At 43.5% G+C, this 72,089-nt stretch overlaps 1 long non-coding RNA gene across 1 annotated transcript; it reads right to left on the minus strand.

Annotated features, from left to right (window-relative positions):
- Positions 1 to 10,827: 10,827 nt before the first annotated feature.
- LOC143694831 (uncharacterized) lies at positions 10,828 to 41,393 on the minus strand. Its single transcript, XR_013183551.1, has 3 exons — positions 41,288 to 41,393; positions 13,701 to 13,859; positions 10,828 to 11,854 (listed from the first exon to the last, which is right to left on the minus strand). It is a non-coding gene; the product is annotated as an uncharacterized LOC143694831 (long non-coding RNA).
- Positions 41,394 to 72,089: the final 30,696 nt, after the last annotated feature.

Below are 72,089 nucleotides of genomic sequence, written 5' to 3' on the forward strand. Positions count from 1 at the left end.
GGACACTGACTACTTAATCCCCAGCTTGTTTCCCTTAACCTTATCCAACGGTATCACATCAAAGTGGCCTTTCTCAGCTAGCCAATTATCCACAAAGCTCTCCACAAGGAAGAAACCAGGGCAAGGCAGAGCAGGGGTTTCCTTCTCAAAGTAGTAAACCAGAGCTCAAAGCTGAAGCCTCTTTTGAAACTTTCCTTTTTCTCTCCATTCCATCGCACAATCCTTTCCCAATTTTTCACTGCATTTAATGCAATTAGGGTATAGTGCAAAGCAGACCAAATCCACACTTTGGAAGATTTATTAATTATAACCTCAAGTAACTATGGTCTGCTTGTGAAGCTGGCAGCCGCATCCCTTCTGTAGCAGAGGGGAGGCACTGCTGCCAGCACAGCTGGGCTGCTATCCCAACAAGATAGGACCAGTAGCTCAGGGAGAATACAGAGGCCAGACAGGAAGATCCCTTCCATCTGGAGCAATTTATTCCACGCTAGATAAACAGGCTCCTTGGATGGATTTTCAAAATTCATGGAGAAAAATAGTGGCTGTCTGAGAAGTGTGTTTGTCTACGGGGGTTTTAGCAGAAAAAAAACCCTTACAAAAGAAAACCATCTAATCCCGCTACACACACTGATTCATGTGTATTAACATAAATGGAAAATCTTAATGTTGTTAACATTGACAACTAATAAACTACCTGAATGCAAACAGCCATCCTTACATCTCAATGGGGTAATATAAAGAGTCATGGCTCACACTACAGCTGGGGAGAAGCCCTCATCCACATTACTGACAGAAGCAGAGAAGCAGAAATCAGCAGGCTGTTTTCTGAAAGCCAGCCCAATCTCCCCTCAGCTGTCCCAAAGCCAAAGCTCAGCCTTCTCCCTGCTTAGTCCTGCTTTGATGTGTTCAGACTCCAGTGGCTATAGCACTGGAAGAGATCTGGACGCCAAAAGGTCTTTTACATCCCTGTTCATTGGTCAAGAACAAGTGATAGAGTACTTGGGTAATAGGGATTAGGAGTTGTTTCTCTTGCACTTCCATTAAAAGCCTATGCATTTTAATGCTTTTGAACAAAGCCTTCAAGTTATAGTTCCATATTAATAAGCACAACAAGAAAACCCACCTTTCTGCCTTTTTAGCTGTGCTTTCTCATTCAAATTACCTTAAGCTTTCCTGTAACAAATGCAATATGAGGAGACTATCAACCACCCAACAGTAGCCCAAAGACACATAAATACATTGGCTAATGGGCTGTTCACAACCTGTAATGGTCAATTAAATACAGAGTCATAGTACACCACCCCAATTTAATCCCATCAAGGCACAGGCAAACAAGTTCATCACAGTTTGCTTCTAGCTCTGCTGTTTTCTTAAAAGCCAGGTGATTTTTTTTTCCCAATACCCTCTAAACCAAAAAGCTAACATTGTTTAGGCCACAAGCTGATTGATTAACTTTCAAGAGCCCTTAAGTAAAAACCAGATATTTACTCAATATTATTTTGCTCTTTTAAACTTGTTAGAGACAAGTATAAAAACTGTCTGAAAGGCACATGACAAAACTTTATTTTCATTCTCTCTTATTTCATTGAAGTTTATTGCTTACAAAACTTTTTAATGCCATTTCCAGATGCTCAGAACAGATCTTATTCTGCTACTGACAACTAGGTACAAACAACAGCAACTCAGCATGGCCAGGGGTAAGAGCAAAGTTTGCTCCACCCAAAGGCCACCTCAAGATTATCTACAAGATGGGAGAAAAGGCCTTTTCTCCCCAAACAAGAGATCTTGTCAGGCTGGCATTCACCAGGTACAGCCACACTGCTCCTCGGGACTGTATTTGACAGCCCAGATTGACTGTCCTTAACAGGACAGGAAAACTCAATGCAAAATTGCACCTCAGTGCAGGACAAGAAAATTAAAAACAGTTCACTTCACACAGAGCACTCCTAGTTCACGAAAACCCATGACAGTTATAAATCTATTATAGTTTTAACACTGCTTTTTAGTAGTGCTTTCTGGCACTAGAGGTCTGAAAAAGCGGGAATTGGATGGTGGGTGCTGCTACCTATTATCTGTTTCCAACAAGCATCTCCTATAGAAAAGCCAGTTTGATTAACATTCAGGCAATGCAGTCAGATCCACACACCACACTCACCACAGCTAGCTCAGCCAGACAGGCAAGAGTTAGTTCTTTTGTACGAGTTAGTTCCAGGGAAGTTTATTATGTCCACTCCGAAGGGAAAACCCAGATGAAAAGAGGACTAGCACATGCTCTGGACAGCCTAAGAATGGGAAGGGATGGGCGGGCAGAGCTAAGGACAGGGCAAAGGAGATTGGTCTCCAGGGGAGAGGGGGCAGCCACCAGGGGTACCCAACCAGTGAGGAAACAGGGAAAGGAGAAACCAGGGTAGGTTGCAAAATATGAGCAGAGCTCCATAAGGGAGTCTTTTCTGTCCCACAGGAGGAATAAACTCTGTGGTAAGTCTTTCCAAGGCAATGCCCTTGGGAATTGGCTGGGGGGAGGGAGTTCATGGGATACTACAGATGTCTGCATAAACTTCTGTTAGAGGAGGAACTGTCCTCCCTTTTGGATGTATACCTCAGCACACAAAACAACAAGAAAAAACATCTTTGTCAGTATAAGATTACCTAGAAATTTTAAAAGCACCATTAAAAGTTATTTAAACATATTAATTAACATTCATTTTATTTCATTAATAATGATTAAACTAATGCTCACTGACGACTAAGGAGAAAAGGATATGGTTTCTTACCTAAGTTGCCTGGTAGTACGATGCATTTCTAGTTGTTGCGTGGTACTAATGCAGTATTTCCAACTGGATGGTCATGAAACTGAATGCCAAGGGAAGAAGGACTGAAGATGCTTCATGTTTTCATTTGTGTATGTATGAAACATCCTCTGGGCAGCAGGCTGCCATCTTGTGGGCCCCGCCACCATCTTGTGGGTCCCTGGACTGCCAGCTGCCATCTTGTGCATCACCCATCCTCTACATTCTCGGCCACTGGCCCTGGTCTCCACTACCTTGTGAGCCCCCAGCCCCTGTGGCATGCCAAGGGCCTGGCCTGGGGCAGCTACCTCCCACCCATTGTGATATAGATGGAAAAGAGGAGTTGTAACTAACTCACATCGCTTACTCTGTTCAGCGATTCCACTTCACTTTAGAGCAGTGGCTTCAAAGGGAGGAGGATCTCTCCCCATTCCCTGACCATGGCTATGGCTGGAAGTCACCAGTTACTGCTGCACAGCCAGCTTTCCCTCTCAAGGAAACGCAGCAAACCTGCCACTAAAGCCCAGGCCTGCAAATCGTGCCCAGAGCCTCTTGATGCTCTGTGACACATCCCTTCCCCTCACCAACCTCCCGTGGAGTTAGTCCTATGGGCCATCCAACCGCCTGCAGCTTCCAACAAGTACTGGTCACACAGCATCAAAACCCAGAAATATTTAAGTAGCTGTGGTGGTTTTATTGCTGGAGCAACCACTGAAGTGAGGTTTTTTTGAGAGGAGCTGCTGAGAGCTTTCTCTGTGCCTGATAAAACCAATCAATGAATATTGAATATTGACACTGTTAAACCACTAAAAAGCTGAACATGTCTCTGTGAACACACATGTTAAAAATGAAAAATTCCAGGAATTGTCTCTCTTTCTTTCAGCCTGAGAGCAGGTAACAAGGCCAGCCCAGCCCTGCTGTCTCGGCTGAGCTGGGCTGTGTGGACTCTGCCGCAGGGCCAGGCCTCATCAGCTGCCAGGCAGGGGGAGGGGATGCTGCAGGGCTGAGGCCAGGCCAGGCCATGGCTGCTAACGTCTTCTTGCTACTAAGCCCTTCCCTGCTGCCAGCCCAGGTCAAACCAGGGTCTGCCAGGCTCCGGCAGCAGCCCCAGGCCAGGCCAGCTCGGCCAAGATTCTGCCATAGTTGGGGTTTGCCTGCAACCACTGAGAAGGGAAAGGAGAAGCCATCGGCTCCCAGCATGCTGTGTTGTTTGCTAGCCTGGCTACTAAAATGCTAGTCCCCCACCCAGCACAGCTGCCAAAGAAATCTTCTACCGCAAACAGCTCTGCCACTGTATATCAGAAATCACATGACCATCTGCAGGCCTGGGTGAGATAATAACACTTTTAGTGCACAGATAAGAATTGCAGACCTTCAATTCCCCCTCAGGTGAGAGAAAAGGACAAAGTGAGAACACATAGAAAAACAACATGAAGAGCCCAAGCTCAGTGAAGAAGTCAAGTCCCAGATGTGAGGGATGAGGACATGCCTTGATCTTGGGGCTGAAATCCTCTTGTAAGGCTATAGAGAAGAATGCAACTGATACAGCAAACTCTTTCCCTATAACTCATGAAAGTATGAGGAGATTAAGTATTCAAATTATAGATATGAGCAAAGCTAAAGCAAGCAGAAGTTGAAGTAGTTGTGATCCCATAAAAAGTTTGAACAGAGAGAGAAGAGTGATAAAGACTCTCTTCCCCAGGGAAAAAAGGAGAAGAAGACCTCTGTTCTCAGAGATGAAGATTATTTCAGAGATAGATAAAGAGAACCTTTGCTCTTGAACAGCTCATCCTTAAAATAGTATCCCATAAGTTAACATAGCCCATAAATGCAGCTGTGGAAAAAGCTGTAAGAAATGGGAGGGACTTCACAATTGCAAATTTTCCAGGTGACTGCTATTCATAGAAATTAAAAGCTACAAGAGAACTGTTTTCTTGTAGAGAAGTCTCTATGCATTTACAAGAAGGATTCCTCTCCCTAAGTAAACTAAAGAAGGACTATTCTGAAACTGATAAACTGATTGAATTGTTTCTGTATGTTGTGAGTGGAAAAAAAAGTTGTAGGGGAGAGAAGTGTTCTAAAGGTTTTATTCTAATTCTTAAATTCTTTCTTTTAGTTACTATTAATAAAGCTTTCTTTAAAGCCTTACCCTTTTAAAGTTTTAAGTCTACTTTACCTTCCTCCTAATCCTATCTCACAGCAAGAAATTAGTAGGTATATTCTCGTGGGTGCACTGGCTTTTGGCCAGCACTAGACCCACCACAATAATTAGTGCATCAGCCGAGAAATCTCAACCACCAGCTTTTGCCAATCCACACATGACTTAGACCATTAGTTTAAAAACACAGCAAGCTGTCACTATTTATGTATTAATGTGTAAAAATAAGGCAGTTTCTTACAAAGAGCAGACTTAACAAATCTTACAAAACATTTTAAATACCACATCTATCTTTCATGCTGCATACCATAAAGCCACTATGTGTAATTATATATAATTAGTTGCACGTTTGAAAACTCAATAGCTTGATCATGTTTAATTAACCACACTGTAATAAGAACATTTGATAGTTAAATGTCTTGCTAAACTGATGAACCCCTGGAACACACATTAGTCTCACCACCAATAAATTAACTAAAATCTGTCAATAATAATTATTTTCCTCCTTCCTGGCAGACCACTAGGATTAGTGATAATAAATAGCCAAATCAGATCCTCAGCAATTTGTTAAGACTTACAATTGTAGGAGCCCTCCTGCTGACACTCTTACTTTTCTCTGATACATTCTTCAGCAGAGATTACTAACTGTTGCATAAGTCACTGTTTTGCCTTTGTTTTTTTTATTTCCAAACCAAATTGTTACCTGTGTTTGGGTGGTTTTGTTCGTGGTTTTTTGGTTTTGTTGTTTTGGGTTTTTTTTTTTTTTGGGGGGTGGGGGGTTGGTTTGGTTTGTTTTTATTTTGTTGGTTTTTTGGTTGGTTTTGGTTTTTTGTTTTGTTGTTGTGCCTTGTTTTGTTTTAATTTTGTTGTTTTTCATTGGTTTGTTTTTAGGACTTTTTATTGGTTGTTTTTGGCTGGGGGGTGGGGGGAGAGCACAGAGGAGTGCCCTGGTAGTATTTAAGAACTACAAGGTCTAATGTATCAAGTTATCTCCAGGTGATGAGCAGGGAGAAAGGATCATTACCTCACTTTGACCCCACAAAGAGGCCGTGGCTGCTGGTTTATCAGCACAAGCGAAAAGTGCACACATGCTGAGGGACTAACTTCATACAGGCACTTTGAGCACCTGCTTACCTTTACCAAGGCCGACAGACAGATACAATAGTGAGAGGCCTTGGAAAAGTGACTACTCAGAAAAATAACTAGTACACTTTCAGAAAATGATAAACCAGCCAATACAAAACACATTGCATTAACTGTAGGATGTATCTGTAGGTCAAGCACTCATACTCACTGTCATTATTCCCCATCATTGATATCTCTTGTGGAACCAAGAGGTAGCCAACCTAAAAGGATAAAAAGGAAATGAACACAATGCAATGACAGACTGCTAAACTGTCATACCATAGCCATGAAATTATGGGATCAGGCAGCCTTAAAAAAGGACTAGGCACCTGTACAAACAATGCTGTTGTAAGGCCTTCAAAAAATGGTTTGAAACAGATGACACAACTCTGGAACTGCAGCAGAAGGCTGAGAGAGGGGCTAAGCATAACATCGCTGCTGCTGGGCTCCTTGCAGTATCGTTCAGAGCTAGCTCTCACTGATTATTGTCACCAGCACTTACAAACCTGACCAATCATGAGATACATAATGGTAAAAAGAAAGAGCAATTTCTTTCAACCTGGGTATATATGGAGCAGCTTCATTTTCTGTACACAGATTCCAGTTTCCTTAGGTGAGCTAGAAATAGAAACTGTAGTCCCTTTCTTTTCCTTCACACATTGGTATGCAGGAATGAAAATTCAATCCCTACATCACTATGGATGGGATAGTGTGGAGACAGATAGGCATGCCAGCCCCCTCCCTTGCAGAGGCATCCCTTGAAGGGGCTATGATAAGATCATCTCAAACTCTCATTGATTGAGAAATCCTCCCAGTCATGGTGAGTTCCCAGCATGCTTTGGAACCCCATGTAGATTTGTTGAGACTGATGGGTTTTCCCCCTATGCTTTTCCCCATAAAACCCCCAGTTTCTGCCCTTTTCAGAAGGGAGCTGCCATCACTGGCATCCTTCGCAGGGTCCTGGAATAAAGGCTACCTCTGCAGAACAACCACACGGTACTCCTGTCTCTTTGTCCCTGTGTTGGCAAGGGTACACCTCACAAGGCAGAGCTGAAATCACTGAGAGCTGAAATCACTGCTAAGAGCTGAGCTGTCTCCCCCTTGCTGAGGTTACCTGCAGTCTCATCCCATGGCCACTGGAGCTGACGGGTGCCGGCTAGCCGCTCCCGGAGTGACCAGTGGAGACTACGAATCCCGCCACTCTCAGGTCCTCTGCGAGAACCCCTGGGTAGTGGCTCCGTCTGTGGCGTGGTGACGCAGGCGAGAGCAGGACTGCGAAGCACTGAGGCGAAGGAAGGAAGGAGTGGACATGCGTATGGATGCCAAGGCATCCATTAACCTTTATTGACCCAGGTGGGGCCAGTAACGGTGTCAAAGAAAAACCCTTAGGAAGGCACTTATAAAGGGGAAGGGTGTAACAGAAGGAGACACGAGGGACCAATGAATGAAGCCCAGGGGAGGAGCGAGGGACACAACTGAACCAATAGAATTGGCCCAGGGGAGGGAAAAGGCCCAGGGGACAAATCATATGTTAGGTAAGGGAAGATTGATGTAGAAATTTCTAGAAATGAAAGGGGGTTGGTTACAATGAGGGACAGGTAACTGGTGGAAGGAGTGAACCATTATGAGGGAGAACATGGGGGGAACTGAGGGTCAAACCAAATTCTTAACTTATAAAAATAACCAACTTTACAATAAACCCATACAGGACACACAATGCTACAGTTACCCAGTGGCTGAAAGACTGCCTAAGTCTCCTAGAAAGTTGTCTCTTGTGGGACCTCTCTCTGGGAAGGTTGCAGCATCCAGGTTGAGCCATCAGGCCCCCGACTGGCCACCCCCACAGGATAGTAGTGAAAAAAAGGGCAGGGCAGTAGAAAATTAGGTGAGTGAGGCTGTGACAAAGACATGAGCTGTTGCAAATGCAGAATCCCTTTGAGTTTTACATCTGACCACTATTTTCACAGATTTAACTCTCGTGAAAGGATTGCATCTCCCAAAACCATCTCTAGGAAATTTTACATCTCCTGTAGCACGCGACACAACAGAAGATAACCTTTCCAGTGAACTGCTGGTAACTAACTGCATGAAAAAATTAGACCTCTTGCATGCTGTTAATACATGATAGTTATTTGCACCAAGCAAATTAAAAACTGAATGGCAGAACTAGCTGGTAGACACTACAGATGGTAGTGGGGAAAAGCTTGCATCCTCCATTAGTCAACTGAGCACAGGATTATTTGTACTTCACTCTGATTTAAAATAACAAAGGCTAAATATGAAACCACAGCCTTCACTTCAAGCCATAACCAAGTGCTCCAACAAAGGAAGAAAGAGCTGTGATGAAACATCAAATGGGATAATGAAAAAGATCACTGAGATGAGATTGACAAGAATATTGGGCAATGTTTGTGTCCTGGTTTGAAAAGGAAGTGATTTTTTTTTGGGATGCTGTGGTCAAACCAATAGGTGCTCAGATTTGAATATTGGCAACTGGTGTGGCCACTGAGGACATGGATATGCCTCTGAGAACACAGGGGGTTAAAAGCAGAGAACTTCCAGGGGGAAGCTCTCTTGGGTTCCGTCTGTGAAAGAGGTCAGAGCTCCCCTGCCCGGCTGCGGGTTGGCAGGGGAAGGGAAGCCATGCGGCCGTATGAGAGAGAGGGGAGGTGAAGGCCCCTGAGGATGGAAGGGTGGAGGAGCACTGAGAGGCATTGTGCAGCCACTCCCCCCCCAGGAGAGAGAGAGAACGAGCTGGTGTCTGTGCCTGTGCCACCTTGAAATTTGATAGCAGGGCCGGCAGAGAAGGAGAAGAGGGGGTGCGGCGAGAAGGTGCCTAGCAGGGCAGCGTGGGAGTTCTGGACAGGCAGAGCCTGAGATTTTTAACCCTTTTCTTGGATGATGGAGACCTTACAAATACTGATCCTCCTGGAGTTGAATGAGAAAAGAGATAGAGATGAGATAAGAGGAAATGGGCCACGAGAGAAGTGGAGAAGAATCTTAGGTGGGAGGAGATGATGGGAGCCTTTGGCTGGACTTTTCTTGTATAGCCATGGACAGAACCATTTTTCCTGTGACACAGAGACTGCATTTAGGGGGAGGCAATGGCTTGGAGCCAAGAGAGTGCAGTGATGTTATGTGAAGGAGTGCGTGAACAGAGACAACGGGTGAGGAGGGTGGTTGGTGCCCTCCATCTTCGGGGAAGAAGAAAAAGATCTCTGTTCTCAAGACCCCCTTGGCCCCAGGGGGTGAATTTGGGGGGGACAGATGTCCCAAAAGTGAGAGACTGGGCTTTTCTGGAACTGGGCAAAGCATCCTTAAAAGGGGAACCCTAGAAGCAGCTCTGGTCCATGTGCAGTGGTGAGAGCACTGGGCATGGAAGGAAGATGTCACATCGGCAAATGATCTCCAGCCAGTGCCACGTGTTACAGGAAACACAAGAGGTCTCAACTGTGTTTCCAGGGGAAGCCTATGGTACAAGAGGGACTCCTCTCTCCTTGATGAACTGAGAATTGATTATCTAAAGGGTGGTGATGGACTGAGACTTGATGATCTGAGGGGTGGATGTATTGGAAATTTGATGGGGGAAGGAGGAATGTTTTTGGAAGGTTTTCATTCTGAGTTCTGTGTGTGTTTCTTTTTACATATAGTTGTAGGTTAATAAAGTTTTTCTTCTTTATTCCTAAGTTGGAGCCTGCTTTGCTCTATTCCTGGTCACATCTCACAGCAGACACCAGGGAGCATATATTTTCATGGGGACACTGGCATTGTGCCAGCGTCAAACTGTGACAGTTTGCTTTCCAGAAAAAGGAACTCAAGCTCTGCCTTTCTACCCGAGCTGTTTTTTTACCAAGGTGTGGGGGTGGGAATCACTGTCTGATAACAAAAGAAAGCAGAAGAGATTTGCCAGCTGGGACATGGCAGATTCAGCTGAACCCCTGTTGCTTCTCACTGCTGAGTCAGTCACCAGGAGGGCTGGGGAATGACAGACTGTGAGACAAGACAAAATATGCCACAAACTGCAGGAGCAATGGAAACTGGGGCTTAAGCAAACTTAACCAAGAGTTAAAGAGTAAATATTGCCTAATGACAGGCAAATTATATTAAAAAGTACGTGGCATAAATGAATATTGAAGCTTCACCTCTGCTCAGCACCCAAGTCAGAAAAAAAAAAAAAAACCCAACCCAGCACACCTAAGGGAACAGGACAGCAAGATTAGAGGGGAAACACAAAGTGAAAAAGCTGGAATCAGTTCTGGTTTCCTTTCTGGACAATGTGTGAACACCACAGATGTATTTAAGTACAGTCAGCTTCTTTTTTCCTTTTTTTTTTTTTTTTGTTCCCTTTGTTTTTAAAAAAAAAACCTTTAGATTTGCATCTGAAACATAAAATCCAAAAAGCAGCAGAATTTTCTCAAATGCTGAAATAGACTTCAAATCAGTTTTAAAACACATTAGGAAAGAAAGGCAATTTCACAACCAAGCTCAAAAACACTGATGACATTCTTCTAACACAGAAACAGATGAACACAGCAGATGCAACAATACAATCAAATTTCTGCACACAAATAAAGCATGGGGAAAGTGCAAGAAGTGATACTTAAAGATGGAGACTATGACATAATGTGTACAATTAAGCCATGTGAATCAATTCAGCTTCTTTTGTTCTTTTTACAGAGAAAATGAAAGCAATAGGTAATGGTCCCACAGTGAGTGAAGCATTTATTAGGGCATTCCCCCTCCTGCCCAGTGCAGTGCTTTGTCATCATTAAACCCAGGGGAAGAAGTGGCTCTACATGAAGAATATCCAATTCTACAAAGTCAAAGCTTTTAGGGAAAATACATCTATCAATGCAGGACAACCCCCATCTGGGGAATCACATGCAATGACTCCATGATTCAGAACCTGAACAATTGCTTTATTAAGCTATACTATATTATATTACACTACATACTATACTATACTATAATATACTAGACTAAACTATACTGAAGAAAAACCTGTGACCCTTTCCAACAGTCACGACACATCTTTGACCTAATTGGTCAATCAATCCAAACAACCATCACCAGTGTCCAATTAAGAAATTTCTCTTCGGTAAGCAATCTCCATAGCACATTCCACATGTGCCAAACAACAGATGCAGAAAGTGAAGATAGGAATTGTTTTCTCTGAGCTTTCTCACAGCTTTCCTCAGGATTTTTCCTGGGAGAGAAATAAGTCTCTCTCTGTTCAAAGAATATGTGAATACCACATACCTAATCTAAAAAGCTGTTATTTGACAAAAAATGCCGCCTCTTCTGTTTTTCTGTAACAGACAGTTCTTAATGACACAGCTGTTTTTTAACTTTAGGACATTTTAAAATTCAATGCGCTGATGACATTACTTCAACTGAAAATATGTCTAATAAAGCTTCAAATCATTTCCTTATTTCCAAAATGAAAAAATACTTTTTTTCCCCCCAGATAGCATCACTTTATGCAGCAATACCAAAGTGCAGCAAGGATATCTAAAGTAAAATGCTAAATAAGGTGTTAATTTAAATGGAAATCTTAAGAAGCAAAAAATGAAAGTCATTGTTTCCATCTGTGTTTTAGTTTTTTGTATCTTGGAGATGAAGTACCAAACCAGCTTCCATACTGGCCTAGGCGCATAAAAATAGCTCCAGGTACCATGAGTCATGCCAGGGCTGCTGGGAAGATCATTAACTTCTTTCAGGACACAGAGCTTTCTGGTCATCAATCCACCAAATTCACCCCAGGCAAAGGATTCATTAATTCCTGGTCAAATAAAGCAGAAATAAGCATTTTCAAAATAAAAGTTATATTTGTTTCACATTCTTCATGTATTGTTAAAGGAAGAGGGAAAATGCACTGATGCAGTGCAGGAGGGAGAAATACACTGCCACTACATAATTGGTACCTTTATGATCCTTCTATTACAGAGTCTTGTCTCTGCCTTGGGAATACAGCTTTATATCATTCTAGTTCTTTTAAATTTTATTTCCTATAATAAAAAAATTGAAGTCTACAATAACAAAACTTGGTCTTAACCATATCCCTGCTGACCCAATTATACCTTTGAAGAGGTGTAATAGTTACTATGGTTATAAATGTTAATGCAATAGAAAACATTAATATTAGTCAGGGAAAAAATATCCCAAACTCAGTTCTAATCCTCATGAAACAATAAATGATCAGAAGATAAAAGTTGCAGTACATTCTGCTGGGTGTCTCTCATCCAGCTTTACTGCTGGAAGTTAAGAAAATGCACATGTGTAAGAAAACAGCAAAGTCTGACACTGCAGAAAATTCTTGGAAGCATGAGAGAAAATAGATTATACACTTTCTTAGAACAGGAAAGGCATCCTCTTTCTTCGAAGCTTGCAAATGTTGAGGAAACTAACAAACTGTCAGGCTGACAGATTTATTACAGGCCTGCAACCAGGTTGTATGCAAAGGACTGAACAGAGATTCTCACGCTAAGTGTGTAAGTACTGTCTTAACTCTGCAATAAACAGATTCATGTTACTCTCAGCTTGTGAGTCTCGTTTTCAGATGTTACACATGTGCCATCCACCTGTATGTCAACATCACCTAAACATTGTTCTGATCACCAACTGATCAGCACTTCTTGAGGTCATGATCAGGCTCCTGGGAGAGCACAAGTGGGCACAGCAGAGATTCCCATGAGACAGCCAGGTAGACCAAGCTGCATATAAAAATGCACACATACTTCCACAGGTACTTCTTCAATTGCAGAACTATTCTTTAACTATGGAGCTTCTCAAAATACTAATGCCTTGAAGCAACATTTTTCTATCAGTACATTAAAGGGCCAAAATCAAAACAATACACGTATTCTTCAAACACATCTAGGTAAACATCCTGGAAAGAGCAGTATTCATAACACAGATGTTGGGGTTTTTAAAATAAAATTGTGCTGGCCATCAAAAAACTTGTAACCTTTATGATGCATCTACTCCAACATAACTACATTGACTATTAGTCAATTGCTCTTCCCCTCACAAGGAGAATTTCCAATTGATTAAGTGAAATATATTAGATTATGCATCACTACATATATTATACAATATATAATTCATGTTCAATTCTTTCTCATTCCAAATGTACATCCAGAACTTAAAAACCTTTCTCTTAAAAGTTACTAATCATCTCCCTTAAATGCACCTCTTCGAGTCCTGGCAGTTTTCCCAATACAGTACTATTTATCTCCTGCTCAGGTTTCTTATGCTAGACATAATAAGGTCAACAACCCATATGAATCTTAGTTCTCTTCACAGCGTGAGACATATACTGTAATTCTGAGGCAAAAAACCTGTAGAGAAAATCAGCATGTATAGGACACTGTTCCTTTTCATAATTCCAGCTTGACAGAATATCTAAGGCATCTAAATTTTAAATTATACACATCACTTCCATTACAACATTGTAGCTTCATCTGAAGCTAGAAATTACATTTTGTAAAATAAATTAATACTTCAAGAAACTGTAGAGAAGTCCAAACCTCTGAAGTCTGCTTTTGTTAAGTCTTTAAATCAATGCACAGATTTGTCAGCTCTTTTCTCACAAGCTTTGATCAACTTATTTCATCTTTTCCATTTACCTCCACATAAAAACTGTTGAGCATTCTACAAACAGCATTATACATGAGTCTCCAAACATTTCGTGTATCTGGGGCAAGACTCTACCCTTCAACTTCTCAATGCAGGCTTCATTTTCCAGACAGGTCTCATACTCAAGTATTTTCTTCTAACTGGTTTGCCTGTCAAACAGAAGGGAAATAATTACTGAAAAACATTTTACATGTCATAATTGTTTTGTCCTATTTTATAGCCTAATATTAAATGTGAAAACCAGAATTCGTTGATTCTTTAAGAAATTAGAAGTGAAATGGTACTTAAAGAAGCTTGGGAGGTTTTTTCCATTTCAGCTGAATGCAGCATTACTCTGTATTAGGCATAAAAAGAGAGCAGAATAATGTGTGTAATATGATTAAACTGATTAAGTATAATGATTAACAGATCATTAACAAGATAACATATCAAGAAAAAACATAAGAAAACCACATATTCTTTTATTTCTACACTAAGTCTGCTTAATTCTAAGCTAACGATTCCTTACTTATAGAAATCCTCTCCCTGTTCCTCCCTTTTAAAATGAATTCTTCTGAGAAACCATTCCCAAACTTACAGGATATACTTTACATTTTCTGTTAGCTGTTGAATCAAACAAAAATTTTATTCCCCACTTCAGAAGTTTAATTTAGTGCATATCAACAAAAGAAAAACCCTTTAAATGGCTTAAGCCCAGGAGATTGATGAAGAATAAAAGACTTCTTCCAATCTATATTTACAGTAGATTATGTTCTACTATAAACATGACAAAAAGGCACAATCCAATATACTAAATATATGCCTAATTGTTTTACTGAAAAAGCACAGGAATGTTGCTGGATATATTTTCCTTTATTATTTCAGACTTTTTCCTAAAGAAACAGAATAGTATTTATTTGTATATAATTTAATGTCTACAGGTGATTGCTGTTGGCCTTTCTGCCCTAAAGAGCCAAGGAATAAATTTTATCTCCATTGAGCACAGGAGAAACATGGCTTTAGAAACTTCCTGCATATGTTCTGCCTCTTCATTTTTGAGCACTTGGTATCTGTGACTCTGCAGGTCTTCAATGCTCTCAGTGATAACTTATTTAGTGTTTCTGGTGGAAGGAGAGTCAGGAATCCCACTGACAGTCCAGATTCCAAATGATACAGAAGGACTAAGAGACTTCTAAAAATCAAAATATGTAGTAAAAGCATGGCATTCTTTCCTGCTCTTAAAATACACAAACTGCAGTCAAAAGCAAAATACCACTTGTCATTCCAGCAGTTTGTGCAATTCCATACCATATACTGGTAGAGCAAAGAAACCCATAAAATATCATTTCACAGAAACACCTTCATATGACAACTTTTTTTACATGTCTAAGAGAATTCAGATACTGGGTAAACCTTAGCAGTACCAACTGCATTATATGACAATCATTTCACTAACAAGTGAATGAAAACACAACACAAAATATTGGACTTCTATTTTAAAAAGCAATAAAATACTATATATTTTTTAAATTCTTGTTTGTTAAATCTGAAATTGAGTGAAATATTTATCATAAAACCAACTTTTTTTAAAGGAATATAGGCTTATGTTGTACCAAAAATCAACAAAGTCCCTTTGAGAGAAATTTAAGGAATCTGAGTTAAATAAAAACTCAAAAATACTCTTACCGTAGAGGCAGAGTGGAAATTTTCCAGGGTAGAAATACATTTTGATTTAGGTGAAATGTACATCTTTGAGTTAAGTCTGTAGCTTGCTGCTTAGTCTGACTGCCTGTTCTCTCCAAGAGCCTGTGCTTGGAGGGACTGCTTCAGCCGAAGGACAAGAGATAAGGGGGGAGGAGGGGGGCAGACAGAGCAGGGCAACCTGACCCAGGAGTTCTTTCTGAAGAATTAGTGGCAAGTGTCACTTGAAATCAGTGGAATGAACATGTATGAACCTATTGTGAAATTGCATGCATATGTGTTTGAGAGGGAGATAAAAGGGGATCTGGAGTTCCCAGACGTCCACATGTCATTTTGTCATTTTAGGGGAACGATTCTCACGTGTCTAGCACTGTATAAACATACCAGCTTTACAACTTTCACAAAAGTTGTGGTGTTCTGTTTATCTCTGCAAAACACCATAGATGGCACAAATGGAGACAAAATGCCCCCAGATCTGCAAGACATGGAGCAGACACCCAAGTCAGCATTTCTGTTTTGAACAAAGGATGAAAGATTTGTACTTTCAGAATACACAGCTGTATCATGCATGAACATGTGGCAGCACTGTCAGAGCAAACTCATAAATTATCAGTAGTCTTTAATTTAAATAAAGTTTTGGAGACCTCCAGCAATTACTCCAAAGGTTTTCCCGAACTGACTGCAGGCAAGGTAGTCACAACTGTTCAAATCCCCACAAAACCACCCTTCAAAGAAGTTTGAACAAAGAGGTTTTCCAAGATGCCATATAGGGCAATTTAACTGGACATCCATGTGCTGAATGGAGAATGATTTCAAAATGTGACAGGATCTTCTGTGAGATACTGAATGTTATCTGCAGCTCAGGCCAGAGCAGGGTCAGGCAGCAGCCTCAGGGTGCACACCTGAAAAGTCAGTGCTTAGCTCTAAATAGAAAATCACTGTTTGTCAACATGAAGCTTGAAAACTTCTGGCCAGATGTGTCACTACACAGGCTGCTGAATTCTGTTCTCCTGTCCATTTTCAGACAAGTTTTAAAGAATTTCATCTAGACTGTGATAATCAAACCATGGCTTAGAACAGGAGGATCTTCTTTAAAGAAAGTTTAAAAGTCCTCAGAGTCTTATTTCCTGATCAAATGCAAACATCTTCCACCTCAGTATCACTCCTAAATAGAGTATGCAGCAGCCCCTTCAGACTGACATTGGCACCATAATTAGATATGGCAAGAACAAGCTCAAGGTGGCTGTTCCCACTACATCTCTTGGTTTCTTCCTCTTATTCATCATCCTCCTCAGTCTCACCACTGAGCTGAGCTGCTCCTGCTCACCCTTCTCCTTCTCTTCCTCCTCCTCCTCCTCCAATGAAATAAGGCAGTGACAGGGTTAAAGAAGACAAGCAAAGCAGACACATGGCTTAGAGTATCACACACCTGCACATCCCTCCCTAATGGCCCTTTGCACTTCTGAAGGGAAATAAGATGATGGAAGGAGCTGATGAGAAGCCAGTGACTGGTGCTTCCTCACACTGAGGCAACATTTACCCAAGCCCCACAAGACAAGGCCAAGCACCTTCCCAGTCAACAAATCCCTGAATGATGAGACACCAGTCTGTGGGTGAACCATTCCTTTGGAAGCATTTTTCCCACAACCCCCAAGTCTGTCTATACCCTGAAGTTTGCTAGCTTTTTTTTTCTGCTGAGGGGTAATAGGTCAAACGATAGTCCTAAATGCAAATTCTGTCATTTCAAGTGCAAAATGAAAGCAGTTTCTAGAAGACCTTATATGACAGTTTTAATTCAGAATTCAGCAGAGTTTGGGTTACACAGAATGATGTGATATGTAAGAGGAAAATCATACAAATAGCCTAGTAATTTATGGACATAAGCAAAAAAAAGCTATACTAGGCAGTCCAATGGCCACACTCTGGTTTCCCCTATCACATATAAGGGTATCATCATTTTGCAACCATTTTCTCATTAAAAAAAAAAAAATTCTTACAGCTGTATTACTAGAGCTATGATTACATTCCCCCGCCCCCAAAGATAACCTTACTCTTTGTCCAAAATGCAACAGCAGTGAAGTTTGTTTTTTTTTAACCTTCTGTATCCCCACATGTATTTATTTTAATGATATATCAAAAAGGAAAAAAAGCCCAAAGCACAAACACTCACCAACCTACAGCACTGCTCCATTTCTAGCCTGAGATGTGTTTATCATTGCTGCATGAACCAGCTAAATTAAAATATGCACCTAACAGTCCTTATGCCTCAAGTAATAATTAGGTCTAAATCAAGAGCAGTAGGACTAAAGACTTATTTTTTCTGCAGAACATCCAGCTGGGAAAAAAATTAGTTATCCCACTTCCTCTGCCTTTGAAGGTACATGCCTCATCCCATGAAATGCCAGAGTTATGCCAGAAGCACGACAAAGCTTTGCAGAAACCACATGATGGTGCTATTACTATGCTTTAAATATAACACCCATCACCACTTCTCTTGCAGAACCTGTATTTGCAGTTAAAACTGCCGGAGAGGTATTAAACATTGTTAACTTTATAAATTTACACATCAGAAATGTTCATTCATCTTTAAATAGTTCTACCTGTTTTATAGTTATGACTTATGTTTTAAATTTTATTTGAAAATAAATATTTGTGATTCAGATCATTTCCATTTCTGAAGCATTTCAGTTGTTGACAGTTTTTGGTGTCTCCTGAGGGCGGGAAAATAGTCTTTGTACCAATACTGAAACAAACTAGATGGAAAAATCTGTTTTCCTCATTCTTTTCTGTCTATTCTAACAGGCACAACAGCAAAACCACTGCTATGAGTCTGAGTGGCCCTTCCACTCCTGGATGACAAACTTGTACTGGCTAGTATTTTATTTGCATACATTTCTGATGCTGGTTGTTAACTGTTATGCAGAAAGATCTGTCAACTGTTTTCACAGGAGGACACTTCTGAATTGCTTCACTTGTCTCTGAAGCAGAGAACTAAGCTGGCACTCCATTTCTGAGATCTTGATGTGCTAACCCCCAAACCCATTTCCTTCAAATGCATTTTACTGTCAAACAAAGCAGTTCATTACTTCATGATGTAATCTCTTGTTCTTAATGTTCGGGGGATTATTTTAGAATGATAAGAACATATTCCAGTAAGCAGGTAGAACATGTGTCTTAACTAGTATCTATCCATCACTTGGCTTTGGTTCATGCATCATAACATCTGCAAGGAATGTCATTTACAATCAATAGATGGGCTGGGGTAATGGGCCACAGGTTTAGGAATCTTTCTCCAATTACTTTTGCGTTAAAATTTAGCTCTTATCATTTCACGTGTGTCTTTATTAAAACAATCAACTATTTCTTACCTGTCCCACAATGAAGAACAATCAACAGTGGCTGGGCATCCTACAACAATTCCAAGAAGAAGAATGGTCTGAGCCCCCAGTGCAGCACATGAAGTCTGTCATCAAGCCAGAGCCCCGCAGGCGTTTTCTCAGCCTGGAGAAGAGCAGACTCTGGGCAAATTGTTAGAGCAGCCCTCCAGTATCTGAAGGTAGCCTACCAGAAGGAGGCAAATGAGCTACACAAGGGCACGGTGCGATAGGAAAAGTGTGGATGGCTTTAAAACCTCAAGAATATAGGTTTCCTTTGGATATTGGGAAGAAATTCCTTGCCAGGAGGGTTGTGAGACACTGGAACATGTTGTGGGTGACCCATTCCTGGAAGTATTCAAGGCCAGCTTGAATCGGTCTTTGAGCTTAAGGCAGTCTAATGGAAGGTGTCCCTGCCAATGACATGCAGGATGAATTTAGGTGAACCATTCTATTATTCTATAATAATATTCATTCTGTGCAGTAGCAGTAAGTAATTGAAGATCAAAATAACACACTATTGATTCCAAGGAACTGCCATCCAAGGAGTTTAACTGTATTGGTCTCACATATATGTTCCATTTATCATTACTATACCTAGTAACAGTCCTGGCACTTAAATATAATACACACAAATATTTTATAAGATCTCTGACCTTTGGGAATTTCTTTCTTTCTTTTTCTTTCTTTCTTCCTTCCTTCCTTCCTTCCTTCCTTCCTTCCTTCCTTCCTTCCTTCCTTCCTTCCTTCCTTCCTTCCTTCCTTCCTTCCTTTCTTTCCTTTCTTTCCTTTCTTTCCTTTCTTTCCTGGTTCAGAGCAAATCCCCAAAGGGGCTCCTCTAGGAAAGCAGATTCAATCAGCCCCTCCCTCCAACCAGTCCAACTGTTTATTAAACAATAAAACCTAAACAATATTAAACAATAAAATCCCTTGTTGCTCCGAAAGAGATGACAAACTGAGGAAGTCCCATCCCCCGGTTGCAGTTCAGCTCACACAGGCTCTTATCAGTCCCTCCGGTGCTGGAAATGTGGCAGGCCAGGCCCTGCCTAGTGGGCCACAGGTGCTAGCTGCCGGTGCTCTTCTGGGTGTTCAGTCCAGAGCAGGTTTCAAGAGGTCCAAAGAAAAGGGAAAAAAGAAGAAAAACCACAGTCCAGGGAACTACTTTGCCTCAGCTAGCTAAACTAACTAAAAGCAAAGGAGAGCTCTGTCCTGCTGTCTGTTCATCCACAGACAACACAGTCCAGGAGCAGGAATCTGGAGGACTGAGTACAGTGTATGAAAACAACTGCATGCTTCTTCTCTCCCCACTTCACTCTCTGAAACAAGGCCTAAAGGTGCAAAACTTACTATTCACAAACAGAACAAGACGATTGAGGATAAAAACATCATATAGTCAACCCAGGACTCTTTCTTTCTTTGTTATCTTCCTTCCTTCCTTCCTTCCTTCCTTCCTTCCTTCCTTCCTTCCTTCCTTCCTTCCTTCCTTCCTTCCTTCCTTCCTTCCTTCCTTCCTTCCTTCCTTCCTTCCTTCCTTCCTTCCTTCCTTCCTTCCTTCCGCCACTTCTGCCACTTCCTTCTGCCACTTCCTTCCTTCCGCCACTTCCTTCCTTCCACCACTTCCTTCCGACACTTCCTTCGTTCTGCCACTTCCTTCCTTCTGCCACTTCCTTCCTTCTGCCACTTCCTTCCTTCTGCCACTGCCTACAGCCCCTTTTTGCTAGGTGAATGGCTGCAAACAGAGGCCTTTTACCCTGGGAAAAAGAAGCCATTTCCCCAGGGTCTGGGGATCAGATGAAAGGTGGCCTTTGCAGGTCTATGGACTTGCAGGGCCCTAGTTGCTGGCTGCTTTAGATTTGCAGAAATCCAGCAAAGTCTGCCATATTCTAGCTTGGCACTGCCCTGTCTCCCAGGGTGAGTGACTGCTAACAGAGGCCATTTTCCATGGGAAAAAGAAGTCATTTCCCCAGGGTCTGGGGATGAGACAAAAGATGGCCTTTGGGGCTCTATGGACTTGCAGCGTCCTAGTTGCTGGCAGCTTTAGTTTTGGAGAAATCCAGGAAAATCTGCCAACTTCAAGCTTGGCACAGTCCTGTTGGACAGGGCGAGTGGCCGCAAACGGAGACTGCTTTCCATGGGATAAAGGAGTCATTTCCCAGGGTCTGGGGATCAGATGAAAGGTGGCCTTTGGGGCTCTAAGGACTTAGAGGTCATAGTTGGGTCATAGTTGCTTGCAGCTTTAATTTTGGAGAAATCTAGCAGAGTTTGCCCATTTCTAACCAAACGCCGCCCTGTCGCCCAGGGTGAGTGACCGCAAATGGAGACCATTTTCTGGGGGAAAAAGAAGTCATTTCCTCAGGGTCTGGGTATCAGATGAAAGGAGGTCCTTAGGGCTCTAAGGACCTTCAGGGTCCTAGTTGTTACCTGTAGATTTGGAGAAATCCAGCAAAGTCTGCCAATTTTTAGCCTGGCACTGCCCTGTTGGCCAGAGCACGTGGCCGGAAACGGAGGCCATTATCCATGGGAATAAAAGACATTTCCCCAGGGTCTGGGGATCCGATGAAAGGGGGCGTTTTGGGATTCTAAGGACTTGCAGGGTCCTAGTTGCTGGCAGCTGTAGTCTGCCATATTCTAGCTCGGCACTGCCCTGTCTCCCAGGGTGAGTGGCCACAAACAGAGGCTATTTTCCATGGGAAAAAGCAGTCATTTCCCCAGGGTCTGGATATCAGATGAAAGGTGACTTTTGGGGCACTAAAGACTTCCAGACTCCTAGTTGCTGGCAGCTGTTGATTTTGAGAAATCCAGCAAAGTTTGCCCATTTCTAACCTGGCGCCGCCCTATTGGCCAGGGCAAGTGACTGCAAACAGAGGCCATTTTCCGTGTGGAAAAAGAAGTCATTTCCCCAGGTTCTGGGAATCAGATGGAAGGTGGCCTTTGGGGCTTTAAGGTCTTGCAGGGTCCTAGTTGCTGGCAGCCTTAGTTTTGGAGAAATCCAGCAAAGTCTGCCAATTTCGAGCTTTGCACCTCCCTGTCAGACAGGGTGTGTGGCCTCAAACAGAGACTATTTTCCATGGGAAAAAGAAGTCATTTCCCCAGGGTCTGGGGATCAGATGACATGTGGCCTTTGGGGCTCTAAGGACTTGCAGGGTCATAGTTGCTTTTGGCTTTAGTTTTGGAGAAATCTTGCAAAGTTTGCCAATTTCTAACCTGGAGCTACCCTGCCAGCCATGGCGAGTGGCCACAAACGCAGGCCATTTTTCATGGGAAAAAGAAGTCATTTCCCAGGGTCTTGAGATCAGATGAAAGGTGGCGTTTGGGGCTCAAAGGACTTGCAAGGTCCTACTTGCTGGCAGCCTTAGTTTTGGAGAAATACAAAAAAGTTTGCCCATTTCAAGCTTAGCACCACCCTGTGAATAGGCGTGCTCCCAGAAACGGATGTCATTTTCGGTGGGGAAATAAAGTAATTTCCCCAGGGTCTGGGGATCAGATGAAAGGTGGTCTTTGGGGCTCTAAGGACTTGCAGGGTCCTACGTAGCAGGCTTCGAGCTGGCTTGGGCCCCATGGAGGGCCGTGGCTTAAAGACAGGAATTGCCAAGTCATGATGGAATAGCAAAAGAAGCTCATGTCTTCTCCCTTTCAGGCCCCAGCCTATCTCTCTGTAACCCCATAGGTCACTTTCCCTTAACCCCTACTATTGGGCAAGTTTGGATCCCCTTATAACCTATAAAAAGGTGCTGTTTAGCCCATTCAGGTTAGAAGAGCCATCACTGGAACCCTTCACAGACCACCCAATAAAGACATCACTGTGGAAATCCAGCTGCCTTCTCCTCTCTCGCTCTACTTCCCGACTAGCCTGGGCGCCTTAGCAAGCAAAGAGCTGAAATCGCTAAAGAGCTGATAATCACTAAAGAGCTGATTATCTTGCACTAAAGAGCAATAAGCTTGCTACTGTAGCCAAAGGCTAAGAGTGGCCTGGGTATTCAGACACTCTGTCCCCATGAAGGACTGAGCTATCCGGCCCATGCTGCCTGCTTGGGAGCAAATCAGCCTAGCAGGGAGACAGGATAGGCCGGGGCAGCTCCCACTCCTCTCTCCTGGGCAGGATTTGCTCTTCAGCCTCCTCAGGAATGGCAATTTCTGGCTCGGGCTGCACAGACGGGGCAAGCGCCTGCACTGGGGGGACGGCAGCAGTTACAGCTCCCGGTGAGTGTCGGGAAGCTGGGCAGGGCCTGGGGGCACAGGGGCACAAGGTGTTCCCCTGGCAACCAGCACTAGCTCTGCTCCTCCCTGCAGAGTTCCTGTCCTTGGCAATTCCGAGTGTGTGTACCTGGCTGACGGGAAAAGATTCAAGAATGAGTTCTGCTCCAATGAGCAGCCGTATCTCTGCAGCAAGGCCCCAGCTCCCCTGTAACAGGGGCTGCAGAAAGGACCTTCTCTATGCTGGGCAGTGCCAGCTTCACCTCTCAGCCCAGCACTGGGCTGTCCTTCCTCAGCTGCACCCTGTGCCTTGCACTTCCTCTCCGGGTCACCTCAGTGCCTCTTCATCCCCAGTGCCAACGCTGGGCTGGGGGTGCAAAGGAAAAGTCTCTGCAATCCATCCTGCCACAGATGCTGCCTGCATCATGACACAACAAGCTCAGATAGGAAATCCTAATTGTGCTGGGCTCTTGGAATTCATCGTAAACTAGCCTGAATTTGACACTTTTCGACTGTCTTTGGAAGAGGAAGAAGAACCGCTGGCACATGCTGAAGTGGAATCCCACTTTCGACATCAAGCACCTGACTGTGAAGAAGGATGTGTCAGCTGCTGGCGGTTTGTCTGTGTCGCCTTCGGAGGAGGACGGTCCGGTCGGAGCTGCTGCTTGGGGAAGGGAATTCGCTGCCAGCGCCATAATGCAGCCCAGAGCTGCTTCTCTGCTGTGGATTCAGCCTCTGCTTGTGAGAGCAGCCCCTGCACGGGCACCTTATTGTCACCTCTCCGTGCCGGAGGGCCCTGTCCCCCCTGCTCGGGCGCCCGGGATCCTGAGCTCGCCTCTCCCTGCCCTGCTCAGGATCCCGGCTGCCACTGCCACCAGCGCCCCTGCCGGCCGTGCCCAGAACTGCAGCGAGGGGAAAGCGCCCGCGTCCGGGAGAGGCCCGGGCTGGGTCTGTGTCTGCTCGGGGCAGCGCTGCGCTGGGGGTGTGTGCTGTGTGGGACACACCAGTAAAGAACTGCTATTCTATTCTCATATCTTTGCCTGAGAGGCCCTTACTTTCAGAATTAAAATAATTCAGAGGTAGGGGGGTTTACATTTTCCATTGCAAGGGAGGCTCCTGCCTTCCTTAGCAGACACCTGTCCTTCAAACCAAAACACCTCCATTGCTCTGTGCCACTGTGTGGGGAGGAGAGAGGGAGGGAATCGGGGATAAAGTGAGCCCAGGAAGGAGAGAACTGTGTGGGGAAGGTGTATGTTTAGGATTTGGCTGACTTCTCATTCCCTTGCTCTGATTTGTTTGATAATAAATTCAATTAAATTTAATTTCCCCAGTCCGGGCCTGTTCTGCCCATGATGGGTGAGAGACCTCTGGCTGCCTTTATTGAGACCCATGAGCCTTTCCTGCTGTGTTCTGTTGCCTGCCCAGGGGCAGGAGCAGAGGCACAGAGCAGTTTTGGTGGCCTCGGGCACCTGGCCTGGCCCAGCCCAGCCCGAGAATCCCTGCCACCATTCCCTGCACCATTACCCGGCCCCACGGCAGCTCCAGCTCTGTGGGCAGGCCGCTCCAGGAGTTCAGAGTGGGCAAAATGGGAGTGAGGGAGAGGAGGCAGCTGGTGCCAGTGGGTGAAATGTCTTTGCTGACAGCTGGCAGGGAGAGGAGGAGGGAGAAAGTGCTGCAAAGTAAAGGGGAGAGAAAGAGGGACAAAGCTTGAGCAGTGCAAGGCACTGGGGAGGGCCATGGGGCAGGTGGTCATTTTGCTTTCCAGCTCTATGGGAGGAAACCAAGAGCTGTCAAATCCATCCAGGAAAAGAGGGGAGAAATAGCAGGTGGTAGAAATCGCTGTCAATTTAAATTAATTTTATCTGCCTGAACTGTGAAAGCCAACAGTCTTTCGAGCACCACCAGTGTTGCAATATGTCTTGCCCTGCCCCTCCCCTGGCTGCAACCGCCTGTTGAGATGGTCCCTTGTCTCTAAAGGAGCTGTACCGAAGGACGGGTGAGGTGCTGCTGGAATAAGCTTGAGAGACTAAAATAAACAGAATAAAAAAGCTGCACCACCTGGCCTTCTCTGTCCGTTAACATTAAAAGAGCTGCCCCAGGGCACGATCAGGATGGCCACACTGATTTAAAAGAGTCGTGGGAAAGGCTGGGATATGTGAAGGGAATAAAATTCAGAGAATGGTATAAAATATTCTAAAAACACTGCAGCAGTAGTGGTCACTGCCCAAGTGTCACAAAAATACCTGTACTAAGGGACTGTGAGTCATGCAGGACCAGGTCACAACAGTGTCACCTGCCAAGGACACGGCTGGCAGGTGTGTGGCTGGACTGGGGTGGGGCTTCCTCTGTTACCGATGAGCTGATTGTGGGAATGCTGAGCAGGGCTTTCCTTGTGTTTGTTAGTCACGCAGGACTGCAGGAGTGGGGTGGAGCTTTCAGGATAGCTGCTGTAGAGACAGAAGACATCAGAAAACTGAATACCTTGACAGATCTCTCAAATGACCCCTCTGCTGAGGGACTGCTGAGAGATGAAGAACAGGTACCAACAGCAACAGTACACTGTCAGCAATATCGTAGCAACAGAGACTCTGTGATTCCCATGCATCAGATGATTTGTAAACTGGAGAGCCAAGGAGTGGTCAGCAAGGCTCGTTCACCTTTAACAACCCTATATGGCCAGTGCATATAGGAGAATGGAGACTGACAATAGATTATTGTGGCCTGAATGAGGTCACGCCACCACTGAGTGGTGACCACTGAGTGGAGCTCAGTACGAGCTGGAGTCCAAGACAGCAAAGTGGTACGCGACCATGGATATTGCCAATCCCTTTTTCTCCATTCCTTTGGCAGCAGAATGCAGGCCTCAGTTAGCCTTCACCTCGAGGGGAGTGCAGTACACCTGGAACCAACATCCTCAGGGCTGGAAGCACAGTCCTACCATCTGCCATGGACTGATCCAGACTGCACTGGAAAAGGGTGAGGCTCTCGAACATCTACAGTATATTGATGACATCATTGTATGGAGGAGCGTAGCAGGGGAAGTCTTTGAAAAAGGAGAAAAGATTATCCAGATTCTGCTGAAAGCTGGTTTTGCCATTAAGTGAAGTAAGGTTAAGGGACCAGCCCAAGAAACTCAGATTCTAGGAGTCAGGTGGCAAGATGGACGTCATCAGATCCCCACAGAGGTAATCAACAAGGTCACCTCTATTTCTCCACCTGCCAACAAGAAGGAAACACAAGCTTTCTTAGGTGCCGTATGCTTCTGGAGAATGCACTGAGGCTGTATTCCCGAATACAGCCAGATTGTGAGCCCTCTTTACCTCGTCACCCGCAAGAAGAACGAGTTCCACTGGGGCCCTGAATAGCAACAAGACTTCACCCAGATCAAGCAGGAAATCACTCATGTGGTTGCCCTTGGCCCAGTCAGAATGGGACTAGAGGTGAAGGATGTGCTCTACTCTGTGGCTGGGAACCACGGTCTGTCCTGGAGCCTTTGGCAGAAGGTGCCTGGTGAGACTCGAGGTTCACCACTGGGATTCTGGAGATGGAGCTACAAAGGCTCTGAAGCAAACTACACTCCAAAAGAGAAAGAAATCTTGGCTGCCTATGAAAGAGTTCAAGCTGCCTCAGAAGTAATTGGCACCGAAATGCAGCTGCTTCTGGCACCCCGGCTAGCAGTGCTGCGGTGGATGTTTAAAGAAAAGGTTCCTTCTACACATCACGCCACCAATACCACATGGAGAAAATGGATTGCCCTCATCACCCAGCATGTCCATACTGGGAATCTGAATCGCCCTGAGATTCTGGAAATTATAACAAACTGGCCTGAAGGGGAAACTTTTGGATTATCTTCTGAAGATGAAGAGGAGCAAGTGGCACGTGCTGAGGAAGCTCCACCATATAATGAGCTACTGGAGCCTGACAGACAAAATGCTCTTTTCACTAATGGTTCCCGCTGAATTGAAGGCACTAACTGGAAATTGAAAGATTCAGTATGGAGCCCCACAAGACAAGTTGCACAAGCTACCGAGGGACAAGGTGGATCGAGTCAGGTTGCATAGTTTAAAGCTGTCCAGCTGGCTCTGGATATTGCTGAACAAGAGAAGTGGCTGAGGCTCTATCTCTATACCAACTCATGGATGGTAGCTAATGCTCTGTGGGGGTGGCTGGATTGCTGGAAAAAGGCCAACTGGCAGTGCAGAGGGAAACCCATCAGGGCTGCTGAGATTTGGCAGGACATTGCCACCCAAGTAGAGAGGCTGACCATGAAGATTTGACACATGAATGTGCTCGTACCCAAGAGTCAGGCTAATGAAGAGCATCACAACAAAGAACAGGTGGACCAAGTTGCCAAGGTGAAAGTATCACAGGTGGATCTAGACCGGCAGCACAAGGGAGAATCATTCCTAGCTCGTTGAGCCCATGATGCATCTGGTCATCAGGGAAGAGATGCATGTACCAATGGGCCTGTGAGCAAGGGGTGGACCTTACTATGGACAACATCTCACAGGTCATCCACAACTGCGAGACCTGCGCTGCAATCAAACAGGCCAAGTGGGTGAAGCCTCTGTGGTACAGTGGGTGATAGTTGAAGTACAGGTATGGGGAATCCTGGCAAATTGACTTCATCACGCTTCCTCAAAGCCACCAAGGCAAGCACTATGTGCTAACCATGGTGGAAGCTACCACAGAATGGTTGGAAACCTACCCTGTGCTTCATGCTACTGCCCAGAACACCATCTTGGGCCTAGAAAAGTCAGTCCTGTGGAGACATGGCACCCCTGAGAGAATTGAGTTGGACAACAGGACTTATTTCAAGAATAGCCATATAAACACCTGGGCCATAGAACATGGTATTGAGTGGATCTATCATATCCCCTATCATGCACCAGCTGCTGGGAAAGTTGAACTATGCAACAGACTACTTAAGACTATCCTGAAGGCACTTGGCGTAGGAACCTTCAGAAATTGGGAATTGAACTTAGCAAAAGCCACCTGGATGGTCAACAACCGAGGGTCTATCCATCCTGCTCCTGCCCACTCTGAACCCCTGCACACAGGGGATGGAGACAAAGCTCCTGTGATACACATGAAAGGTATTTTAGGAAAAACTGTTTGGACTAATCCCATGGCAGGCAGGGGCAAACATATCCGTGGGATTGTTTTGGCTCAAGGACCTGGCTGAGCTAAGTGGGTAATGCAGAAGGATGGGGAAACCCATTGTGTAACACAAGGAGACCTAATTTTAAGAGAGAACTATGTATAAAGTTTCATTCTGTATTTTTTATATAGATAGATAGATACATACATATATTAATATCTGTAAGAGGGTATTTGTTTGGGTATGATGTAGATGGTAATAGACTAAGGGGTGGATTATTTCCTAGGTTACAATATAAGGATGTATTCTGTTCCCATCTTCAAGAGCTGTTGGAAACCAGGAGGAGCATTGTTTTTCCTTATCTCCTGTTAATGGGCCCATCAATGCCTTGCCCATGACTCAGAGATAATACCCTCTAGTCCATTTCTTTAATGGACCCACTGCATGACTCATCGAATGAAATCAGTCCGTTGTGAGATGATCCACCTAGGGGGGAGGAGCTAAGCATCCCCACCTGGATATAATCAGGGTTTGGGCCAGAACAAGATGCCCTTGCCCACTGGTTTCCAGAGGACAAAGAGCTACCATATGGTATCTACAGGATCACCACTTCAACAAGACCATTTTGCCTGGACTACTACCACCACCCAAACTTGCAGGGTGTCAGGTTGTATTCTGACTCTGTCAGTGTTTTTTTCTTTAGTATTATTGCATATATTTTGTTTTCTTCCTTTTCCTAATAAATTGTATTTCTGACTTGGAGTCTCTCACTGGTTTTGCTTTCAAACCAGAACATGTCCTCTCCCTTATTTTGTCATCTCAACAACTGCTAAGGAAACCTTTCTAATCTTGTCAATTGGCAATGCAACTGCTCCTTAATTCAGGTTTTAAAGTCAGGCTCTGCCCATGCCGTTGATTTGATTTTTTTTTTATGAGGTTGTTGGTGATTAACAAGCTCTGTGCTGCTTTAAATTTCTCTCTTCCTATAGAAGAGAGAAATTTAGTTCTGGGAACATTGCAGGATTTGAATGCAGAGTCACACTCATCCTTTGTTGCTTTGTTGTCTGCTTGGCATGGAACACGCTGCTTTGAAGAGGGAAGTGACTAACAGACAGTCCACTTTACAAACACACGTTTCCCTCTTCTTCTGAGACCTCAGCACAGAGCCCTCTTTGGCATGGTACTTCAAGGTAAGAAGGAGCGGGCAGAGGGCACTGGGAACAGACAGCAGTTTGCAGGTTGTATAGGAAAGAGGACTGCCCCTTGAATGTGGTGCAAATACAAACTTCCACCAGTTTCAGGGGTACACTTCAGCCAAGCTTGTTGTCCTGGCACATTTTTTCTCTGTGAAACACTTTCTGGTATGATCTGGATGACAAGAGACGCAGAATACGGGACTATATAGTGCTGAGAAGGTAAGTGCCTGGCCCCAGTGTCTTTTGGCAGAAGCAGTGCACTAGAGCCGTTGGCTGCTGCCACAATGATCTGTGTGAGAAACAGATGCCTAATCCCCTCCGGGAGAGTAAAAGCAGCATTGGTTACAAGAGTCAAAGAGCACTGGGCTGGTGGCTGCCGCATACCAGCTGTAAAAGGAGCATGACTCCTACTGGCCTACCAACCAAACTCATGGTGGCAGTGGTAAAGATTAAAGTTCAGTGAGAGCTATTTGTGCTGCTACCTATGGCCCTTCTGTGGAAACAAATGTGCCTACCTTTAGGTTCCGAGATCCAGAGAACACAATGGTAGTTGCAGCGGAAAAGGGAAGGACAGAGCGCACTGGTGAGCTTGATGTGGCTTACACAGGGCAGGCAGAAGGTGCAGCCCAAGTCTCGCTTTTATTTCTAGAGCCTTTTTCTACGCAAACAGCTGCTGGATGTTTGCAACAAAGATGTGAGTGTGAAAAAGTGAGGTCAGGTCTATGTGGGAAAGAAGATACAAAGCATTGTGCGCAGTTTAAAAGCTGTTTAGAAAAAAAAGGAGTTACTTTGAGAACATCTTCTGTCTTGACACTTCCACCTGTGTGATCTTTAGCTGCTTTGGACATGGCCACAATGAAAGAATGTGAAAATATTTGCGCTGCCAATGTCAGGTTGCACAGGAAAGAGGGTAGGTTGGCAAATGCCTTCTGTCCTGGCACATCTGTCAGTCAGAAGTGCAGCTGAAAACGCTTGGCTGTAGCGATAGTCTCTGTCACTTTGAGAGAATGTGCTGATGCACGTATATGTATCATTGAGAAAGTACGTGAGAATCGCTAGTATGTTTCGTTTGGTTGACAGACTGCAAAGGGACCGTTATGGCCAGCACTGCCTTTTTGTTGTAGGACGCTGAGAGCAGCCGCTGGACATTTTGAAGCGGTTTGGGATCTTCAAGCGTTCGAGTGCAAGATGGTACCTAGATCTTGAGGGAAAGTGCATATCTCCAGGAAGCTGAATGCAGTTCAGTGGCTGCAAGTTACATGTTGAGCAGCTGATGGCCCAGAAAACTTTCTAAAATGAAGAGGCCATGCTGCAATTGCCTGTTATTTTGAAGCTTCTAAACTGTGCAGCCAACAATGAAATGATTCTTCTTCCTTCTGGGCTACATGCAGGATCCCATTCTGTCAGTACCCGAGAGCCAGGATCCACAGCGGAGCTCTTGTCCCTACACTGCTCCCACACGAACGGGGCTGGGCTAGAAAAGTGCTTGTCTTTTTCCTGGGCACTGTCAGCGCTCTTCTAAATAACCACACCACAGCATTGTCAACTCACAAAACCAGGACACGCACCGAGCCCAGCTCACAACCACCCCCAGGACCCAGCCAAGTCAGAAACGTCCCTGCTCTCCAATCAACTGTGTCAGGACAAAAAGATTTCACCGATCTTCCCCTTCCAAGTGGATACTCTTCTTTGCCCCACACTCAAAGGCCGACACCAGATCTTCTGCCCTAACAAACTTTTCCTGTCTTACAGAGTCTGGTGACAAACTTGAAAATGTCGGCCGAGCTCGCAACAGAGCTCGCAAAACTGTTGGTGGAGAAAGCTCTTTGCTGCCTACAATTTCAATTGCACCCATCAAACTATAAACGCGCACCCTGCTATCGCCACTTTCCTTCTCAGCTCTAGGTACCACCGTAAGCCTTCAATCTCTCAGAGTCAGGATCCAAATGGGATGGCACCAGGGACTGCTCACACAGTCCCTAAAGCTACAAGGGACAAAAACCTGTCCTGCAGAGGCCTGGCCTGGCCTCTGCATTGCCACTGACAGTTCAACAACTCGAACCCAGAGAACTGCCTATTGGGAAAAGCCTTTCAATTCACTGAGACCACTCAAAGTGGCCACCCAAACTTTGCCAAAGGGAGGAGGAACTAGAAGCCCATCTCAAAAGAAATGGCATCCCCTCCTCCAAAATCCAAAGCATCCAGGGCCTGATCCTCTACAAAGGTGTCAGACCACTGTTATTGGGCATTACCTGTGCAGGGCACTAGCTAGGCTGCACACCAAGACCCAGCGCAGCTCTTTACCTTGTCCAAAAGAAGTGTGCTGGCAGAATTTCAAGAAGGCTGCCTTGAGAAAGTGGAAAACACATGCCAAATGGATTCTTGCAGGAAGGAGACTGCCTTCCAAAGATGGATACCGACTCCATGATTGTACAAATTGAGTCAGTGCTTCCACACCAAATATGCCAGGATAGAAAGTTGCTGCCGCCCTTAAGCTGCACGACACAGCTTCTTATCTGCACCTCCAACACTGGGGCTAAGTTCTTTCCTTCCCATGAGAAAGCATTGCTGTTCTCCTTCAGGAACTTACCGAGCAAAAGTTGCATACCACGTCCGGTACTGACTCTGTCCAACAATGGCTCCTACACAGAAAGGACCAGGACAGAAATGTCTTGCTGTACTATACCTTCCCACGATACCTTATCATCAGCCCTACCAACATTGCCACCATATCTTTTACTTCCCAAGCAAGGAAAGGCACTCCAAGTCACTTGGCTTTGCCTTGCCTCCAGTACCATGCCTAGTTTTCCTAGCCTACCCTAGCTTTGCTTTCTTGCCAATGTCTGCCTTGCCTAGCCCTTCCAATAACTTTCTGGCTTTGCTTTGCCTTGTCTACCACTCTTTGCCTTGCCTTCCATGCAGGTAAGGCAATGCAAAGCAAGTGTAGGCAATTGTAGGCAAGTCAAGGGACAGGTTGGCAAGACTGAAGTCGTGAGGGGAAAGCAAATGGAGTGGTAGGTGAGACAAGTGCCAGAAGTTAGAGGCAAGGCTGGGCATAGGAGGTAATGGTAACCGGAAGGGCTAGGCAAGGCCAAGCCCTGTAGGAAAACTGCAGGCAGGTCAAATGTGAGGCATGGGTATGCAAGGGAATGCAAAGCAATGGAGAATGAGCAGGGCATGGCAAGGAAACTGGTTGGTTGCCCAAAGCATGGCAAGTGGCAGGTCCATTCAAAGATTGCTGGTACACAAAAGCGGCCCGGATGGACCGCTCTGTCCAGCCTTGACCTTGCATGGGTCATGTTTAATCTGCACCTAAGACACTTGAGTTGCCTGCTTTCCTTTGTATGCAAAAGAACTGTCATTCTGCCCCTGAAGCCCAAGGGTGAAAGATGAACTTTGTTTCCAAAATTCAAGGCATGTAAGCATAGATGTCAGAAGAAAGCTGTCAGGACAGATAGGTGTGCTTGCACGTGGCCTCCTCCTGGCTTCCTCTCACAAGCGCCTGAAACGCTGGGGCCTTGAGAAAAAAAAGCCAGTGGAAGCCTGGAGAATCCTAGGAGAAGCAGGCAGGGCAATGCATGTTGAAGAGATTCCACAAGAAGAGAGGTGGTGAATTCCAGGTGGGGGACTGGTGAGCAAGGTAATGCAAGGCAAGGAAGGGGTTCAAGGACAAGGCCAGACAAGTGGTGGCTTTGCCAGGCAACACAAAAGAGAGGGAGACAAGGCAATAAGAGTCCTAGAAGGAGAAGGAAATGAAAGATTGGAGCTGGACAAATGGGAAGGAAAAGAAGGATAGGTGAGCAAGTCAATACAAGGCACTGGGTTGGTATGAAGGGCAAGGGAAGGACATGCATGGGTCAGGAAGGCAAGGGAAAAGAAAGGAATTGTCAGCAATGACAAGGAAATGCAAGATTGGGTAGGAAAGGCAAGGCAATGTGGGGGAGGGATAGGCAACACAATGGGTATCTTAACAGGAAATGTCCATGCACAGCAAGGCCGAAGGAGAAGTGGTAGAGAGGTCAAGCTGGGAAATAGGTGAGTGTGTGCAGCTAAGAAAGAAAGAAAGAAAATGCGTAGCTCTCGTGTGTGTGTGTGTGTGTGTGTGTGAGTGAAGTTTGCAGGATGTAAAGCAAAGAAAGGTGTCTCTTGATTGTGGAGTGAATGGATGTTTTCGAACGTAAGTGGCAAGGTCCAAGCAACCTTTTCATCCTGGTACATCTGTGTCTGTGAGACATAGTCAGAAACGTCTCCTTTTAGATTCAGACTGCAAGCAGGACATAGAATGTGACTGTGTTAATAGCTGAGCAGGAAAGCACATCACATCAGCATGTTTCAACAGAAGCAGTTAGTGCGAGAAGGAGATGGACGTGTGGGACTCCAGCAATGTGGCAATGAACTCAGCTGAGAAGCAAAGTGCAATGCCTCGGTGTATGCTCTGAAAATAAAAAGCTGCAAGGAAAAAGCAAGGGGACAGGCCAGTGAAATCTTTCTGTCCTGGCACACTGAGCTGTTTGAAGGTGAACCGCTGTTTGGTTTCACTAAGGACTCGGAGAGATGGAGAGGATGTGCTTGTCCATGTAGCTGAGAAGGAAAGTGAAAAGCACCGGTACGTTTGGCAGAGTTTGTAGGCTGCGAGGAGAAGGTGACGGCCAGGCCTGACTTTTGGCTGTGGCACTTGTTGCAAGGAAGAAGCTGCTGGATGGTTAGGCTTTTGGGGATCTGCAAGAGTGAAAGACTACGCTGGTACCTCATAAAACTAATGCTTGTTGATCATCTGGCTGAATCTATGACATAAACCAGAGGTGAAATTTCCCCCCATTTCCCTCAGTTTTTTCACCTTTTCATCCAACAGCCTGGGCCTTTTTGAAGCTGCTGTCAAACGCCTTGCCTTGGAAGCTAGAAGTATCTCAGTTCACCTGCTAAGAAACACGGGAAAGAGCTCAAGTCAATTTCAGAATTGCCCTGAGCAGAGCTGGTGTTTCGGTACCGTAAATTTCCATTGTGAATATGTGCAAAAATCACCATTTTATTAGGCAAACAGTTGAAATACACTAGCAGCTTCATCTTCTTGTCGCTGCAGTCCTTGGAAGTTTTGCTATTTACTGAAACAGGAAACAGGTCAAACACGAGAAGCTTAAGAATCCAAGCTCACTGCCATTGGACAAATAGCACAAACTTGATGAATTCAAGTTACCATTGTAACATACAGAATGGCTCTATTCAAGAAAATGGATGTGTCGTCCTTCACGGGGGCAGAAAACCTTTCTACCACGTGAACTCTGGGAGTAATCCATCATGCCTCAGTGTGCTGTGGCTGGTCAGAGAGCTACACGATGGGTCTCTTTGCCTATGGCACTCTCAGGGCTCAAAGCTGCACATAAACTCCCCCTCCTTACAGACACGCTAGTAAAGCCCACCGAAAATGCCGTTCTCCAGAAACTGAAACTTTCTTATTGAAACCAGCTAGGAGTTCCCAGCATCACGCTGGGCACTTCTGTCCACAGATGGCTTTGCTTTTAATGAATCCAGAACAGAGCTGCGTTTTTCTAGTCTTTAGCTCTACTAAGGTATTTGATGTAACATGGTGAGAAAAAATCTCTTTCGACAATGATAAATAACAGAGGGGATAATGTACCTTTTGCTGCTATCTTCTTTTGCTGCTCCATTTTGCTTGCTTTGTTATTGCTTTCTGTCAAAGAAACGCCAGCAAAATCCCTCATCAAGTCCTGCTGTGAAGACAGACTGCCAGAAAGGTAGAGAAACTTTGAACCTTTCCAAGACCCTTGTAGCACTTGTCTTGGTCAATTGGTATGCAGATCCTTTCTTCCAGCAGGACTTTTTTGCACCGTTAGCGCACATTGAACTGAATCCAGTACAAAAGCAGTGAATAGAGGAACTTTTCATTGGAATGGTGATAAAAATGCATATCAAATAAAAGCATTTTAGAGCAGCAGGAAGATTTTCTATGTAGCTAGCAAATCATAAAAAGATGCATATTTACCAGTTGGGTTCCTCTCGGAATTTCAAAGAATTCCAGACAGAAAACACAGCTTAGTAAACTGCAAATCTAAATCACAGGATCTAGAAAGGTGACATGAAAAAGAGCAAGAGGAAGAAAACCAAAAAGAAAACCAAAGGAAGCCAGGAATAAGGCACAACCTCTCCTCCTTCTCCGCTTACTACAGTACCTTAGAAGTACCTGTGAGTGTCCTAACAGTCACATAAGTAGAAAACTGTGCCAAGAACAATTGTGGAAACTGGAAAACCGTGCTATCCGAACAGAAACATAGGGTTTGCTTTCACGACGATTAAATCTGCATGCAATGCGTACGGTAAGGGTATGTTTTGTATATTCAAAAACAATTCAAAAATATTTCTAAATCGAAGGGGCTGCTTTTTATTTCTTTTGAATTACTTGGCTAAATATGGTGCACGTTAAAATACTGCAGAGATGTGGTTCATTTTACAGATGCCAACTGCAAAGGAGGGTAGCATTTTGTGTGCTTAAGAAAATCAAGTATTGGAGAGTGGTTTTGTTACTTCTTTAGAAGGTTAGAATATGCGTAAAAGATGCTAGCTGGGGACTTACAATTAATGAATTATTTACTGTCACTAGGTCAAATGACATTAGCTTTCAAAAAGGAAAAGGAGTCTTATTCCACGTGCCAATGTTAAAGTAGATTAATAAGCCTTCAGCAGAATATGGATATGAAGAGGGATATGACATGAAAGGGTAAGCAACACTGGTGACAGCAAAAGGCTTACCTGCTTCACACAAATACAGGAGATAAAATACTATATTTACACAAACATTGCTATCCAGAGCTTTCCTTGAAAAGTTTCAATGCCAATCACGACAGTAAAATTCTGAGTGGCAGTAAAATTCACTCTATCATGAATAAAATTTACTCAATCATGACAGCAAAATTTGCTCAATAATGAGTAAAATTCTTAGTGTAAGCAAAGTACCTTAAGCAAAGGGTAGCTCAAGCATAACTGGCATTTGATGTCAACAAAGGCAACTTGGCCTGCACGTGTCACATCTACTGCATTCAAAAGCTTACTCCGTCTCAGATTCCTTTTGAGGGATACCAAGGCAAGCCGTTAAACTGCATGAAAATGATGACTTAAAGGAGGATATATTAGAAGCATGGAATAATGGTTAATGTTCTTTTCCTTCCAACTGCTTTGTTTGCCCGTTTAAATTTTTTAAGTCCTTCCTGGTATCACCGTGGTAGCAGTGCAGCAAGTGTTTGGTTGTAAGCTGTCCATATTGCCAGCTTCTGGACTGCCTTCAGAAAACTTCCCACTGGTTTTGTATAGAAATCACAAGCAGTAGAGATGACAAAGACTGCAGAAACCTTCTCATCTCCTTCTAGAGCAGGAGCGTGTCTTTGACCCACTCTTAACTAGACAACTTTCATCAGTCATGAGAGAGTCTCATGTTCAAGAGCTAAGCAATGACAGCTGTAAATGACAAAAAGCACACTGATATTTTCTTGGGACTCCAGCACAAAGCAATGAAGGAGCTTGAATTCACCTTCTTGGAAAGTTTTAAAATGCACATGAAGTTGAGGAGAGGAGCTAAGCCATGGTAACTTTTGTTGAGTATGTCTGCGTAGACAGAGTTTCCATCACCGCAGAAGGAAGGAATGTCATTTAACTCACATAATCATCTCTAGCTGCTAAGCTGCGCTTACTGCAGATTATCCGCAACATATTTTACGGGGTGAGCTTTTATGTGTAATCCCTGAGTAACATTCCAGAGAGAAGTATTTTGGAGGGGGGGAAAGCCCAACTCTTAACTGTTTCAAATAATGGTTACATTTGAAAGTCAAAAAAGATGTAAAACCTTTCTTTCCTAGACCTATTGCCAGCACAAACTGTACCAGAATTTACGACGCTTTTATTATGGCAGCATAACTCTACCGTGGACGCTCTCGCTCTGGACTATTCCTTAAGAAACAAAGTCCCCGAGAGAACTAAAACAAAATTAGCCAAAAATATTGGGCTGGATGATTTCAAAGGCTATGTACTAAAGGCCAAACACTTGTAATAATAGTAATGAGCGGACTAAAAGTTAAAGCATTACTCAGTTCAAAGATATCTTGTTCTCACAGAAGACTGTAAAAAAACTCTATTTTTCTGGGTCTGTTTTGTGCATTTAGCTGTACCTTCTACTCCTTTCCACTGTCTGCGAATGTTTATGACAAGGTTGGAGGACCTCATGCAACCTTCTAGAAGTAAAGAAAGACAAGCCAGTCAAGAAAGGCAAAATTGTTAATGGCAGGTGGAAAGAGGGAGGCCAAGAATAGAAAACAAAAGAACAATAATAATTAAACGCCCTCCCTGTCTTCTGTGAAAAGAAAAGGCACAGACAAGAAAGAACAACTGCAAAATTCTCACGAGAAAAACGCACTTTATCTGGCTCAAGTATTTTGGGCTACATTTCTTGCTGTTTTCTCATGCCAAACATCTTAACCATTGAAGGTGTCCCTTTTCTCTTTCTGGAATACAGCTAGGAAGATGGCTGTGTCATTGCTGTCAAGCTGTTATTCTCAGAGGTGTCCAGTTGAAAGTCCTAGATGAACTGCTTTGCTCTGTCTCTTTAATATGGCATGACTTAACCACTTACAGTTTCAGCAGCTGAACTTGCCCAGCCCTACAATTCTTTAATCTTTGAATGGTTATATTAGCTCCTTGGCAACTGGCATTTGTAAGTCCATGCAACTGTGCAGAATTTGCACGATGAGATGATGCCAAATGAGTCATGGCAGTAGATTAACTAGGACATGCAAAGCAGAGAGGAGGGAATGAGAGCACAAGAAGAGGGTACAATCTCCTTTTTTTCTGCAACAGGGCTAACACCGTAGAAATCAAAAGGAACACAAATCCTCCTAGGGGTAGTTCTTGCAAAAAACAAAGACTTCTTTTTGTGTTCACAGATCACAGCAAAATGCGGATGACAAAACCAGGCCATTAAGTCACATACAGTATGAAGCAGTATGAAAGAGGAAAGCAGCTGAGAGCCTCAACCCTGCTGAGTAGTCTCAGTATTCTTCTCGACATTAGCAGAAATTTGAAATGAGTCTCTGGAAATTACAAAGGAGGCAGAAGAAAAGGGAGCAATGACTCCTCTGGCATAGTGTTTCCTAACAGGGATCTTCAAAATGTAAAGATTGTATCATCCTTTCAACTGAAGGAAGGTATTAAAACAACAGGAAGGAAATGGCATCACATGCTAGAAAGACTGGGCAGTGTACTTCTAGACAGAAAGGCCACTGATAGAAAACCGACTAAACTGGCACCAATGCAGCAGCATTGTATTAAAGCCCAAAACTACTCACCGCTTCACTCTTTGCCATTCCGTTCATATGGACACAGCAGCTCTGCAACATTCCTACTGATCATCTCCTTGGCAAACTGGGAGTGAGGGTCCCTAGTGATGCAGAGTCCCCAGGCAAGTGCAGAGGGGAGCTGCTTTTTTGCAAAAACCAGGCTTTTGAAGCACTCAGGCCTTTATCAGTTCCATAGCTTTAAGCCATAACAAAATTCATTCAACCAACCATCATACACCACGCCGTGAACACGTGACGATTCTAGAACTTGTTGATCTACCTCTGATTCAGCGGCCTCACCTTCCCATAGTCCTTTTCTACTTAGCCAAAGTATCGGGCCTCAGCCCAAGGCCTTCCTTTTGTAAGCTTCTACCTATATGCAGCAGCAAACCACTACTTTCTTCCGTGCCAAGAGTTTAAGTAGATGATTTGCATCTGCCCTTCCGGTGAAACATAATGGGGAGAGAAAATTCTGTTGGAAATGTTCAGTCATTCAGTTTTCTAGACAGGCCAAATCAAAAGAAAAGCAAGCTATAGGATTGTGTACTTGCTCTTACAAAGCACCTGCTGCCCTCTGACAATGAACTAGCAGAAAACCAGCAAAAATAAGACTTGAGGCAAACAAGCCTTTGAAGGGAATGATGACATGATAAAGAAAGACAACACATTTCCAGCTTGTCGAGATACTTGAAATGTCAGCAAAGGCTTGAGGGCAAAGGCTGAACGAATGGGGAAAGGTTACAAGAATCCCAAGAAAAACATGACCATGGATTAAAAGAATACCAACAGGTCAACTGACCTGTTGAAGTTTTCAGGAAATCAGTGGCTGCTGATTTAGATAGGCCATTCAAGTTAATTTCCCCGTGCACCTTCCACTCCTTTTTCACCTGTCACCATCACAGGGTGAATTGGGACCATGGAATCACAATTCTTTGGATTCTGTTCTTAGCTTTAGGAGACAACTACAGCAGCTGAAGTAGCTGTTACTGATGTGATACCCAGGAACAGAGAGTTGACATATTTCATTCATGTCCAATCACAACTAGCCATATCTAAGAGGATAGGATTGGCCTCTTTTCATGATGCTTTTCTTATTTTACAGCCTGCTATGATTCTGCTGAAACTTTTTCATTAGTTTCTCTCTAAAAAGGAGAAAGTCCAATGTCCCTCCCTACTGGTGCAGGTTTACCATTCGGTTTGTCGAGTCTAAAAATGGAATTGGAACTAGCAGGAATTACTGTGTTTAAAGCGTCCGGTCCGTTCAGACAGTCTCAGGTCGATAAAAGCCTAGATGTTATTGGCTAAATACTGTTTCCCCCAAGAGCGGACGCACGCAATTTAATCCAACTTTTTATAACAAACTCCAATAATACAGAATCCAGTCATACAAAAGAGTCACAAAGAAGCAGGAAGAATTATCAGACCATTTACGGTAGCAAAATTCTCACCTTCTTTTGGAGTGAGCATAATCTGCTAGCTGAAGTAGCAAACTTGAGGACAGAAATCGCCCTACTATTGAGAAGTTGTTGACAAGAGAACCACCTAAGCTGTGTGACTTTCCCTTTTCTATTCATTGGTCAAGCCTAGTAGCCTAAAATTTACGGGCTCAATCAAAGACAAATGCAATCTAGTCAGAGGTCTATGAAAAGTCCAAAACTAACCAGAATTCTTCTTAGACAATGGAAATGGAAGCAGAGCTACCAATTTCCTTGCCACATATCCCTAAAACTCATTCCTTTTTAGTCATAACTAACGTATAGCCACCAGTACAATCAGGAAAAGATGAAACTTACAGATGTCAGCGAGGGAAGGATTTGAAAGAACTCTTCCCATTATTCATCGTCTAGACAGCAACTATCATTAAAATCAGAGCCCTTTTAGAAGGGCTTTCCTTGTGGGAAATTCAGGACTCCAGGACAACGGAGCGAGAGGATTAAGCAGAAGCCGTTGATTGTTGACATGATGCACTTACACATTCTAAATCTCTGCACACGCTAGGCCCGCATTTTTATCTTGGTGCCTTTGTTATGTCCACACATTCTGTGTGTACCTCTCAGAAGATACGTTTGGTTACAGTCCAGGTGCTTTGCTGCCCCCCGTTATCGAGTTCTTGTAGTCTTGGAATTTGGTTTCTCAGCCTCTCTTTCTTATTTTAGCACGGCTTATATCTTAGTAACTTTGATGAATTCCAGAGGGCTCTGAGAAAATTCTGATAAGAACATATTCCAGCTGGATGGCTGGTGCACCCTGTAGTCTAAGAGGTTCAGCTACATTGCTACAATTTCCCCCTTCTTCGTCTTGCACCAGCTAAACCCTTTTCACTGTATTTACTTCCAAGAGGCTCACCAGTTTCATGATGCATGGAATAACAAGAAGCAATATAATAATGACTACTAGTAACAACAAAGTTCCCTTTACAAGATCTTCCAACCATCGAGTTGTTTCCCATCTCTCAAACCATTCATGCGTAACCCTCTCATTCCCAATCAATTTCTTCATGTTATCTTGTCCTTGTTTGAGTTTCCAGTGAATGACTGCAGAAGGGTTAGAGAGGTTCAAAACACACATTCCTTCAAAATCCTCACACTCGTGCCCATGTGCTAACAAGAAAGCTAGAGCAGCATTATTTTGCAGTGTGCAATGACTAAGGGTATCTACACCAGTGAGAAGCTGATTTAAAATCGCTGATCTTACCTTGAGTTGGTTGACCACCCAGCATCGCAACTTATTAAGCATACTCAAAGCTTGACCAACAGCGACACCTGCTGTCAGGAATGGCACAATTAATCGAGAGGAGTGCCCAAACCTGTACACAAATGAGGCAAGGGCGTCATAAGCGTATGCTTCTTCTTTCAGATCCCGGGAGGCGAAGAATCGAGTTCTTCGCGCACAGAGCATTGTGCCGGTGGCGGTACGCTCCGGTGCGGCGGTTGTGCTGAAAGACGCCCGGGACACAATGCCGGTGGTGTTAATATTTGTTTGTCGCGTTTCGGAAGCTGCTGCTAGCCGAGTCCCCCGGAGCCGAAGAAGCGGCTTCTTCGCACACAGAGCATTGTGCCGAGCGCAGGGAGCTCCTGAGAGCGGTTTGTGCCGAAAGAAGCCGGGGACCGGCACTTAGCTTCGGAGAGCTGCGTATCTGCGTCTTCTGCGTGTCTTGCCGCTCAACACTCAGCAAAAAGCTTTTCCACCATATCTTGTAAAGAGAAACTCTGCCAGTATAGAAAACATCCAAAATCCTGTTCTAAAGCTTGCACAGAGGTCTGCAAAGAGTTTTGCAATACGGAAAAGATAGTTGTGCAGAACTCGTTCTTTCCGAATATAATAACAATGGAAAAGGCAGGAGAGTGGTAAAATACTGTTTTCTCTAAGTCTGAATGCTGCCCACACTGTTCCTGTGTGGTGCGGCTTGCATCTTCGCCTTTGGGAAGATGTCGTTCTCTCCGTCTCCCGGAGGCGAAGAAGCGGCTTCTTTGCGCACAGAGCATTGTGCCGAGCGCAGGGAGCTCCTGAGAGCGGTTTGTGCCGAAAGAAGCCGGGGACCGGCACTTAGTTTCGGAGAGCTGCGTATGTGCGTCTTCTGCGTGTCTTGCCGCTCAACACTCAGCAAAAAGCTTTTCCACCATATCTTGCAAAGAGAAACTCTGCCAGTATAGAAAACATCCAAAATCCTGTTCTAAAGCTTGCACAGAGGTCTGCAAAGAGTTTTGCAATACGGAAAAGATAGTTGTGCAGAACTCGTTCTTTCCGAATATAATAACAATGGAAAAGGCAGGAGAGTGGTAAAATACTGTTTTCTCTAAGTCTGAATGCTGCCCACACTGTTCCTGTGTGGTGCGGCTTGCATCTTCGCCTTTGGGAAGATGCCGTTCTCCATCTCCCGGAGGCGAAGAAGCGGCTTCTTTGCGCACAGAGCATTGTGCCGAGCGCAGGGAGCTCCTGAGAGCGGTTTGTGCCGAAAGAAGCCGGGGACCGGCACTTAGCTTCGGAGAGCTCCGTATCTGCGTCTTCTGCGTGTCTTCCAGCTCAACATTCAGCAAAAATCGTTTCCACCTTATCTTGCAAAGAGAAACACTGCCAGTAAATACAACATCCAAAATCCTGTTCTAAAGCTTGCACAGAGGTCTGCAAAGAGTTTTGCAGGAAGGAAAAGATAGTTGTCCAAAACTCCTTCTTTTCGAATATACTAACAATGGAACAGGGAGGAGAGCGGTAAAGTACTGGTTTCTCTAAGTCTGAATGCTGCCCACAATGTGCTTGTGTGGTGCAGCTTGCATCTTCGCCTTTGGGAAGCTGCCACTCGCCGAGTCTCCCGGAGGCGAAGAAGCGGCTTCTTTGCGCACAGAGCATTGTTTGGGTCGCGGTGCATTTCGGAGAGCGGTTTGTGCCGAAAGATGCCCGGGACCGGCACTTAGCTTCGGAGAGCTGCGTATCTGCGTCTTCTGCGTCTCTTGCCCCTCAACACTTAGCAAAAAGCTTTTCCACCATATCTTCCCAGGAGAAATTGTGCCAGTACACAAAACATCCCGGATCTTTTTCTAAAAGATGCACAGAGGTATACGAACTGTTTAACTAGAAGGAAAAGATAGTTGTCGAAAACTTTTTTTATTCGATTATATTGTGACTGGAAAAGTCAGGAGAATGGTAGTCTTTTCTATTTGTTTGAAAGGTGCTTAGGTTATGCTGGTATTAGGCAGCTTTGTTCTTAGCCTTTCGGAGGGTGCCGCTCTCTCCGTCTCCCGGAGGCGAAGAAGCGGCTTCTTTGCGCACAGAGCATTGTGCAGTCTGCCGGGAGCACCTGAGAGCGGTTTGTGCCGAAAGACGCCGGGGACCGGCACTTAGCTTCGGAGAGCTGCGTATCTCCGTCTTCTTAGGTTCTTGTCGTTAAACACTCAGCAAAAATCTTTTCCACCATATCTTGCAAGGAGAAAATGTGCCAGTACACAAAACATCCCCGATCTTCTTCTAAAAGTTGCACAGAGGACTGCAGAGTGTTTATCAAGAAGAAAAATATAGTGTCCCAAAACTCCTTTTATTCGAATATAATGTGAATGAAAGGGCAGGAGAATGCTAAAGTACTCGTTTCTATCAATTTGAAAGCTGCACACGCTATATCGGTGTGCTGCGGCTTGCATCTTCGCCTTTGGGAAGCTGCCGTTCTCTCCATCTCCCGGAGGCGAAGAAGCGGCTTCTTCGCGCACAGAGCATTGTTCCAGTGGCGGTGTTCTCCGGAGAGCGGCTTGTGACGAAAGACGCCCTGGCAGGGGGCTTCGTTTTGGAGAGCTCTTTACTCTGCCTTCTGCCTCTCTCGTCGCATAAAACTGAGCAAAAAGCTTTTTTACTATGTCTTGCCAGGACAAACTGTGCCCGTACGGAAAGCATCTCCGCTCTTGTTCTAGAAGTTGCACGGAGGTCTGCAGAGTGTTTAGCAAGAAGCAAAAGAAAGTTGTCCAAAACTCCTTCTTTTTGAATGGTAATGTGAATGGAAAAGGCAGGAGAGTGCTAAGGTACTGTTTTCTTTAGGTTTGACAACTGCACACACACTCCCCATGTTGTGCGACTTTTTTCTTGGCTTTTAAAGACGCGGCCGCGGTCTCCGTCTCCCGGAGGCGAAGAAGCCGCTTCTTTGCACACAGAGCATTGTGCCGGTCGCGGTGCGATCCGGAGCACGGCTTCTGCCGAAAGACGCCCGGGAGCGGCCCCTACCTTCGGAGAGCTCCTTATCTCTGAATCTGCGTCTCTTGTCGCCTACATCTTAGCAAAAAGCTTTTCTTACTATATCTCGCAAGGAGAAACTGTCCCAGTACAAAAAGCATCCCCGATATTTTCTGGAAGTTGCACGGAGTGTCAGCAGAGTGTTTAGCAAGAAGCAAAAGAACGTTGTCCAAAACCCCTTTTCTTCCAATGTTAATGTGAATTGAAAAGGCAGGAGAATGAGGAAGTGCTGTTTTCTCTACGTTTGAAAGCTGTCACAAAAAGAAACTCTATCAGCACCTCAAGTTTTCCTCCATTTTACTCCCGAGATTTCTTTTGCTGTGCAGTCAAGAAGCACCCTTCGTTCTTAGTTATGCTGCAGGTTGTCTTCAAATGGCTTTGCTTTCTGTCCCCTCCTCCCCATTTCTAACAGGCACAAGCACATTCCCTTCCCGGAACAAAATCCTGGTAATAGAGCCAGGAAGACTACGCTTTGACTTTGAGAACCAAAACCTATCTAAGAGAAAATAGTCCATTCTTTGAGACCCAATATCACACATCTGTGTGCAGGAGGAAGAGGGGTGTCTGCGTGCGTGAATGGGAAGTGTACTCGCCAACAAACGAGAGCCAATATTAGTAACCAACATGTAACAAGTGTGGACGTATATAATTCCCTGCTCTTTTTTGGATCTTTATTCTTAAAGGTTATTTTGCTTTTAAAAATTTTCTAGCCATTTGAGAGATTCTTCTTTGTTTGTGTGAGAATAGAAATCTCCAAAAAGCTTACTACGTAAAAGCAGGGTAATCTTTTGGACTTTTTGATGACTATTTGGGAGATGATATTTTCATCTGCTTGTTTTGGAACTATTTTTGTCACGGAAAGTAGTAAGTTTCAAGATGTGTTTTTAGAAGGTGTAAAAATTGAGATCCTCATTTGTATCAAAGCCATACAAAGAATATCCCTTAAAACCATCCACTCCATCATTTCATTTTTGTATTTTTGACTTTTCAATAGCTAGTTCTCACTTTCAGATGGCTTTTAAATGCCATGTTTTGACACAATTTTGGTATTCATTTCTAAGCTTCAAAATGATATTTAAAGAAGAGTAATTTCCTGTAACTACTTGACAGTTTGCAAATTAACATCAAAGTGGAGGGAGGGAGGGAAGGAAGTGGCAGAAGGACTTGGCAGAAAGAAGGACATAGTGGGAGGAAGGCAGTGAAGGAAGTGGGGGAAGGAAAGAAAAGAAAGAAGGAAAGAGAGAAAGAGAAAAAGAAAGAAAGAAAGAAAGAAAGAAAGAAAGAAAGAAAGAAAGAAAGAAAGAAAGAAAGAAAGAAAGAAAGAAAGAAAGAAAGAAAGAAAGAAAGAAAGAAAGAAAGAAAGAAAGAGAGAAAGAGAAATAAAGAAATTAAGAAAAAGATAAGAAAGAAAGAAAGAAAGAAAGAAAGAAAGAAAGAGAAAGAAAGAAAGAGAAGGAAAGAAAATTCCCAAATGTCAGAAAAGCTAAAGATGATAAAATACTCTTGAGTAATTTCCTGTAACTATTTGACAGTTTGCAAATTAACATCAAAGTGGATGGAGGGAGGGAAGGAAGTGGCAGAAGGACGTGGCAGAAAGAAGGACAGAGTGGAAGGAAGGCAGTGAAGGAAGGAAGTGGGGGAAAGAAACGAAAGAAGGAACGAGAGAAAGAGAAAAAGAAAGAAAGAAAGAAAGAAAGAAAGAGAGAAAGAAAGAAAGAAAGAGAGAGAAGGGAAGAAAATTCCCAAATATCAGAAACGTTAAAGATTATAAAATACTTGTGTGTATGATAAATAGCGAGGAGTAGATATTAGATATAGTATTGCTAAATGGCCCATAAATGTGAGACCCAAACAGTTCAACTCCTTGGATAGCAGTTTCTCAGCATGAATATGTTATTTCTAGCTTCAACTTCTTACTGCTACTGTACAGAATGATTACCATAGAATAATGGAATGGTTGGGTTTGGAAGGGACCTTAAATTCACCTACGTCCTCCCCAGCATGTCATTGTCAGGGACACCTTCCACTAGACCACCTTAAGCTCAAAGACCCATTCAAGCTGGCCTTGATCACTTCCAGGAATTGGTCACCCACAACATGTTCTAGTGTCTCACAACCCTCTTGGCAAGGAATTTCTTCCCAATAGCCAAAGGAAACCTATCCTCTTCAGGTTTTAAAGCCATCCACACTTTTCCTATCGCTCCGTGCCCTTGTGTAGCTCACCTGCCTCCTTCTGGTAGGCTGTCTTCAGCTACTGGAGAGCTGCTCTAACAATTTGCCCAGACTCTGCTCTTCTCCAGGCTGAGAAAACGCCTGCGGGACTCTGGCTTGATGACAGACTTCTTGTGCTGCACTGGGGGCTCAGACCATTCTTCTTCTTGGAATTGCTGTAGGATGCTCAGCCACTGTTGACTGTGGTACAGGTACACAGTTCATTGTGGTACAGGTAATAAATAGATGATTGTTTTAATAAAGACCCAATTGAAATGATAAGAGCTAAATTTTAACGCAAAAGTAATTGGAGAAAGATTCCTAAACCTGTGGCCCGTTACCCCAGCCCATCCATTGATTGTAAATGACATGCCTTGCAGATGTTATGATACATGAACCAAAGCCAAGTGATGGATACTGCTTAAGATAGATGTTCTACCTGCTTACTGCAATATGTTCTTATCAGTCTAAAACAATCCCCCGAACATGAAGAACAAGAGATTACATCATGAAGTAATGAAGTGCTTGGGTTGAAAGTAAAAGGCATTTGAAAGAAATGGGTTTGGGGGCTAACACAGCAAGATCTCAGAAATGGAGTGCCAGCTTAGGTCTCTGCTTCAGAGACAAGTGAAGCAATTCAGAAGTGTCTTCCTGGGAAAAAGGTTGACAGATCTTTCTGCACAACAGTTAACAGCCGGCATCAGAAATGGGTGCAAATAACATACTAGCCACTACAAGTTTGTCATCCTGGAGTGGAAGGGCCACTCAGACTCATAGCAGTGGTCTTGCTGCTGTGCCTGTTTGAATAGACAGAAAAGAATGAGGAAAACAGATTTTTCCATCTAGTTTGTTTCAGTATTAGTACAAAGACAATTTTCCCGCCCTCAGGAGACAGCAAAAACAGTCAACAACTGAAATGCTTCAGAAATGGAAATGATCTGAATCACAAATATTTCTTTTCCCATCAAATTTAAAGCCTAAGTCATAACTGTAAAACAGAACTATTTAAAGATGAATGTACTATACATACTAAAATATTCCCAGAGATAACTATTGTGTCCTTAGTCAGTTTAGAAGTCTAGACTTCCTGTTAAAAAAACTTGTACAGAGCTGAGGTAGCTCCACGACATTCTCTTTTCAGATTAAGTAAACTCTTCAGTCTCACCACCGTTACCAATGGATTTCCGTAAGTCCTTGAAAACCAGTAATTTCCCTTTTTTCCTTCTATGAAAAAAATGACAGTGACAAGAGTTATTTGCACTCCCTATTTTCTGAAAAGCCTGAACATCAAGCCTTAAGAATTTTATCATGAGTTTTACTTCAAACTAAATTTGAAGAGAATGGCAGAAAGAATGGGAGCCTCAAGCAAAAGAATTTAGGCTTCTAATTCTTGGGTTGTCTTCTTACTTACCTAAGAAAAGAAGTGGAAAGAGAATAGATTAGCGTTAGCAGCTGTTGAAGATTTGCCCGTACTCTTCCACTCTTCCAAGAGGTCAAGGATGCTTTTCTGGCCCTCCCTCCCTCCCTCCCTCCACAAGCCGCAGCTTCCTTCAAGGCACAGTCACCTGCTGTGGCATGGAGCTCCCCATGAGCTGCAGTGTAGGTATGTGTTCCTCCACGGTTCTCCAGGGACTGCTGGGAGACAACCTGCTTGATGATGATGCCCTCCAGGGACTGTGGCGGAATCTTTGCTCTGTCAACTGGAGCACCTTATCCTCCTTCTTGTCTCACTTTAGTATCATGCAACTGCTTCTCATACTCCTTTTTTCCCCTCACTTGTCACTGCCTATTCATATGTTTTGTACTTTTGACAATATCTTTTCACAAAGACTGATGGGCTCAGTTGCAGAAATCTGTCTTGCTAGAAAATTGGATACTATAGAAAACCATGATTTTACAGAAAAGAATAGTGGAAGTACAAATATACTGTTAAGAACCGGAAAACTGACAATCATTCATTGTAATACGTCCCCTCATTTTGCCTTCTTTCTCCTTAAGATCTGGAAAAACTACTGGGCAGTAAAAAACACTACAGTGTTGTTTCAAAGAAAAGACTTTTTTAGGATTCTAAGGCGCATGTTCCAATTGCTTGAGAAAATTGAGAAAAGGCACTTTGTCTTTTGTGATAAATATCATTAGACACTAGGGACAAAGTCTGACGAACAAGAGCAGATCAAAATCTGATGAGACCAAGCAATATACCTTGAGCGCCCAGGACAGAACCATTGAGTCGTCGAATCTGTTGAATTGGAAGGACCCCATCAGGATCATCATCAGTCCAACTTCTTGCCCTGATTGGGGCCATCCTTGAGAATCACACCATATGCCTGAGAGCAATGTCCCAAACTCAGACAGTTGTGATGGTGTGACCATTCCCTGGAGAGACTCTTCCAGTGCCCAGCCATCCTCTGGTTAAAAACTTTTTCCTGATACCCGACCTAAACCTCCCCTGACTCAGCTGCATGCCATTTCTTTGAGTCCTGTCCTTTGTAGACCTCATTGGAGGACTTTCTAATACCAAGGTGATTCCGCCGCAGAGCAGAGCAGAGCAAGACAATCCCCTCCCTTGCCCAGCTGGTGATGCTGTGCCCGATGCACCCCAGGAAAGGCTTGGCCCTCCTGGCTGCCAGGGCACTGCCGATGCACATTCAGCTTGCCATTGTCCAGGAGACTGGGTCCCTTTCTGCAGTGCTTCTCCCAGCCTCTTGCTCCCTCCCCAGTCTATACACCCACCAGGATTGCCCAGTTGCAGGTGCTGAATCCAGCACTTGCCCTTGTTCCACTCCATCTGGTTGGTGATTGCCTGTGGGAATCCTCAAAAACAGAGGGGTTTGGGAAAGCTGCAAAAGGCAGGCCTCAGAGACAGCAGAACTGTCATTGGAGCTAAGCAGTAGTCATAAGGTTTGTCAGCAGAAAAATTAGATGAGAAGTAGAAAAGTAAGGACAAATGGAACAATGGTCTGTGTATTAATGCTTGTCTAGAATAACTCCCTAAGCTACAGCAAAGTATATCTAGCGCGATGTTAGGTAGTTCTAAGCTTAATAACGGAGCTCTGTGCACTGTATCTTAAGGCTTACAAGCAGGTCTTTTATTCGAAAGAAGCGAGCATTGTTCTAAGCCCAGGTACATGTCTTTATAGTGATTGGATAGAAGTACTGTCAATATGCTTTTGCTTTGTGGGATTGGTCAAAAAACTTTTCAAGTCAGTTGTAACATTAAGTTCTTTGTCTGCTGCTGGGGACGTGAGCTGCTGGCAGCTTCCCATTGTCATCACCGTGCAATGAGACTGATGCTGGAAAAAAAACCAGCTTGAGACGCCATCCCCAGCAGTCCCGCCCATTTTGTGATTTGTGCATAGACTCCCGGCCAGCAAGAATTGCCCATCTCTCCTATTTGGCAAGATCTCTCTGCAAGGTCTCTGTGCCCTCAAGGGAGTTAGTTCACAGCTCCTCCCAGTTTAGTGTCTTTGGCAAACTTTCTTAATATTCCTTCAAGTGCTGTGTCCAGGTTGTTCAAAAGATGTTGAAGAGAACTGGACCAATGATGATACTGTCTTAGCCACTGAAATAAGTGCTTCATACTTCCTCTTGTTCCTTAGTGCAGAAATCACAACAAATTTCTTTTCTATCCATGCAGATATCTTCTCTTAGGCGCGTGCTTTTTATCCCAACAGCAGCTGACACGACATTTACAGGCACAGCAACAGCACACTTTTCCTGCTCTTACTAGACTTAACAATTTTGCAACCTGTCAATCAGTGACCTTTGCAACTAAAGTCAGACCTTCAGCATTTCTCATTAAATGAATGTCTTCAGAAGAAAACTTTGCTGCCTACTCTGTACGACTGAAGAATAGATGATAATGAGTTAGCATCACAATCAGTTAAGTACAGAGCCTATACTTTAGCAGGGGGAAAATTAAAAGAAGAACACTTTTATGCAACAACATAGCTGAGAAACAAAACAACTAGGATCTTCCAAAGGGTTCCCTGCAGTAGAAATGTACTTGGATGAATGCAGAAGATAAAAGAAGTGGTTTTGAAAGGCTATGTCCTTGCTAAGCTAAATTGGATCTCATCCTGTAGATGAAAGATCAAGGAGCTCAAAGTGGAGCTAGAGAGACATGTCCAGATAATGATATAGAGCCAAGCATTTTTCAAGATGATTAAGCATTCTGGTGGACTGGCCAGTTAGGTTAAATCTGCCACACCCATTCACTTTTGGGGACTGAACTGTGGAGTGCTAAACCATATCTGCTGCTGTGCAAAGTAAAAGAGATCCATCCAAATTGTACGGTTAGTGTGAACACTCTCACTCTCAATTGTAAAACACTTCATAAGCTATTAATCAGTCTTAGGAACAAAATGAAATAAAGCTGTTATGCCATCTGGGAGTGGGAAAACATGTTCAAAATATTTTTTTCCTTATGTTTTCTTCCTTTTTCTGTTTCTTTTTTTCTCTTGTTTTTTTTTTTGGTTTTTTTTTTGTTTTTTTTTTTTTTAATCCCACATTATGTGATTGATAATTTCAACCATTCTGGAATGCTTTTAACAGATGAACCCAGCATAGTCGTTTAATTACAGGCTCTTGTCCCTTACATGCTTCAGTACAAGTTTGGAATATACTCCACAGTCAATTAGTGGCTTTTTATCTCTTTTCCCAGAGACAACTTTTAAAGGACTACTTATCCCCTAAAAATCATAATTTCTCTGGTTTCTCCAAGCTTTTTGAGAAAGCTGTTTTGGTTTTGTTTTGGTTTGTTGCTTGTTTTTTTTTTATAGCATCGTTCCCAATGTCTTCGGACCCACTACAAGAAGAAGTTAAAAATAGATCTTATTTGAAGAGACTGTTAAAGCTAATGAACTGCCAGTCTTGGCATTTGTATGTTTCTAAATCCTTTAAAGTCCAAGTTTGCCTTCCTGAATCCTCAGTTACTTAGAAAACATTGTGTTTATAAAACAGAGCCAGTTCAATTGCTTCTGCAAACTCACCTTCATTTTATAGGATTGTACTCAAGAAATCTTGCTTCATTCAAACATTGGAAGTACAGATTTGACATCATCTGTGACCCTTCCACCTGTCTGAACTGTATTTCATTGTGTGAATTTCTCAGTTGCTTCAAATAAGGACAGAATCTTTTCAATTTGCATAGCATGTTATGTGAAGATCTCCTGTCTGCTTTCTTCACTTGCTTTAATGGGAAGACAAGGGAAATACGTTTTGAATGTTATCTTTTAGAGTCTACTTTTACCTACCAGTGTGCTTCTATGGACTAGAACCAATTTCAGCTTGAAAGAAGGTATTGTCACCATCCGCTCATACCAACGGGTTGGTTGACTGGTTGGTTGGTTAACTGATCTCGGAGTGCAACAGACAACCTGGAAAGGGGATTGCAGTATCAATCAAAACAAATGCATCTTTATAGAATGACCACAGCAAATGCCTGAAAGGAATCAGGGAGAGGAAAAGAATAAAAAAGAGGGGGAGAAAGAGAGAGGGAGTATAGCTACCAAACATGGAGAGACTAAGTCCTCTTAGTCCAGCCGATAGAGTTTGCCTAGTCACGTTGGGAAGATCTCAAAGTTCTGGTTAACTCAAGGTTCTATTATAGTCCATTGCTGAGGGGGGAAACAGAATCTTGAAATGGCTGAGGGGGAACAGATACAATCAAGAAGAAGTCTATTGAAATTGCTGAGGGGGAAAAAGGTATTGAAGACGGGTACAGACAGTCCATGTTCTCAGCAGGATAAGTCAGTATCAGCACTAAGTGGGACCCATTGTTTCAGGACTGCTTTCTGGGGGAAACCAGTCTAGGTCCAGTGAACACATCTGTAGGCAACACTCAGCAGGCATCCTGCTTCAGTCAGGCCAGCACCCCTGCATCAGAATTACAGTCTCAGTCTCAGTCCTTGGTAGGGAGGCTTCAACCTCGGTGCCTCATGGCGGTAGTGGAGCAGATGAAGGATTTTCCATGGGGGGGCTACCAAGTTGCCCCAGCAAGTTCGTCTGGCCAAGAGGTGGGAAAATTTCTGGTCTCTTGTTGTGAAGCAGGTGCAAGCATATAGGCCAGGTTGCCCCTTGGCAGGCCCTGCTAGAAGCAGTCACTGAAGACACAGCTGTGAACAATCACTTGGCAGGCCAGAATTCTGCTCAGGGGCCTCAGGATTTTTGGTGTTCATCCATTACTGGCAGGCCAGAGGTCCCATCGGGGTCCTCAGGGTCCTGATATCGGTCCCGTGGATGGTCGTGAGGCAAATGAGGGGAACCTCAGCCCATCTTTCACAGCACCTGGTGACTCACGACAGGCTTCAAAGGGTCTTCATCAGCAGTGTTCTGTAGTATTGTGGTGTACTTGTCGTACATTGGTAGCATATCCTGGAAAGCAGAGACAATACGTCAGACAGAGAGAGAGAATGGAAGGAAAAGAAAAGATAGAAAAAGGCGGGGGTAAGGAAACAAGAAACAAATATAATAACAGGAATTTAAACCATATTATTTTGAAACATTTTTTTCCAATATCTGAAACTAATCACAAATAATCAAAGGCAATAAAGCAATAAACAAATCAACAACAGTTCTTTTAAAATATTTTTTTTCAAAACAATTCACGAAAAATCAAAAGTAATTTTCTTATAATCATCAAAGAAAATTGAAGATTATTTCAAAACACATCCTCTCATTTGTAGTCGTCTTGTGTCAATAGTCTTGGAGATGGCCACAGTGAAAAGGACATCAGCCAAGTTGTGTGCATTAATGACAGACATCAAGTTTGTTAACTCTTTCATCATTCTCCAATTCATAATGAGTAAGATTGCTGAGTAAAAAACCCCAATCAAAACGAAACGCAAAAGGCCAATGATGGGATGACACATACTGTTCAGGACTCTTGTGGCATTAGGTGACCATCCAAAAAGAGTATCCTACCAGCTGTGTTCAGCATCTTTTCTTACTCTCTCTATGACATGGTGTATTTCTTTCACATTGTGATGAACAGTTACCAGTGCTTTCTGTCTATTCTGCTTGATCTTCTCCAATATTTCAATGAAGTCCTGATGAAGCAAAGATTGCTTTACCAAAGTAATGTTCATCCCAATGGGAGTAGGTAAATGTCCTGGTTTAGGGCAAATTTGGGAGAAAACCTCCAAAAGGTGGACCCTCCAGAAAACAAACCCACACGGCCCCTCCCCCCAACCGGGTCGGGAAGGATTCCTTGGAGACAAGTGGAAAGAACCTGTTTCTGTAACAGGCAAAGCACCCCGCAGCACACAAAAGGAACAATACCAGATGACACCACTCTTTCACCGCTCTGAAAAAGTAGACAACTTCAGAAAGTCTCTCTTGGGAGTGCTCGCTCTCTTATCAGTCTGTCCTGTGCTGGGGTAGCTGCTGCACCTTGGCCGCAAGGTGCAAACTCTCGGTGTTTCCCAGGTCCCAGTCCGGAGCAGGTCCGAGTAGGTCCAAAGAAGGGAAAGGAGAAACAGTCTAGGGAAAATTTGGACTGCTTAGCTAAACTAACTAATGAGCAGGAGCAAAAAAGCAAGACCAAAGCAGGAGCAAAGCCGAAGCAACAGCAAAGCGAAAAGCAAAGCAAAAAGCAAAAGCAGCACCCATGTACTGCCCTGTCTCTGTGTCGCGCCAGCTGTGGGGGAGAGGCTGATAGCAAAACCAAAACAAAGCATTCGCTCTTCACAGCCAGTCTTGAAGGCACAGAACATGATAGCCAGCATCAACAGAACACACGGATGGGGATACAAGCATCATAACGTCACCCTAGGACAGTAATAGTTTGTGAATCAGTCTTTAATTGGATTGAAAAAGGTAATGGGAGGTAACTGGAGCTTCTGGAGAAAAATCACATCCCTCAATTTTGTAAAGTTACAAGCGCAAAAATTGGAATGATTTTTACTATCCACTACTGCATTTTCTACAAATACCATATCGCAAGCAGTTCTAAGGCACCCACACCCATTGCCTATATATTTAAGGACTGTTTCGAAAGTCTCGTTAGGACGAATTTCAAAATGACAGATATTTTGTTCTGTGTCCAAACAAACATCTTGAGCTAGAATTGCATTACTTTCACAGATGAAGCCTTGTTCTCGGACAATAGAAGATTCCAAATTAACATGTTGCCATTTTTTACCAGTTTGATGGGCCCATTTTCTATGGTCAGAAAGATTGGGAATAGCTCCATCATGATTTACCCTTAATGCAAGAATAGGAAATCTCAAATGCACTGAGGCATTGCGTACGGTTAACAGAAGAGCTGTGGCTGTGTTTGTAATGGGGTGATAAGTAAAATTCACCAAGTTCCACCAGGACTGGAATTCTCTTTCAAAATCAGTGGCACTGTCCCGAATTCTTTTCTGAATTGCAGTAGGAAAATTGCCTTCACCTTCTCTTATCATTGAGGCAGCAACTGACTTCATCGAAAATTGTGCCTGGATACAGCTAAGAGCCAAAGAAAGGTTGTTTTGTGTAGCACTGAGGGCATCAGTTACCAGTGTGTGATCACTTCCATTTACCTTTTCCCAAGCTGGTAATATGTTTGACAGCAAGCCCTGCTGTCTTCCCAAAGCCAATAAGGATGATTGCAGTGGTTGTTTTAATTTGGTCAAATCTCTAACCATTTTGTGGCAGCCAATTTATCCATTAGTGTACTTCAGAATCAATACTATTTAGAATTCCAAAACCTGTTCCCAAGCATAAGCGGTGGTTGGGCTGGAGTGGTGGTAGTAGAAGGTTGGTTCATCCCATTTATTATCAACTTAAAAGAAAAGCCTTCAGTAGTTTTGGACCAGAGACAAACTACTTCTGCAGTTTGTGTTAATGTAAAATTGTGCCAACAGTCTTGTACGCTTGGGGGTGTACAAACCTGTTCACGCTTATTTGTCTGATCTGTCAAAACACTGATTGAGATTGTTTTGCTATAAGCAGTTCCACAAATCCTTCGGCTAATTTCTTCTCCCACTACCCCTTGACGCTGCCAGGCTTTTTGTTTTTCCCATTCCTGCCAAGTGAAGAAAAGCTTGGGACCAAGGCCACACTGACTAAGGGGACTCTCAGTCCCATCTGCCCACTAGGATGTAACTACTGTACTCAATGTCAGCTTTGTGCTCTCAGTCCCTTCTACCCATTGGGGTGTAATTATGGTGCTCAGTGTGGGCTTCATGCTCTCAGTCCCGTCTATTCCACTGGGATGTAACTACAGTGCTCAGCGTGGGTTTTGTAATAGCGTCTATCTTAAATTTATGAGCTAAGCCTTTTCAACCTAACAGGTTGGTCAAGTTATTTTGCCAGCGGCATGTCACTTAAGTCGGTTTAGTTAATGTCAAATTATGCCAGCAATCAACTGGTTCATTTTTACAATCCTTTGTACTTGCAACATTGTTTGTTTTGCGACCTAGAGTGTAATTACCAACATACTCCTGGCAGCAACACAGAGTAAGGGGAATTTGTTTGGCACACTCCCACTTGTTTGTAGGACACAGTCTCGCTGAAGGGATATCCAGATCATTTTTCCCATCTGGTTCCATAAAATTTCCGGCAACTGTGATGGAGGTGGATTTCTCATAGAGAGATCCTTCAATTTTTCTGCATGCTTCCACAATCTACTCACCAATTGTTCCAGTTAGGGTTCTAGTCCAGTCCTTCTGATCCCATCCCCACTCACTTGGACCATATACCTGGGGGTCATGCAGCACTAGAGGCTCTAGGTTTGGGTGGCCACCCTTGGGCTACGCTCCAAGAACATTAGTGGGATGGAGGGTAGCTTCAGACCACAACCACTCAGCAGGATCCTGTCCATGGAATTGTGGTAGGATGCAGAAAAGCATCACCAGTGTTATCATGGTTCAGATGATTTTCATGTTCCTCAGGGTTCTTCTGTAAAAGTAAAAACAACAGAATTACTTCCACTGAGGGGAAGAAAAGAGTTAAAATGATAGGATGATCCAGCATGTATTTATCCAATGCTCTTTCCCTAGAGCATCAGAGGCTACCCATGCATATTTCTTCAGAGGGGTTTTCAGCACTAGTGCTACTTCCCCTACAGTAGGGAGGTCCACCAGAACAGGTTGTCCAGGGTAATGTGCTGGAATTTTTGAATCGTCAGGTCGCCGAAGTAAAGGAATGATGCTTGGAGCTGTTGGGCAAAAGGCAGTGATTTTGGGACACCCATTCACCCCCCCATCTACTGTTCACTCTTTTAACAGCTTCCCATAAGCGAACGTCCCAATTTCCCTCCCGGGGCTTCAGAAGTCCTTTCAAAAAACCCTTGGTCCTTTCTAAGATCCCCTTAGCTTGAGGGTAGTGGAAAGGGCTGTGGAAAGACCGCTTAATTCCTTCACCTTTTGCCCAATGCTGTACACCTCTAGCAGTGAAGTGGGACCTGTGATCAGATTGAATTTCCTGTGGCTTTGGGAAAGTTCCAAACCACCCCTGCAAAGCTTTAACCGCATTAGCACCTGTAGCTCTTTTCAAAGCATCAGCTTGAACCAACCCAGATACACTTTCTACTCCTACTAGCACAAAGTGTTTACCTCCTGACTTCTTAAAGGGGCCGATATAGTCTACTTGCCACGCGTCCCATAAGCCTTTACCCTTTCTTAAATGCAGAGGGTCATCTTCTAAAGGATGTCTCTCCAGTCACCTGTGACATTGCTTGCAGCTTCATACGCATGTTTTACACATTTCCCTGGTAACCAGCCAACCACGAGCATGAGCTTCTTTGTACAAATCTTTCGCACCTGTGTGCTGTCTTTTTCCATGCAGCCATTCTAATAGTTGATCCCAGTCCTCAGGAATGAGTTCCTTTTTCAGGGGGCTGAGCCTTGCTAGTTCATCAGCTCTATTCTTCCACTCTCCTGCTGGATTTCCATCTGTTTGCTGAGAAGCTACCCAACCAATAGCAACATTTCCTTGGCTTGCAACATCTAAAATTTCTTGCCCCTTTTCCTTTTGCCACACTGGAATTCTGTGAACTTCCCAATCATTTTGCTGCCAGAAAGGAAGCCACTCGGTACAACCTTTGTACACTGCGTAAGAGTCGGTATAAATGCAGACAAGAGAAATGTTCTGTGCCTCACATTGGAAAACACTCCAAACAGCTATGAGTTCCCCAGCCTGAGCACTGCCTTCCCCTTCGGTAATGATTCTTTCACCAAATGAATTGTGTAAGACAGCTGTTCTAGATCTCCATACCTTCCCTTCCCGTTTTGCAGAGGCATCTGTGAACCAAGAACTTGCTGCTTGTTCGGGGGAGAAAGGAAGGGCAGCTTTGATTACAGAGGCAGATTTATCTTGGCTGCTAAGCAGGCTCTCAGTGCTTTGGATTGTTAGATTTTTAGCAGCATCTTCCGTTATTGAGACGGTATTACAATAGCCCACGATCTGAGCATACCATTTCCTAACTGAGGCCCTTTGGGCTACCCCGTCAGGTGGGGGGGAGGGGTGGGGCTCCCATTAGTGACGATTTTGATAACTTTGAAAGGGCTTCTTAATACAATAAGCTCTTGTCATGCAATTTTTTCCTCTTCTAGGAGAGCTAAGCTAACTACAAACAACCCCTTTTCCCAGGTAGTGTATCTTTTCTCAGCATCTTTGAAACCACAGGAATAAAAACCAAGAGGCCCCGTTGGACCCTCGGGACCCCACTGCCAAATGTGTACTGATAGCCCTGAGGAGGCAAATCCCCATTCCACCTGAAAGGGATCTGTGGGATGGATAGGGCCTAGTGCTTGGTGAGCTGTTGCCTCAAAAATCAGTAATTGCAATGCTTCTTCCTGAGAAGGAGTCCAATCCCATTTCATCCTTTTCCTCAGCAAGTCAAAAAGCGGCCTAGCAATTATTGAGAAATCTGGGATGTGTTTTCTCCAGAACGCTAATAGTCCAAGAGCTTGCTGGAGATCTTTCCTCAATTCAGTCCTTTGAATCTGATCTAAAGAGGTTAGGGTATCGGGTGGAATACATGTCATGCCTCCTTTCCACCAAATTCTCAAAATCTTCACTTCCTGAGAAGGTTTCTGAATTTTCTCTGCAGGTATCTACAAATCAAGACTTTTTAAGTGAGAGATTATTTTCTGCTGATGTTTCCCTACTACCTCTATTTCATCCTTCCCCCCCCCCCTCCCCCCCCCCCCCGCCCCCCCCCAGAGTGTGTTAAATGTATTGATTATCAGCTACAGGATCAGCAGGATCAGGTTTGGGTATTTTTTCTAATTCCTGAACTAAAGCATGGTGGGCCAAAGTGGAGGAGTGTTTGTAGCCTTGGGGAAGCCTAGTGCAAGTGTATTGCTGTCCTTTCCCATGTGAAGGCAAAATGGTCCCTATCTTCTGGCTGTATAGGTATCATAAGGAAGATGTCTTTGACATCCATAGTTGCCATTGCCATGATTGAGTGAGCCTTTTCTTGAATTGATGTTATTAATTCAGCTAAGTTTGGGACCAGTGCTGTAAGAGGGTCTGTGTTGGCATTAAGCCTGTGAAAATCTACTGTGAATCTCCACTTTCCACTGGCTTTTCAGACTGGCCATACGGGTGAATTAAAAGGAGAATGTGTGTGAATTATTACCCCTTGGTTTCTCAAGTCCTGTAGAACCGCTTTGATACCTTCTCTGGCACCAGAAGGTAGAGGGTATTGTTTTACATGAGTTGTTTGATTATAGGGTAGGGAGGGTGCGGTTTGAAGCAGCCTAATGTTAAGTGGCAGTGTGCCAAAAGACCACAGAAATCCCTCAGAGTCTTCCCACTGCCTCCCAGCAAGGACACCCATTCCTAATCAATTATTTGGAATGTTCCCAATTACCATTTTGATGACTAGTTGATGCTCATTTCCAGGGAGCCTCAGTTTGGCTAAGGCAACATTCATAGATTCTGTAGTTCCCAGAGCATTAAGAACACAGCATTGTCTCTTAGTTGGAACAATTCCACACCTCTGGGCATCCTTTTTTGTCAGTGCAGAGATTTGAGCCCCAATGTCAATCAAAAAGGTTACTAGTAGCCTGTGGAGGCCCGTGATAGCTGGGCTTAATATATATCCTGATTTATTTTTAGTGAGCATTCTTAAATAAACCCAAGCTCCGCCCCTTTGCCCACCTGTAAGCGGCAGAGAGATTTGTTTCCCGAAAACCCTGTTGGTTTTGGTTCACTGCCTGTGTTCCGTGGGAGAAGCTGGGGGAGGGTTCGTTTTTGTCCCTGAGAAGGGAGGGGTGCACTGGGTTGAGCCAATGGATTCGGTTTTCGCTGGTGCCAATTATTTATTATTTTCTGCAATTTATCAAGGGGCAACCATCCATCACCTCTTTGGGGACCCACTTTTGAATTCCCAACAACCACCAATGGTGGCAGTTAGAGATCTGTTTTCCTTTCTCTATATTTTCACTGTGAGGAGCCCCAATAAACCAAACACCTTTGTTATTTTCTGATTTCTACGCCGGGGTTTTTATAGGTCCATATTGTCTACAATAATTAATCAGATCTACTGCAACTTCAGCTCATGTCCAAACTTTATGGCTACTGGCAGGTGAATCAGATTGAGAAGCTGAGGGCTGTGAGGGGGAAGAGTAGGGAGTGAAGCCAGGATCTCTAGGTCCACTTTGGTCAGGGGAATTCCTGAGGAATCTTATCTAGTCTTTCTACAGGATTCAAAGCCATTATGGTTTTCTGAAGAGTCGTTTCTGTATGTTTAAGTGTTTCTGGAAGCCCACGAGTTCAATCGGTCATTAGTTCTGGCTTCACAGGTAATTGCATTGGGCATTCAAAACCAGGAACTAATTTCTTTTCATGAATCTTTTGCAGGCAGGCGGCTTTGTGGACACTTTCTAAGAGCTGGTCGGTGGTGTCAACAATTGCCAGGGGGTCACCCCTTTCCAAAGGATTCATTCTCCCGGCCCAGAAAGACACACCCTGTGTCAGGGACCATGCATCACGCTTACCTCCTTATCTCTTGTTGTGAAGAAGGCTCCATGTCCCCAGTACCCACTGGCCTCCGGTTAATTTAATTTGATCTCCACCATCGAGGGACACTCGGAAGACATATTCTGTCTCTGATTCTTGTGGGAGGTGCCCGAATTCTTTTTACAGCTTAGCTAATTCGGTAGCACCGAAGGGTATTTTTTTAGTTGTGATAGGTGGGTCAAGATCCTCTTTCGGCAATGCAGAGAGACAGGGAGACCCACTCGGTAATCAGAATCCAATTTGATTGTGGGATACAAGCACTTACATACCATTGCAGGGAGACTAGTAATGTGTACTACAATGTTTAGGTTAAAATCACATCCACAAACTTACGCATATAACAACATCTCTTGCTTGCAGAGTTTAATGGGATTTTCTTTTTCCAGTAAACCCGTTTGATTTAATCTTCTTGCAATCCAGGTCGAATTTTCAAAGTTCCGTTTCTTTATGCCAAGGCATCCTGTTATCAAATCTCTTATGTTAACCAGGTCCAAAGTGCATCATCTGTCTTATGTCCCCCAACATTCCAACAATCCTCATCATTAAGATAGTTCTATTCTGTTTGAACCAAGGGTCTCAAGCGAGGACAGCAGTAGTCTCTCCAATTTTTTACTGCCTCAAGTTCCTGACGGGGATAGATTTGTTTCATGTCAGGAGTTTCCTTTTCCTCTGGCTCTGTAGAGGAATCAGTATGATGTGAATTCTTAGCAAGTTCCTCTCTAAGGGCAGCTCGCAACATATAAATCTCATTTCTCTCTTCCTTTAATTCTTTCTGCAAAATTTCAACTAGGCTTTGAAGGGAATCTATTCTTGCTATTTCCTCATTTCTTTGCTTAAAAAGGGTTTCTATGGGTGCTGTGAGACAAGCTGCCAAAACTGAGCAGAGGATGGTTTTATTTTTGCCCAGTTTAATTTCTGTTTCATGTTGTAAAGAACAAACTCTATCTATGACATTTTCTAAATTAAACCAGCTGTTCTCTGCCCAAACCTCCCCCCTTGGAGAAGGCTTGGCATCCTATTTAGCAAGCAGAGCAGAAAATTCAGAAATTTAACTTTTGTGCTAGAGTTTTCAGTCATTTTATGAAGGGACCAAAACCATGACAGGGAGGTGCAAACTTAAGTTAGACAATCTCACAGCCTTTGCTGTGCTCCCCTTTTCTTCCCTGGCTGGGTGAAGAGACCAAATCTCCCTGGGAGGCCCTGCTTAGTTCCTTCAAGTTGTCCCTTCCTTCCCAGACAGTCCAAATTCACACATAAACAAAAACAGTTTCCCCTTTTGCGCTAAGAGATTTTTTGGGAAATTCTAAAGACAGAAGCCTCAATAGAGTATGGGGGTGTATTTCACCTGGGCGTGTACGGTTTGTGGGAAAGTCAAAGAGCTTTCCTTGCTTTCCAGCTTCGTTCAACCCTTTCGCGATGAGGGGCTAGGTGTGGCTGAAGCAAATCGTCCTTCCCCTGTTACAGACTACAAACAGCCTTGCAGACCCTTCTGTCGATCAGAATCCTGTCCATGATGCCAATTTAATGTCACGATCCGCTCATACCAATGGGGGTGGTGATAGTTGGTTAACTGATCTGGGAGTGCAACAGACAACACGGAAAGGGGATTGCAGTATCAATCCAAACAAATTTATAGAATGACCACAGCAAATGCATGAAAGGAATTAGGGAGAGGAAAAGAATAGAAAAGAGGGGGAGAAAGAGAGAGGGAGTTGTCCTAAGCTGACTATACGATGCTTTTATCCCCAATCATCTTGTTCTGTTTATGCTGCATCATAAGTTTTGCACCTTTAAGACTTGTTGCAGAGAGTGAAGGGGGGAGAGAAGAAGCAGCAGTTTGTTTTCAGACACTGCACTCACTCCTCCACATTCCTGCTCCTGGACTGTGTTGTCTGTGGATGAACAGACAGTGGGACAGAGCTCTCCTTTGCTTTTAGTTAGTTTTAGCTTGCTGAGGCAAGGAAGTTCCCTGGACTGTGGTTTCTTTTCTTCTTTCCCGTTTCTTTGGACCTCTTGAAACCTGCTCTGGACTGAACACCCAGAAGAGCACCGGCAGCTAGCACCTGTGGCCCAGCAGGCCGGGCCCGGCCCGCAACATTTCCAGCACCGGAGGGACTGATAAGAGCCTGTGTGAGCTGAACCGCAACCCAGGGAGGGGACTTTCTCAGTTTGTCATCTCTTTTGGAGCAACAAGGGGTTTTATTGTTCAATATTGTTTAGGTTTTATTGTTTAATAAACAGGTTTTTTCCACCTCTTTCCAAGGAGCTATTTTCTCCTGGACCGGTTGGGGGGAGTGTTGCAGTGTGACGCCATTTCCTGTTTCAGGAAACAGGAAAATCTCTCAGGTGTTGGGATAGGTGAAACCTGTCCTTTCCCCTCCCCCTTTGCCCTCCTGCTAAGTGCTGTCCATCAATCTTAACATTCCAGCAGGGTCATGGTGTGGTTGGCAGAAGTTCAAAAGATGCCCCTCAGGTCCGGGCTCATTGGCCTGTCCAAGTGTCTTTATCCTTTGAGCCTTCTCCTCCTCCCACTTGGTTGGTGGCTCACCTGTGCCTTCCCCTGCCCCTGTCCCCGGGCTTAAAAGGAGACGGGACCATGCGGTCTGGATTCTGTTGGGAGCTGTTACAAGTTTCAGAGGTCTGTCATCCTGGAATAAACTCTGGATTAAAACTCTACAGCAGAATCCTCTCCTTTTTCTCTTCACCGTCCCCTGAACCTTTTCCACCAGAGGTCAACTGAGTTTCTACTATGCCTGGATTTGTTGCGAGTGCCTAGCTGCAGGATCCAGCCGGCCAAATGTATCTCTGAGGTGAAACATCACAGCTGCCGCCTTTGGCCCAGCAGCAAGGGTCAGACGAGCCCAGGCACGTCCCACCCGGTAATATTGGGATTAATATTTCATAGGGGAGGGGCCAAATGAATCTGCTTTCCTAGAGGAGCCCCTTTGGGGGTTCTCCCCAAAATTTGCCCTGAACCAAGACAGGAGTATAGCTACCAAATGTGGAGAGACTAAGTCCTCATAGTCCAGCCAACAGAGTTTGCCTAGTCACGTTGGGAAGATAATGGCCCTGCCTGGTTAACTCAAGGTTAAGTCCTGGTGAACTCAAGGTTCTATTATAGTCCATTGCTGAGGGGGGAAACAGAATCTTGAAATGACTGAGGGGGAACAGATACAATCAAGAAGAAGAAGTCTATTGAAATTGCTGAGGGGGAAAAAGGTATTGAAGACGGGTCCAGACAGTCCATGTTCTCAGCAGGATAAGTCAGTATCAGCAGTGAGTGGGACCCACTGTTTCAGGACTGCTTTCTGTGGGAAACCAGTCTAGGTCCTGTAGGCACATCTGTAGGCAACACTCAGCAGGCATCCTGCTTCAGTCAGGCCAGCACCCCTGCATCAGAATTACAGGTGTCTCAGTCTCAGTCCTTGGTAGGGGGGCTTCAACCTCGGTGCCTCACGGCGGTAGTGGAGCAGATGAAGGATTTTCCATGGGGGGGCTACCAAGTTGCCCCAGCAAGTTCGTCTGGCCAAGAGGTGGGAAAATTCCTGGTCTCTTGTCGTGAAGCAGGTGCAAGCATATGGGGCATCTCGCCCCTTTGGCAGGCCCAGCTAGAAGCAGTCACTGAAGACACAGCTGTGAACAATCACTTGGCAGGCCAGAATTCTGCTCAAGGGCCTCAGGATTTTTGGTGTTCATCCATTACTGGCAGGCCAGAATTCCCATCGGTGTCTTTAGTGTCTCAGTGTCTGTCCTGGGAATGGTCGTGAGGCAAATGAGGGGAACTTTAGACTGTCTTTCACACGTATCAGAAAATCTATTTCCTGAACTGGCTAAAAAGAATGCATAACATTTACAATTGAGGGGGAAAAAGAAAACCAAACTCAAACCGTTGGAGCAATATCATTCTAGAGAATGCCATGTCTCTATGAAAAATACAAAAAAATTTCTGTTTTCAAACGCACCCACAAATCACCATTTTGCATCTTTTTTGTTGTTGTTGTTGTTTGTTTTAAAGCTCTGGCACTTATCTGATTCCTTTTTGAGTTAGTTCAGCTCATTAATCTAGTAAGAAAGCTGCTAAAATTAAACGGAAAAACCTATGGGGAACAGGATGCCACTTCAGCCATGTTGTAGGGAAGCATTAGGTCAGCCTTCTGTCTTGTAGAAATACATCTGTCATATAGGAAAATCGCTGCGTAGCACTATCTTATTTTGAACTTTCTCATTGCTACTGGGTTCCTGAATGATCAAGATGGTTTAAACCAAACAACAGCCAGCCCTCTAAGATACTCCCCAAACTATTGCAATGGAATAACTTGATCAGGTGAAGAGCTCACTATGCAAAAGCTGAATATGATGTCAAGAATGCTTTGTTGTGGATTACCATTGTTTGGGATCATTTATCCCTTACCCTCCCATGTAGGTATAGGAAAAAATTAAGAAACCACAAGGCTTTTACAGCTGTTCTTGTATTTTGGGATAGTAAGGACTTGGGTTGGTAAACAAAACTGTGGTGAGTTTTACTATTGACTTTATCGCTGTTTCACTTTGAATTAACTGCTTTGCATTTCAGCTTACCCATCAGTATAATGAGAAGAAGAATATCTTCCTTCCTGCCCAAAAGATGTTGAATTATGCCTGTGATGTCACGGACTTAGAGACGAAAACCATTGTGATTGAAAGGAAGTATTGGCATGCCACAAGGTAACTGGAGTGAGCTGTGTTTCCTCCTCAGCTTCACTGTGATAGTAGAATTTTAATTAGCAGTTCCAAAACTTTGTCTTAGCATAGTCTGGTGACATATCTCAGTAGAGCAGTGTCCTAGGGTGACTTTATGATGCTTGTATCCCCAGCCATCTGTTCTGTGTATGCTGGATATTCTATTCTCTGCCTTCAAGACTGCTTCTGAGAGCAAAGGTGGGGAGAAGAAGAAGTACGGAGTTTGTTATCACTGGCTGCACTCACCTTCTAAAAGCAACACTGCTCCACATTCTGTGCTGCACTGTGTTGTCTGGGCACTGATGGAGCAGAACAGAGTGTTCTTTGCTTTTCAGTTGGTTTAGCTGGCTGAGGCAGAGTTTTCCCTGGACTGTCTTTTTTTCTTTCCCTTTTCTTGGAACTGTTCAAACCTGCTCCAGACTGGGACCTGGAGAGCACTGAGAGCTTGCACTTTGTGGCCTATGGGGGCCTACTCTGGGCAGCAGCCTTTCCTAGTGCCGGAGGGATTGATAACAGAGAGAGACTTTCTGAATTTGTTGTCTCTTCAGAGCGGCGATTGAGTTTTGTCATCTGGTATTGTTCATTTTTTGTGCTGGGGGGTGCTTTCCCTGTTAAATAAACAGATTTTTTCCACTTCTCTCAGAGGAAATGTTTCCCAGACCAGTTGAGGGGAGGGGCCGTGTAGGTGGGCTTTCTGGGGGGGCCCCCTGAGACATGAACTTTAAAGAAATTTAGGGTTTTTAGAGGAGCTGAGGTTTTAGTCAGAGATAAGCCTTATTAGAGTTTATCAAAATAAATAGGTAGGCCTTGATGACATTAAGAGTTAGTAGTTAACGAATAATTGATTGCTTGTCAACATCATGTTTGCTTAGCTGGGTTTATCATGAAGAATATAGAAACTCATAAATAGCTTTTAGGAACATAAGACAATTGTAGGCCACCTCTGTTCTGAGACCAATTGAAGATGGGGAATGGGAGTTCTACCAATGGGTTCATTTGTCATATTTGCATTGAAAATGTAGAAAGTTCAGAAGCAGGAAGACTTCATTTATTTCCTCATTTTGGAACCCCTCCCCATGAAAGGGACCACCGATTCATTTTGAGGAACAAACTACGCGTGCTTAATAGCTTTTGAACTAATTACCATACAAAGTGGGGAATGACGGGATGTACCTAAATTATGAGTATGTATTTCTCTTTTGGGGATTCAATACTTGTATAGATAAAAAGACTCTGTTATCACCTCTAAATCACAGTGTGTATTTGGGAGCTATCCCGCACGCTGCCCAGCGTTGCAATAAACATACACTTTCTAATTTTGAACTGTTAGAGAGCCTTTGTCCGTCACAGTTGGATATCAGTACTAGATCAATATTTTTAATAAATCACCCCTTCTTGAGGATTGCTGCCAAATTTGCCCTAAACCAAGACAAGCAGGATGTGTGACTTAGAGAATGATGGAATCACTTTGGTTGGAAAAGACCTTTAAGAACATTGAGTCTAAATGTAATTAGCAAACACAACCATCAAGAAATGTTGTGCTGTCTGAAGAGAAAATGGTTTATCTGGTAAGCTTTGCAAGTATTTGTGTCATCCCAAGCATGCATGTCCAATGCATTAGATGGGTATATAATAAGAAACCTGTGCAAATCAACAAAATGATTCTCAGGGTAGGATATTGGCATGTTTCATCCTTCTTCCCGACTTCTTCCAATGAATTACTTTTACAAAGTAAGGATTGGAATTGTTACTCTTTTGACGGTTCTTGTTGTATTACTGACATTTTTGGCATAGGAATGCCAAATAGGTTAATTCACCTAGTTTTTCAGATAAAGACCAAGATTGAGTGTTGCGGTGTTGCTTAAGCTGGAGGCAGAAATATTTAAATCTTCCAGCCTCCTTCTTAGTACCTAATTTCTCTTACAATATCAGTGCACAATCTTGTCCCTTAAGGTCCAGCTAGCTCAGTTTATACCAACAGGGTGACTTTAGTAGGGCTCACGTGATGCTGCACACAGAAGCCCTCAGGGTGCACCTCTAGCAGACAGTAATTCATGCACTTGGACCATCCCAGTGCTGACTTTGGATCACCAGAAGAGTAGAACTAGAGAGATTTGATGGAGAGCTCTCTGGAGGAAGTGGCCTGAAGAAGACAGCAGAAATCCCATCTGTGTGTTTGTACAAATAACGTGAATACCATTTACAGGAAAAGATCTTCAAATGGATCTAGCTTTTTCTGCAGATTATTTGTCAACTATACGCATTACATGGACAGTTCCACTGAGCATCTGAAATACAGCTGCGTTTAAGTGGATTGATTCAGGGTTGGAAAGCAGTGATATAAAGCTTTTCAGGAATAGCTGACATCCAAGTCCCGCAGAAATTTACCTATTTTTAATGTCCAGATGCTTTTTAAAATAATGGGTGACCATTTAGCTACCTAATAGCTTTAATCAGAAATACAAAGAAAATTTTAAACTCCCATCTTTTATAGCTTGAATATTTTTCTTTGTTTATTTCCTGGTTTCCAATTCAGGTCTACAAATCGTATGATTAGGTAATGAGAACTCATGCTGTATAAAAATATTTCCTGCTATACTTCCAAGTCAAGGCCATGTTTTTCCCGGAACTGTTTAAAAAAATAAAATTCTATCTGGATTCTCTCTAGCCCACACTCATCATTATACAAAATCATTTAAATATTATATTTTGACTTTACATGGTGCAATTATATTCAGAAATCCAAGGCTCTATTGTTAGATTGTTTGTACGGTTTTCTGGCAATTCTAACTTCCCACAACCACTCTTGGCAGCTCTATATTTTTGCAGCAAGGCATCACAGGGGTCTGTGAGAAGTTTGAATGTGAAGCAGAGCTAACATTAAAATACACGTGACATACTCGAAATATTTCACTTCAGAAAGTTACAGTTTGCTTAGATGGAATGAAATATGAAAGAAATAAACCTCACACAACCTTTCTAAATCTTGGAAATCTATTACCTGCACTTTGAGTCAGTTTGCAGGACAGGACTCTGCAGAAATGCAAATGTGAAGTCCAAGGAATAGAGCAGAAGGTGTATTGGGCAGGGGTACAGAAGATTGCTCTGAAGGGTGATGTAAGCAAGATTGCATCCTATAAAGATAGCAGCTGCTTCTGCTGGTGCCAACATAGAGAATTTGCGCCACCAGCCTAGTTTTCTGGGGGCATTTGACCTGTACACTCTTGAGGGCTGGTAGATGTGAATGAATCTGTCCTCTGATCTGTTTTTTTCTTTTCAATGTCTATGACCTGACTTGCTATTGTGTACTGTACTGTATCGTTTTATAAACAGACATGTTTCATCTGTTTGAAAGCTGTAGTTGAAAGTGAGCTTGCAATCATGAGTTGGCTGTCAAAAGAATTAATTTTCTGCTTTAAGCAAAATATCAGTAGAAACAGTCCATCCACTCCTATGATACAGATTCCTTTTGAATTTACAGGGTAATTTGCATCAGTGAGTATACTGCATGTGTAATAAATACACCTTGCTTGGTTTCTAATGATGATAATAGTCCTCTTTGTATTACTCTAAGGATTGAACTCACCATCATTATTTTCCTGTTCTCATTGAACTGTAAAGGAAAAATAGTTTTGCATTAACCAAGGAGTAAAATGCATGGATTTAGCATCATTCTTGCAAGTAGTCCTCGATTCTGAAAATACCTCTCAGAAGCTGCATCAAATGGGAAAGCTAGACAGATGGCAGAATGCAGAACCTGCCATTTAGGATCAGGTACAAAATAACACCCAAGAAATTCTTCATGGATGCTGCATAAGTACAAAGACGCCGTTATTTAAAAGAGAAAAATAGTCAATGTGAAACGTGTTTGATGAATAAAAAGCTATGCTAATCAAGAGACTACAATGCCAAGTGTGCTACAAGGCTTTTTTGTAATTCACATCATTCCCAGCATGAAAAAATACTATTTTTATTGTAGATTGCTTAAGAGTGCAAAACAGTTTGGAAAAAAATGCTTTGCTTTTTCTATTCATAGGAACTGTGTATCATGGTAAGAAATCCTGTAAACAGGTTTTGGAAAACAATGTTATTTTGAAGATTCATTCTATTCAGAAATACTTCACATGAAAAAATTTGATCTGCTCTCCATCCTGAAGACTCTTAAAGGAAAATGTCTTTGTTGCATTCTCTTCACACTAGTTCAGGAGCTCAGTCTTACCTGCATTCTAATGCTTTTTGATGTTCCTGATGGCATGGCTTAGGCATCCTTGTCTCCATTACCATCATGATTTCCAGATCAAGTGATGAGAATTTTTCTTCAGGATTGGTGAAGTTAAGTGTCATAACATTTTTGTCAAGTCAGTTTGAAGGGGTTTTTTTGCCAAAGGAATCTCTTCCTTCCTAATGAAAACCATTGGCAATAGCAAACCTACTCAGTTTTTCAGGAAGTCAAATAATACATCTCCACTGTACAAGGTCCTCCCTTTGGTTTTTTTTCACCAGAAGAAAACTGCTGTTTTCTTCTTCTTCTATCACCTTAGACTTACTTTCTTCCAAAATCTTTTTAAACCTTTAGATTTCTCTTTATAGCTAATTACTTTCACAGTGGGCTATAGCATATGTAGTTGAAAAGACCATTTGTACATATTCAAATGGCTTACTTCTATTCTATTCTGAAATGGCTGCACTTCTATTAAGGAAACATAAAGGTGCAGTAATATTTTTTCTTCTACAAAATTTAAAAAACCCCAACTATTAAAAATGATACCAGCAAATGATGTCTGTAAGACTGAGGCAGGAGGCTTTTTCCAGAACAATGTGCAGTTCTTCCCAATTCTATTTTTCCCTCCGATTACTTTGTACAAAAATCGTTTTACACAGTCTTCTAATAGTGGCATGTTACTAGTGGGGTAGAGTATTGCCCTGCCAGCATTGGAATTGACTCGACTGTAGTTGTGTTCAAATCTGCTGATGAGACAAGTTTTTTTTGCTGAACGCACTTCAGCAAGCAAGAGAGCTTCTTAGTCTTAAGATGCTATGAGTCCCAGAAGAAGATGAATGAGGTGATGACATGCCTTGTGTTCTGAAGAGAGATCAAAACTTATTTCTGGGGTCACCCCTCCTCTTGGTACAGAAAGCGCACAGAGGGCTTTGAAGCAGCACTTTCACCCTCTTTGCATTCACTAGTAAATCGGAGACAGAGCTTGTCCCAAGGTTTGTGCAAAAATACTCTTTTGATGCAACTCTTCACCAGACAAAATCTCTGGGAAAATTTGCAGTGGCAGAAAGCAAGCCCTTCCTGGGAAATCTACTGAAACGGTTCAGAAGTTATTCCCATTCCCTGTTGCTAACCTCTGCTGTCTAGCTGTCCGATATGTTTGGGACCATGTTGAAATCATTCTAAACAATGGACTGACGCTGCACTGTTGAGTAAACATAGGTCTTTTCCATAGGTGTCAGGGAAAAATATTTCTGTTGGTAAAAATGATAGAAAACAATACCAGTATGGGAGAAAAACAAGTACATCAATAGAATGAAGATGCCCAGAGTTCTTCTTTTGAAGTTACACACAGTCAATATTTTCTAAAGAAGGTTGTGAAACTTAATAAGGAGTACATTCCAGGGGACTGGTGCACAAGTTCATGTTTCCAACTTACAAAATACATATTATTAAAAGAAAAATGTTCTGCCTTGTAGAAAAGTAACCCATTAGGAATTTGATCAAAGATAGGATTAGATCAAGTATTCCTACAAGACACTAGTAGTACTAGGAAAAGCCTTTTGGCGTCTATTTAACTACAGGAAACTTGAGAAAGCAGAAGAGTGTCCTTCCCTGCTGCAAGCTGTACTTCCTAGTTGCTAGTGCTGCTTCAACATTGTCTAAAGAAAACTTGCCAAAATAAGACTATTGTATACAAGCAACTGTAGCTATCCATTCCGTTCCAGCTAATTTTAACTAGCAAGTATGAGTCACACACTCTAATGGAATATTCTAATGCATAGATAGAGTATACCTTCACTAATAAATGGGGACTCTGGAAAAAGGACCAAATGCAGATGAATTTCAGGGAAGGAAATTATTGGAGTGCTAACTGCAGTCCCTCGACTTCACAAGAAATGATGTCTGGTAATCCCAACCAGAAACATATAGAAATCCATTTTCAAATGGGTTGCATCTATGGTCCTCTGTTCTTCCTATATGAAGAAACTGTGTTTTGAATCAATCTTCAAAATAGTATGCCTAAAGACCTTAGATGCCTCCAATTCTTTTCTTTTTTTTTTTTTTTCCAGAAGCAACTGTCTCAAAACCTTTTTAAAGCTGACATTTTCCCTTAAGATGCCATATTTTAAAAGAGCACCTTGTCATTTAACAGGGTATTCCAAACATCATTTACAAGTTTAGACTGAAAGTAACACTTTTCCTAGTAATCTTTCCTTTTTTGCAGCTCAGTGCTAACATAGGCAGCAAAGAAGAGAACAGACCACAGCTCTTTCTGGAGCATCTTGAACAAATGCCCTTGCTTATGTTCTAATCATTCACTTCACCAAAAGACCTAATGATGAAGAAAAAGTTGTGAAAGCATTACTAGTAGTGCTACATGGCAATGTACGGGTGTGATTTCTCAAGCAGAATTTGTATCACATAGATGATACTTGGCAAACAGCAAATGAAGGGGTTTTCTTCAGCTCTCAGACGGATGTTACATGGCAGTAATTTAATAAAAAGATAACAAGAAGAAGGTTATTTTTTAACATGTGAATTTAATTACACCCCTGCCATGGACATCTGAATCTTATGAATAGACAGTGTCTGATTTAGAAAAAAATAAAGAATGATCACAGTTTAAAGAAACATAGGATCATAAACCCTTTGCTGATGGAACGTAGCCTATTCATT

This window comes from Agelaius phoeniceus, chromosome 9, assembly GCF_051311805.1.
Source record: "Agelaius phoeniceus isolate bAgePho1 chromosome 9, bAgePho1.hap1, whole genome shotgun sequence".
In the NCBI taxonomy this organism is placed as follows: Eukaryota; Metazoa; Chordata; class Aves; order Passeriformes; family Icteridae; genus Agelaius; species Agelaius phoeniceus.